Genomic DNA, 53,051 nt, shown 5'->3' with positions numbered 1-53,051 from the left:
TCAGTTCAGTAACTCACTTGCAAGTTAGCTACAAGTTCAATTATGTTTCAGCCATTTAACCCTATAAATTAAGGACGACACAATTGTTCTATAAAACTCTATTGCAGAAACATAAACACAGCAGATTCATCCGCATTGCAAAACAAAACCACAACACATCTATGTATTTCTATTTTCCGGTCTATAAAACGATAACACGAAAAAAAAAAAAAAGAGATCTAAAAAAAAACATTGGTTGTTGCCAGAGAATTGTCCCTAGAAATACACTGAAACTACATTATTCGTGCACATCAATTATTTCACCTCAACAAGCAAGTTTCCCAGACAAATTTATAGCTTTACATACATAACAATGCCTCCATATGATTCTGTCCGGAAACGCTACACATAGTAATTCCTTCAAATATTTCTTACCAGAGTATCTCAATACGCTATCATGACAAAATGAAATGGACAAGGGTATAAAAACTAATTCAAGTGACGGTCTGAGTTTACAAAACAAATTTCTATATTAAGTTACCCAACTTCAAGACTATCAAGAGTTCCCCTATAGTTTGCAGGCTTAATCACGGGAGAGGCTATATGCTTCCCCAAAATAAAATAACCGAATGGCCACCTTTCTTTTGTCAATTAGTCAGTCAATCTTCACTGACGAGTATACTAACCTTGTGAACCAAAAACATGCAAAAAACCCAATTGTACCAGTGAGCACGAAGAACGAGTATGAAGCAATCAACATGTAGCCAAAGTACAAGATTCCAGACACCGGCTTTGTGATATTCAGCTTTGAGAAGAAGTAAAATGCTGCATAGAGAAAAAGATAGATTGCTGAAGAGCCTGATGTAAGGTACGACCTCCACCACCAAAGGTAGTCCTCACTGCATAACTGGAAATAGCACAGCACAATACTGATCTCCGCACAAGTAACGACTAAGATGATGAACACTAGGAAAAGAAATCCAAAAATGTAATAAAATTGCTGCAACCAGATGGAGGTCAGAATGAAAAAGAGCTCTATGAATACAGCCCCGAAGGGGAGAATTCCCCCAATCAGAACAGAAAACACTGGGTGCATGTACCAAGCCTGTTCAGGTATCTGTCTCGGAATAGTGTTGGTTTTCACAGGATGCTCCATTGCAGGCTTTCTAAACCCAACATAGCTGCCCACAAAAACAAGCGGGACTGAGATGCCAAACCACAAGAACACCAAAGCAAACATTGTACCAAAAGGCACAGCCCCTGAGGATTTCTCGCCCCATATAAGAGCATTCAGCACAAAGAAAATGGCAAAAACAATTCCTGGGAACATGAAAGCTGTTTGGATGGTGATCTTTTTCCATTCGGTTCCCTTGAACATCTTATAAATCCTGGCCGAAGCATACCCAGCAAAAATACCCATGAAGACCCAGAGTAGAAGTAGAGCTGTCATCAGCCCTCCTCTGTTTGAAGGGGATAAGAAACCAAGAACTGCAAAGATCATAGCAACAAGTATCATTCCAAAAAATTGAACACCTGTACCAACATAAACACACAGCAAATTTGAGTTCACTGGAGGCCTGAAAACATCTCCATGAACCAGCTTCCATCCTGTTTCTTCTAGGGCCTCTTCTTGAGTCTCTAGCTGGTTGTACTTCGAAATATCACGGTAGAGTGTCCTGAGCATGATCATAGCCACCATGCCAGAGAGGAAAAGAACAATCATCAAAGAATTGACGATTGAAAACCAGTGAATTTGATCATCTGTCATTAGAAGATAACTATCCCATCTGGAAGCCCATTTAACATCACTCGGCTGCAGGTTGGTAGAAGGAGATTTAGAATAAGATATACTGTATTCCTCACTTCAAATTATAAAGAAAAGTGTGTTAAAACAATTATTAGCCCTTACCTCAAACTCAACATCATATGTAAAGATAATTTCCTTCTTATCTTCAACCTCTTGAGGAGATTCAGAGTTGGTCACTGTGCGTTTAGCATGAGGATCACATGTAGTTAAGCGAGTTTTATCATTCCAGGTACCTTCATATTCATGTTTAACACTGGACCGACCAGAAGAATCTATCAATAATCAATAAATATGAACTTCAACATAAGTATTATATACTGAAGCAAATTCAAACCATGAGCACAGAACCTGAAAGGTTTGACTTCAAATCCTACGATCCTTGCAGAGTCTGTTTGTAAATCCTTGTGATACTTGACTGTGAATGCCAAGTGGTTGTTAATAAAATACTTTTCATCCTTGCTCTGCACAAATTAACGCACTTGATATAGTCTAATATATTGCAAACACAGAATTTGCAAAGCAAATGCTGGTAATACTTACACCAGCATATATTCCTTTAAGACCAACAAGATAGCCATGTTGATATAAAAAGGATGATTCCTGGTCCATCCTCCGCACTGGAACAACCAATGGAAGATTATCCAAGATCCTGTAGATGCATAGCAGAAAGTTATAACATATTAGGTGCGTAAACGTCTTCTTGTAGGCTGACATTGCAAAATAATTCATAGCTTGACATTGTTGAACTAAGGTGTCTTTAGCTAGAGGAGTCTTACATGTTCACTCTGTAATCATCATCGATCTTTCTCTTGATCTCCTTTGCTATTTTTTTATCTAGTATTACACGACACATAATGTTGCACATCTGTGGTTCTCGCATTTTAAACTGTGATAATAAATCATTAAGAAAATTAGTATATAAACATATCAAGCAGCAAGATTATCATGAGATGTACATAAATAGAATTTTGCCAACCTCGTATGGAGAGTTTTCAATACGGTCACCGCGAAGAACTTCTCCGAGATTCTCTGCACTATCTACAATTGTGTCCGGCCGACAAAATGGGAGAGTATAATATGAGTAAGGAAGTTGTGTTTTTATTGAAGTCAGTTTGTTCACTTTCACCTTTAGAGGGTCCCCCTGTATAGACCAACAACATATTATCTTCTTGGAGGATCATTATTACAGCATAAATATAGACCAGTTAAATATGAAGATGCATTCTTGAATGTACAAAATATAAAAATACATATATGTGTAAGACAACTCCATTGTGAAGCATTAAAACTAATATAACACGCTCACAAACTCCTTAGCTCTTCCAAAAACTTTTAGATAAAAAAAAAAACTCCTAGTTTGTTAGTTTGTTAAACCACAACTATACAATTCACATTTAAGGAGTCCAACAATAACTTCACAGTAATGCAATTTCCATATCATCATGTAAGGTAACTACTTTGAAGTTAAACAGCCACAGAGCACAAAACCACAATTGAGAACTCTGCTAACAGTAACCAACTTATGCAACTGACTTCATCGATCTTAACGAACTGACCAATATGAAATACTTCATACCTAGTTCGTGATAAGAAAAATATTAATAGCAAACCATATTTAGGCGGAAAAAATGTGTATAAGCCAAATTGGAAGACGACAAGTAAATGAATACGTATATGTGACAGGATATCACCAATCAAAAGAAACATGCACAAATTACGCGTGTGTTTTTGTGTAAATGGGCTCGCGCATATACATATCAATAAATTGTGACCCATGCACTTAAAATCACCTATGAATCATGATCCACATCCAAAAAATCAACTCAAGCAAATTGCATATATACTTAAAAAACAAGCCGACATTTCATTGTACATAAGTTACATAACTAAACAGATCTATAAACGACAAACAAGCCACAACTCTAGTAAGAAATTACAAAAGCAGCAATGCAAGAGTACACTGGACATACTATTACAGCCACTGTCCACATAAAACACTAATTGAGTAATCAAAAAGCATGTATATAAACAATCACAGGATCGACAACAGATTTGCCTGAAAATTATAAACATTAATAAATCGACACACTTCAATATATTACACTAGTTCACATTTACAATTAACACACAAATTACTTTAATCACACAATCTAACATGCTAACACACATATAAAATGTAATACGGGAGAGAGGGAGGGAGGGAGGGGGAGGGCGGGAGAGAGAGAGAGAGAGAGGGAGAGGGAGAGGGAGAGGGGGGAGAGAGAGAGAGAGAGCTTGCCTTTTCGAAATCGACGGGAGCAACACCGGGGAGATAGAAAGAGTGGGAATGGACGAAGAGAAGAGAGGCGATGAAGATCCATGTACAAACCGACGTCGTTCGATGCTTCGCCATTTCTGTTAACACAAAAGAGCTCAGAAAAATAAAAAGATCTCGATTAGATCTTACACACACTCTCTGCGTCTACACATACATGTATGTGTGTGCAGTATGAATCGATGGAACGCAGAAGGAAACAGAGAGCACTCGTCTGTAGATCACACAAATTGAGGGAGTGTGTGTAAATATATAATCTGCTTCAATCTCAGCCGTTGAAATAATTCATGTTCTATATACATAGTATAATTATAAATATTAGTGTAATTATGAATCAGCGATTGAATAAAATAATTTGTTGTCATTCGTATTTTATATACTTCATATTGACGTGTATTATGATTTTATAAACATGCTTTAATTATCTTCATGGCTATTTTATTTTATTTTAAATCTCCTCCCATCAACGCATAAATGAAATAATTCATATCTAAATTCCATAAATATATTAAGGATCACAATTAGGTTGTAAATCATATATTGTTGAGTTATCATATAATTTACTAAATCTTTTTATATAATCTGTTTTGTGAAATCGCTTAATGTTTTAAAAATCTGATAAATAAATATAGTAATAAGATTCAAAATTATAATGTCCCGGATTCAAAATTATAATTACTTAAATTATTTTATTATGATAATCGACAAATCATAAAGATTGTATGAGATCTAGCCTAATAATTAAAATATAGACATAAACTGACCTAATTATTTTTCCTGATACTGCAAGATGAGAAATGGTATCGAGCTGATTTTGGGAACAATGTCAAGTTTGCTGAGCGGCTTGAGCCTGATTGGTTTACATATTGTGTTTTCATATATTGAATTATTATTGTAGTTTACTTGAAAAAATAGAGAAAAACATGAAACCATATTAACAGAAGAAATAAGATTAGAAAGAAAAGAAACCAAAAGTAATGCACGTTCTGCCTCAATGATACAACTGCTAAGCATAATTACCATATATAGTTATGCAGTAAAAAACAAATGAATATATTTGATTAGAGTGAAAGATATGACTCCAAAATCCTAACTTGATGGTGTGTTATTGTTGTTAGGCTTGCTTTGCATACACTATTTGTATTAGCGCCTATCAAGACGTTGACCTGCTACTCACCCGTGATTCAACTCTTCTCTCTTTTGTTTTCTATTTCCCTCTGTCTGTCTGTCTCAGAGTTCATTATGCTACCGACACCGACATAGAAGCTTCATTTGTTTCTCTGTGAGAGTATATATTGGTGACAGCTTGAATATTTGGACATACTCTTCCTTGACAAAACTACTACTAATAATAATTTGATGGCTTCTGCATAGTTCCTTGTTTCTGCTTCGAATCGGCACTGCCTGATTAATTTCACCGTGGGACAATACTCGAGCCCTCAACCTTTGATGATCAGTGACGGATACAATACTTGAGTCCTCAACTTTTGATAACCGGTGACGAGAGATTATTTACGCTTTAAAGAATTTGCAGGGGCTTATTTATCAAAAGCTGGGATATGTCTGCTTTAGCTCTAAGTTTTGAATTAGTAACATCTATACAACTAGATTCATAAATTAATTCTAGTCTCAAATGTATTTTTTAACAAGGTCCGGAGAAAGAAAGATTAGGAAACAGAAACTTGACTAGAGCCTTATATTAGTAGAGCAATCCCAATTCTTTCGATGGAGTCGCACTCAAAGTGCTGCACCATTTGAATTGTGGAATATCATATCACTCCTAACACTTTAAGTTTAAACCAAGCCTGCTGAGGAATGTATGGTATTTACAAACTGTCTTATTGGCTCTTGTAATTAAAGTGGATGGTAATGCCGTAAAGAAACTACAGTATCCCCCGTTGTAAACACTTTCTTGAACATGAAATTTGTTATTCTCTCTGTGGAAATGTAAATGTCGTAATATGTATTATATCCTCAAAACAATGATAGATATGTGCAAAAAACAGATTGAAGATGGAAATATATGGGTTTCCAGGGGCGCTTCAGCTCCCATCTTGAGCAGGGGTCTCACGCAACCTCACACTACGCGGTAGCAAAAATTCTGCAAATAAAGGATAGTGGGAAGATGGATAATACCCATCAATGTTATCACTTACCACTTCTGATGAGACTGGAATCAGAACTCTGCCTCTAAAAAGAATCCAATCCACATGCAAGTCCTGAGTTTGGCGATCCCAGCAGAGGCAAAATGCTCTGAAAATCAGTTTCACCAACTCAAGAGCTCCTTGTTTGGTACCTGCCATTACCATATATGAACTGGAGTTGTCATTCCATCAGACTGACAATTTTTGAGACGGGCAAGTATTTGAGTACCTTTAAACCCATGATATGTGTGTATGAGACGAACATTCTTCCTTACCCGAGCACTGGGCCATGCATCTCTCATATCACCCACAACACCATGCTCACTGCAGGAGAAACAGCTTAGACATGAATGTATATCCCATATCTACAGTAAAGTTAAGTAAAATACTTAAAAGAAAAATTCTTATATTTCTAAATGGATACAACTGAGTTCCACGAATTAACTAAGTATCAACAGAACTGAACTGACTGTATTACGTGAAGAACTGGCTTGGAGCATACTCATGCATAACGAAATAATACAAATCCGTTGGGAGAATATATGCATGTGGCCAAGACACAAACAGGGGTATTGCAATCAGCACACACGATTAGCTTGTCTGGATTGTATTCAGTTGCTACATAGCAGCTGAAATAGTGAGAGTAGGGTACAGGATTAGCATAGAATCCTCACTTGCACAGGAAATTGGTGGCAACGATAGCAGCTTATGCTACTACTGAAAAGCACATATATCCCTAACAGAGAAGATGATTGCCCCAGATAGACGGACAGATCTGTCTTGAAGTATCACATTCCAAATAAGTAAAATACCTTGATCTTCCAAGAAGAAAACGTCCTGTCGTCGATTCCTTGTGCGTGTTAAATCCTCCACAATAAACAACAGGCAAGGTAGGTGGTAGTGATGCAATGTGTTGCCAAGTAAGCAAAGCACTTCGCCTGCGAGCACGGGGACTCAACTTATCCATGTTTGTATTTACAATTTGAAAAGCAAAACCTGGCACCTCAACTCCTTTTAGCTGGAATGTGTACGCAATTAATCAAGGAAACAATTTCGTAGTACTTGATGTGACGTCAAAATTAATGCTTTCCTCGTATCATGGATTAATAATCACCTGTACAATCAGCCATTTGCCCTAATTTTATACTATATAAGTCTCTAATAAATTATGGACTAAATTTAAGTCTCATTTTAGTCCTTTTCAATTTTCATGCATTAACTTCAACAATACATTTAAGTCTCTTTTTAGTCCTCTTCAATTTTCATGCATTAACTTCAACAATACCTAGGGAGAGGGTTGGCATTAAATAGTCCTGTGAACCAAAATAGTAACAAACAAAACAGTCTATGGGAGTACCTTATGGCTCTGTTTGCAAGGTCTAGTATCTACGGACTATCTAGAATCAGCACACACTTAATCATATCTAATAGTCTAACATAATGTATGGACTGTTTCCTCCTATAAAATAAACTACAAAGTTGAAATGACTCGAGGACTAAATAATAGTATAACTTAGCACAGATTGGCCAATAGTCAGAGGATTATTAAATCCCATGAAACAAACATAACCAAAATGATTCATGTATGACATGCTAAGTAATTTTTTTTTTTGATGATTAGGGTTGATAATCCACCATAAAGTAAAAGAAGAACAGAAGCATCTAAAATTATAAAGGATATCGCCCAGGTTGCAACACTAGGAACTTCACATCCCCATGACATGCTTCCAGGTACTGACGGGGACTCTGACAGCCAAAAAGTTCCACCTTCTATAAGCTCCACCTACACCAGTAAGGGCACAATGTAAGAATAGCCACTGACAATAACATGGCATCATACAAAACTCTAAGCTAAACTATTGCAAGGTAAAAGGATAACTTTTACCTTTTCCTTGTCATATAAAATAGTGCAATGTTCATCAGAAGTGTCTTCAGATCCTTTCCTTGAAACTCCAAAATGATCGTAACCTGAAATCATAAAAGATGAAGTCCTATTCGTTACTTGAGATTTGGATTCAGTATAATAACGTGACTACATATATAATCTGGTCCTCCACATGTAGTCAATAATATGCCAAGGAATAATAGCATACTTTCATGATGACAGAATTCTAATGTTTACTAGATTGGATCCACCATGCTAGCAACTTTTAAAATACGAAAATTCAATATTGAAAACCGAATTCAAGACCTCTTATAAGAGGCAAAAGTACCTTTGGAGGTACTTCCTAGATTTACCTCTTATAAAAGGTAGCCAAACACCCTGAAAATGTTAAGAGGGAATTAAGACTAGTGTCACAGTTTCAGTTGCATACAACCACCAACAAGCAAAAATAGTACGGATATCATCCTTTCCAATCTTGAAATAGTGCTCACGTGCTTGCCATGTCATGTATACCTTTCATCAGCTATCAATTCTCCTCAAATACCATAAGAGCATAGAAAGTACATACTTATCAACTATCAAGAGTTAACACATGTAAGTATGTAACCATTACATATTCAATAGTTATCGAACATCATAATCAATTGGACTGCAACTTTAAGGATTTGTAAATAATCGAATAAGAAATTTTGAGTACTCAGTTATCAGGACATTGGTCAGGAAGAATACAAGTCATCCACAGCCACTACCACTAATCAGATATCCTGTTTAAAAAGAAATGCATATGGGTATCTGTGGTTCACTGTAGCATAATATGCCTTTGTTTAGCCATGATCCATGTAGTCAAACATGAGCTACACATTACTTTACTCATATTCACAGTTTGTGATGTAAATATTGATTACATGTAATTCAATTTATACTCATTATAAACATATTACTAATATACAGTGAACAAGAATAATGTGCTTAATAAATTCTATTAATAGCCTAGCACTGACAATTGGATTACTACATGTAGACATCTTAGAAGTTCGAACATTTGAATGAAAAAGTTTGACATACGCATACTGAATTATATTACACTCATACTTCTTCTCTGGTCGCTCCTGAATGATAAATTGAATATGAAAAGCCAAAGCAAAGTGTTCTGTGATACAAATAGATGAGTTCGAGCAAGATCTCTACAAAATGCCCCTTAACTTGGATAATTCAAAGGTAGTTTTCATGTTTCATTAAACCATTCTCTGTGGGCTTACTGATTAAAAGACATCTTAATGCCGCGAATCAATGCATTATAATTCAAACACGATACGATCCAAATTGTTTTCTAGGCACATTACTGCTTGAAGACGGAAGTGAACTGAAACCAACTAATCATTCTTTTCTGCTAACTGGAAAGTAATACCTCACCAGGAAAAAATATAGCACCGACAATTTCAGTGAAACTATAACTTGAATTCATATAGCATATCGCAACAACGAATTACCTGGCAAAGACTGTCGAAGATCCTCCAACTGTGAGATTAATCCTTAACAAAACCAAAATCAGCTTCAGTGAACTCAAGACGAAAAGGGGGGCTGAATACTTAACACACATATCAAGCTACTTAACAAAAGGAATTAATATACTTAACAAACATAGAGAAGAAACATAACCCAGTTTAAAAAGCAACATAATACACTAGCCACATTGATAGCCCTCTTCAAAACAAATCACTAATCAAATAAAGATCATATTTTTAATATACCTTGTTGGGTACAGAGAATGATAGGGGAATAACTGGTGATGACACTGACACACAAATCCCTTCTTTTAGTCCATGAATTTGGGCTGTCTTCTGCTTCATCATCCAGAAGATTCAAGGTCATCACTGTAAGAGAAACACTCATTTTTTTTTTACTATTTCGAGATCTTCATCTCTATTCACTTTCTTTGTTTCTTCACTTGTTGGTGTGACAAGCTATCTCAAACTAGTGAAAGATGCTGTTTTAATCTTTAGAAAATTTTCAAGCCGCCTGATTTTCGGTGGTTGTTTTTTTTCTTTTTTTTTTTAAAAGAACAGGCAAGAGTCGATCTATCTGTGTCTGAAATGAAGAATGATCAGTGGGGCATGGTGGGCTCTACTCTCACGTGTTTGGTAAACGGGAACACGTGATCCGATACAACAATAATGCACCTTCTTATTTGACAAAAATAATTACTCAATGCAGTAAATTTTAAATATATTTGATAATTTAATATAATGATTCAATTTAAATTCATTTAGAGTTATAATTTTAGAATTAAAATAAATAATTTTTTATAAGATTAATTTATAAATTATTTTAGGATAATAAAAAATTGAATAGATAATTTATTAGGATAATGATATTAATTATTATCAAAAAAATTATAAATAACTTTTTAGAAAATCTCTCGCTAATTTATATTTTCAATTAATTTTTAGTTATTTTTAACGATAAGTCAAAATCCGACCGTCCTTACATAATTACATTTATGAATTTTAAGAAGGTACATGGTCACAAGAGAGGGATATGAGAGTATTCTTGTCCGTATTTCTTGGTTTATTATTATATAAAAAATTATATTGACAACGAAATTTGATATTTTTCGATCATAAATTAGATTGTGAAAATGATTACAAAACATTCATGTTGCTGAGAATAACACTGTAAGTTTACCACTTTCCTGGTAACCGATTATAAAAGTTTCATAATTCAACTTTCATACTATTCGAGACTTAGCAAAAAAAAAAATGAAAATGAGTAGCTCCACTCTAATACGATTTTTTTTATAATAGAGAAATTTAACAAAGAAAATAGAAGATAAAGAAAAAAAAATTACATTAGACAACTGATAAGATTAGTAGAATGCCATCTAAATAAAATCACTATCATGTCTTACATGGGAGAATGACGGTTTAAACTTAAACAAGAAATTTCATATTCTCTGCATATACGTCGAAAACAACTCAATCCTCTTCTAATCTCCTAAAAAAACCATATTCTTCTAACAAATTTAATTCATATTTCAATAGCCAGATAACACATGATCAGGAAAACGAATGTCGGATTGATGTCCAAAAAAATGAAAAACAGAAAAGAAAAGGTTTAAATTGCTCAAATATAATTTTCCACACTAAAATTGAGTCAAAGACAATACTATGTTCAAAAGTTTCAGTCTCAACTCTCAAGAGGTAAAGGCTCCTGCTCACACCAGGAGTAGCATGATCTAGGTTCTTTTATGTCTTCAGTCTTCACAACTTCTGTTTTTAGCATTTCGATTTTAGCAGAAAGCTCATTTTCTCTATTCCACAAATGACCTGAATGACATCATATTGCATTATTCATATTAAATTAATATACAAAAATATATTATAATAATTATTTTATTAATATTTCTAACTAATTCAAATCAATAACTTATTTTTTAATCGGATATACTTAACTAAACCTATAATATCGATATAATATCTCAAATTATACCACCACCGATCGACCCTTAAAATTTTAGTTTCGGAAATATTTTCTCACATATTTTATGATTGCTCTTAGGGTTCAAAGGAAGAGACTGTTCTAACTTGACCTGTTGCCCATTACCAAATATTAAAACACTAAAAAGTCAGTGGATACGTTATCAGCAAACAATTTATTTAAAATTATAAAAATTATTAGATATATCATATATGTAAGATCCCTTTTTGCAACAATAATGCTTCAGTTCAGCACTTAAATTTTGTTTATTATTGCATCAACTTATCACGAGAATTCAGAATTGTCCACCACAAACCCCAGGATCCCCCAACTTGTGTTTCCACTAAAGACGTGTTAAGACTTGGAAGTACATTAACCACCGACGCATCCCAGAATGAGGACACTATGAATCTATGATGAAGAATTCTTCACAACCCATTCGACCAGAGTTGAAACGCCAAAGCCTGTTGCAGCTTTCTTCTTGTCGCTCCATACAGGTCCAGCCATGTCAATGTGAAGCCACTCAACCTTCTCATCAACAAACTGCATAAGAAAACCAGCAAAATATCAGACTTCATCCTACCTACAATTATATACTATAGTCGTTAATTTGCAAAGCACCACATGTTGACTACTCGAAAACAACCAAGTACTAAGGTCTATCCTTCTGCCAGTTCAGTTTAAATTTATCATTACAGATCCATATGTATATAGTTGAGATGTATCTGACAGTAGACTATCATGTAATCAATAATAAAGCTTCCCTGAAAAATCTTTTGCCTAACCGTTATGAAGGCAGTTCCTCTGTTAAAAACGTGAAAATGCAACAAAGTACCATCAATGCTTTACCTGCTTGAGGAAAAGAGCTGCAGTGATGGAACCACCTTGACGACCTCCGGTGTTGACCATATCAGCTACGCCAGACTTCATGGACTCCCAATAACTTTCCTCCATTGGAAGCCTCCAAAGTTTTTCCCCAGCTATTTCTGAAGCTTCAACTACCTCCTTTGCTAGGTCATCACTTGGTGTAAAAATTCCTACAATATGTGGATTAATATTTTATTACAGATATTGAAACTTACTTGTATTTCTTGTAAAAAATTAATGTTTGAACTACTACAACCCAAGGAATCTCAAATCCACAGGTAAGGGCAAAAAATTTGACGTTTTTTCATCATGATAAATGAACAGAAGGCACGCCATACCTGCAATTGAGGGCCCAAGGGCAACAACACATGCCCCAGTCAGTGTAGCTAAATCAATTATCTGCAGAATGATTAAGAGTGGGTTTAGCAAAATATAAGAATAGAGGTCCTTCAGAAGACCCAGTGACTGAATAAGACGAAGAGGGCCATTTATGAGATAATAAAGCTCGTACTGGTTATGAAAACATCAAATCAGCGGGTTTGTGCAAGTCATAATACCTTGTCTACTCCTTGGTTACAAGCATACACCAAAGCATCAGCAAGAGTAAGCCGGCCTTCAGCATCAGTGTTGTTAACCTGCAGTTTAAGGTTCAATTAGCTTAAAAGATATCAATTACACGCTGAGATATGAGGAAAAAAACAAAAAAGAAACAAATAATATGTAAACATGTTGAACAAGCTTAAATAAAACATATATAATCCTAGTTTAGTTTCATTTGCTCTTCCGCTTTAAGCATAATGCAACGAACTAAAAGTTTCCCCTTAACTGACTCCCAAATTAAAAAGTAAAAAACTTGAACAATCCATTTCCTTTTCCACCTTTTCGTTAACACACCGGAGTAGTGAATAATAAGGGAGCGTGAAACACCAATACAATGTACACATGCACAGAGAAAGATACATATATGCTCCAGAAAATCTCAGTATGAAGATTAACCAGAGTAATCTTTAACAGTAAAAATTCCTTGTGTGTGTGTGTGTGTGAAGACATCTTTGTATATTTTTAATGTAAAAAAGGTACGTATTATCCCATGGCACAGTTACTGAAAAGCCATGCGTACGGAACTTAAATTCATTACCTCAATTGTCTTTCCATTGGAAGCTGTTAAAATGTCTCCAGGTCTCATGCCTGTTCCACTGATCATATTCTCACAAGCAGCAACAATAAAATGAACCTTCAAGTAAAACATTTGCAACGTCAATTTGATCGAAAAATGTCAACTCGGACTTCCAATTTCAAAAATAATTAAAAATGACTTGTTAATGAACTCAGACTTCCAATTTCAAGGTTAAGTTTAAAAATTATAACATTCTTTTCTAGTAGGACAGCCGGAGAGGATCAACAACAAAAGTAGAATCTGTCTCACCTCTACTCCAGCTGGTTTAATTTGCCCAATAGCTTTAGCTGCACCTAATACTGCAGCTGAGCCTCCCATGTCAAATTTCATGAGCTCAATTGAACAGCCAGGTCCTGTCTTGATGTTGTAGCCACCACTAAAAAATTTAAAAAAATTCTTAGATATAAAATTTCTTGCTCAGTGAAAATCTCTGGTGGAAAAGGTTTGTAAATAAAAGAAAAGAGAGCTTCTTGCAGCAGATGGAAAAAATACATGTGCCATCATAATTCCAAAAAAGGAAAATGAATCATGTTGTTCAACTGTATCTTTAAATATGATATAAAAAACAGAGAAATCTTGCAGGTATTCTTGCAACATCTTTCTAAAGAAAATATCTAGACTTAAGTCCAATCATAGTAGGATTGTAGGACTCTAGTAGACTAGTACTATAATCAAAATATACCCTATAGTCTTTCAAAAGTGTATATATACTGTATTAGGTTATTCCAACAAGCATCTCTTACAACATATAAATAGTATGTGCAAAATTCCACATACCTGTCAAAGGTCAATCCTTTTCCTACTAAAGCCAGTTTGCTTTTGACAGTGCCGTTTGGAGGCTTGTAACATAAATGAATAAAATGAGCAGGATTTTCAGAAGCTGCAGCAGCAACACCAAGATAGGAGCCCATCTTTAGTTCTTTGCATTGTTCTACATCTAAAATTTTGGCAGAAATAACATCACTGTACAATGATGCAATTTTTTTAGCCTCTTCTGCCAAAACTCCTGCAGTATAAAAGACATCATAAGATGAAACTCCTTCAGTATAATCTAGTGTTGGGTAAATATATACAACATAATTGGCGACCGAAAAATATTTTTCACTTCCTGAAGTAGGAAAAGATATATATATAGGACACTGATATATTAAACACAAGCCACGTAAGGCAACATATGAAAGACTAAGAGTATTGATAAGAGGATAGAATAAGAATGGTAATGAGGATGGAAAACAACAAAAAACTGACCAGGAGTGAGAACGTTAGCAGGTGCATTTACAAGCTCTTTTCCAAAAATTACACCAGTGCAAACTTCTTCAGTATATTTCAGCTTCTTTTCTAGCTCAGGCCCACTTCCAAGGCCAAGAATATCCACAGATTTAATAGATGGCTTCTTTGATTCCGATCTAAATCTAGTATCTTCAAAAGTCCCAGTCATCATCCCTAATAGAATTCAAAACAGAACAGAAATTAAACATATGTTAGATATATATTCCCAGAATTCGATATCTTAATTCGAAAAGTAAAATCAGGTACCTGCTGCTATCGCTGATGCTGTGCTATGCTTTGATTCAGCCGATAGTCCCTCAACAGATGCAAGTGCGATTGCGACATTATTTGCCTGAGAAGCCTTTGCTGCTGATGCAACAGCTTCACCAAGACTACGATACGAAGCTGGAAGACCTTTGCCTAACCCAACTAAACCAACTCTTTTTGAACCGAGTCCCGGAAGCCTAAGGATTGTGGATTGTCCAACCTTTCCCGTGAAATCTTCTTCGGATGAAGCTTCAGCCAACAAACCGCCCAATTGGGCATCTAACTTTTTTAATATTGAGTTCACGAATTTAGAGCTCTCATCTTTGGCCATGTCTTTCTCCAACACACCTACAGCAAGTATGTCTCCTTTCCATTCTGCCAGATCGCTCTCTTTTGCAGCAAAGGAGATCTATTATTGTTTCAAATACAAATATAAAACTGTGATTTAGCCTCCAAAAGCTCACACTTCTCCTGGTGCGGAGAACTAAAATATTAATTTTGGACAAATAAGATTCTTATCAAGTAAAACTGATGATCTAAGGAATGGTTATGTATATTGTACCCTATTCTTATCTATTTATCCTAATTTGTCTCTTAGTGGTCAATATAAGATAGATTAGATTCTATCAAAAATCTTATGCAATCACCTCCAATTATTTCTCAGGTGTACCTTCAATTATATCTTAGGCGGCTAGGTTTAGTCATGTACAATCATCACCCTATCAGACAGCCGCGTTCCACTACAATCATCTTAGCCTAAATCATCTACAAACTTCAGGAATATACTATATATAGACATGGCTTGTGGAATAAGTCATAAATTTGATATTCAAACATTACTATGTAAGTTTTACAGAAAGTCAGTAAACAAGATCAAAACCGAACAATACCACACACAGTTTTAAGAAATATAAACAAGTTCCCGCTCCACGCGAGACTGATCTAAAAATCCAGTTCTTCATCAAACAAAAAGCAAGGATCTAAACTTTTGCTTGAGATCCTAATAAGCTCCACTATCTATTCTTCTTTCTTCTACAATTCATTACATATGTGCCTTAAACATCACGATTTATGAGTTCTATCATAGATGATAACTAACACATAATACAGACTTAGATCATAACAATACAAATTTACCCTACAATTAACTACAAAAAATACACATACAAATATTACTAAACTAAACAGATTAACAAATATAATTAGCAAGTAATTCATAATTTCAAGACATATTTTCAAATAAATATTTAAAGTACCTTAAGAGGATCGATCTGTGCAGGATGAGTGAGGCCAAGAGTGGCGCGAGCAATAGAGTGAGCCATGCGCTTATTACAATAAGACGACGAAGAATACAAGGAAAGACGCAGGAAAGAAGAACTAGTACGACGTAGGTTAGTTGTGCAAGAATAAGAAGTGGAAGCTATCAAGGTTAGAGATGAAGGTAGAGACAATGCTCTAATGGCGGCCATTTATAGATAGGAGATGTGTCTATATATATACACATACATAGACACACGCAAGGCACACCTATCTATGTGAAAGAGATTAGTGTTATCGAGTTGGAATCGGGTGTGGACTGACGAATATTATAGTAACTCTTTTCATTTATTTATTTATTTATATTATATTGATTTTCCTATTTCATCTATTTTACACTGATAGCATCTTTGGAAAAAGAAAACTATTTAATTAAAAATCATTAACAAATATACGAAGACTGACAAGAAAATTTATGTATAGTAAAAAGCAATTACAAGCATGAAATACACTTAATAATTAAAAAATAGTTAGTATATCAAAGATAAGGAATATAATAGCCTCTCCAAAATATTACGCTTATCGAAACTAAAATTCTCTGCAAGCATGTAAAAGAAATCTGTAAAAGATTAAATATCATAATTATATTGAAATTATATATTTTATTTATAACAATTTAAATATTAATATAATATAGGGTCATGTTCCTCTTAAAACCATTAGCCTGAGAACTCTTAGAACCTAGCATTAACAAAGGTGCAGGAGAATTGCACATGCAAAAAATATCGTTCTTATGTATTATATTTTATAATTATTTTTTGAACACACAACGATGCAAAAATAATGTATTCAGATTTTGAAAATTTATTTAAATTTTAGGATTCTCGAGCAGAATCTTAATGATTCTTTGATTCTATTTTAAGAAATGGTTCTCTCTTAACCGTAACCCTAATAACATATTATGTTCAAATTATAACCAATCAATATACTCAATATTATCAAAACATAATATATTATAAATTCAACAAATTTTATATAATATCCTATAGATCCAATTTAGTTAACCCCGTTGAAAATAATCCAGCAGGCTAACCCAAAGTTCTCATGAGAAAATTGGTGCATTCATGAATCATGTATTTTTATTTTAACCTATTTATATTAGTTATGATTTGAATTTTTTCAGACATAATTCTCCTCGTTACGAATCATTACTAAATGCAAGGACAACAACAAAATTTATTAATATTATTAATATTTTAACTTATCTTTCTTGTTTGTTCACAACTTCACAGCATGCTTCTTAATATTCTCTTTGTCCCTCTGTTGTCATTAAATTTGTTCCTTTCAAATTTGATTGTTTTATCTTTTATGTTTAAAATAATTTATTGAGTTTTTTTATATGATTACATTATTTTGTTTCTATAACTATATAGTTTATTCTTTTGATAATTTAAAAAGAATAACATTATGTCCTTGTATTTGCAGTTTAGATGCCTTGTAGTTGCAGCCTGCAGGAGACAAAACTTGGCGTGATTCATAGCACTTGAGCATCAATGACGATGTTGGTTGTCCTCGTTGCAGTTGAGAAGGGAATAGCATGTGATTCATTCAATTATATGTACGATGTTTTTAAAAGAAAAGGCTTTATTTTTAGGGGAATTATCTTGTATATTGTTTTTTCAATCTTATTTTCAAAAATACTACCTTATCCAATCTTATTTTCAAATCTCTAAAATATTTTCAAAAATACTACTTTTTTGAAAATATTTTCCAAAAATACGGTGGTTGCATATGCAACCATATATGCAACTACAAATCATGATTTCAAATTTCAGTTTTCAAATGTCATTTTCGACCTCATCATTGGAGTCGATACATACATACATATATATATATATATATATGTATCGACTCCAATGATGAGGTCGAAAATGACATTTGAAAACTGGAACTCGAAATCAGGAATTCAGTTGCATATGGTTGTATTCAGTTGCATTCAGTTGGTTCTATTGCAATCTAATGGCCCCGCCAGGGGCACCCATACTTCAGTTGGAACTTACAGTTTTCAGTTGCATTTAGTTGCATATGAGGTTGCATTCAGTTGATTCTATTGCAATCTAATGGCCCCGCCAGGGGCACCCATACTTCAGTTGGAACTTACAGTTTTCAGTTGTATTTAGTTGCATATGAGGTTGCGTGCAACCTCATATGCAACGGAAAACTGTAAGTTGCAACTGATGTATGGGTGCCCCTGGCGGGGCCATTAGATTACAATAGAATCAACTGAATACAACCTCATATGCAACCATATATGCAACTGAATTCCTGATTTCAAGTTCCAGTTTTCAAATGTCATTTTCGACCTCATATTTGGAATCGATATATATGCAACCACAGTATTTTTGAAAATATTTTAGAGAAGGTAGTATTTTTGAAAATAAAATTGGATAAGGTAGTATTTTTGGAAATAAGATTGAAAACGTAGTTATGAATAAAAAAAGCCCTTATTTTTTCACGAGAGTGTGAAGCATATTCTCCAAAAGAAACAATCATTTTAAATAATATGTCTTCAGAATAAAATAAAATAAATTTTAGTAAAAAATTGAGCTCGTGTATCCTCTTTTGAGAAAAATCTTTTACGTCCCCCAACTCTTCCTTCCTTAATTTGGTGGAACGAAACAGTAAAGTAGTAGCCTAATAAAAAAGTGTTCCCGTCATTAATATATTTGCTTACGACAATTGTGAATTTTTGGAGAGAATTGGTGACAACATTTTTTATATACATTTAGTACTAGTCCATTTGAAAATTCTTGAATGGAGAGTTGTAAATAATTCAAGGATTATCCGGACTTATGCTGAGATAATGTATTGACCATGATTTCAAACAATTACTCTTAACAATCAAAATGAACCTTTTTTTATCATCAATTCTTTAATTCTGACAAAATTACTAGACGATGGGAGATGGTCTCATTATTAACAACAATTTATATGGAAATTTTACCGCGAAGAAAATCTAATATCAATGAGCATCTCCAACCATGAAGATCCATTAGCTAAAAAATGAGTTGTCATGCCAAAAATAAAAAATTTAGCCAACCATTTCAAAAGTTCACACTCCAACCATAGTGACCTGTTGTCTATAAATTTGGCCAACCTCCTGTGATGGCTAAATTTGTCAAAGCTCTACAGGTCTGTAAGAAATCTGTAAGAAGATTGCACATCATTTATTACCATATTGAACTGATATATTCTATTTTAACAATTTAAAATATTAATAACATACTATTTTTAAATTATAGCCAACCAATATAGGCAATACCATTGAAGCGAAATGTCTTACAGGTTCAGCAAATTTTACATAACGTCTTACAGATCCAATTTAGCCAACGATTATAGCCAACACCATTGGAGATGCTCGCGAATGGGTTCGTATGAGCCTGTTTTGTAAAATAAAGCGGAGGGACAATGACTTTTTTTTTTGCCACTAAATTATTTATTTTTATAAAAACTTGTCACTAAACTAACTGTAGAAGGGGGGGTGAAATATGAAAAATTCGAAAACAAGTATGAAAAAAATCCAAATTTAAAAAAAAAAAATCTTAGTATTGTACACTTTTCCTGCATACACACTTAATTAAATCTTGCCAAATGAAATAGAAAAAAAAATTGAAAAATCTTGGCACTATTTTTTTCTAAAAAATGATTTTTCCCTAAAAAATGATATTTTCTTGATTTTTGTTTTTTCCCTTTTTTTTTGAAAAACTTTTCCATTAAATAGTTAACTGAATGACTAAAATAAAATTGAGATATATGCCCTATTTGGGAATTAGCAAGTGGTTAGCTATTAGTTAATCGAATTAGATGTTTCGAATCTAATTAAATTAGATGTTCCGACTAGCGGATTGAATTAGTTGTTTTTCGTAAGAGTGTTTGGTAAATAGCTGTTTGATTAGTTTTTTCTAGCACAAACTTCTAACTCAAAAAACTCCTCAAAATTTTTTTTTTAAAATTAGCTTTTTGAATTCAAATCTCTGTTTCAATCCGCTAACTACCAAGCACTCATATTAGCAGATTTCAGGGGTCAAATTTCTAAAATACCTTAAACCCCTAATTTTTTATCAAACCTTTGACTTTCAAACAGAGTCATAACGGTTTGTGTCTATAATAAAAATATATTTATTTTAATGACAAAATTATAAAAGGGTAAATAATTTATTGACAAGAAAAATCATTTTCCCACCAATGAATTGTCATAAAAAGAAATATGATGAAAAGAAGAACAATAGGCACGCCGGGTACACGTGCGCACCTCCGCCAATCGGAAATACAGTACATATTTTGGGAGCGGATTTTTCATACGAATTTTCTATGGTGTGCCCAGGGCACACAATAGTCACTAACTCTCATGAGAATGTTAGTAGTTTTTGATTGGTGAATAGATAATAAATGTAAATAACCCCTGCATTCACATCAATTCCACCAATCAAAACAAACTATTTTCATAAAAGTTAGTGCTTATTGTGTGCGTTGGGCACACAAGAAAGACCGTTTTTCATAAGCTTCTGTTATCAACATCAAGCCCTAACTAAGCCAAAATATATACACACGCATAGTAAAATTACAAATCGAGGAAGAAGAGAAGATGGTAGCGACCAACTTGAAAGCAGAAGCCATGAAGCTGATGGATACAAGATCAGCTCTTGAGTCTGAGATGAATTCCATCATCGATCGCCTCACTCAACCTGGCGCTCCTGGTCTTTCCGGCAATCTCGTCGATTCTGAGGCACCCCCCCCTCTTTCTCTCTCTCTCCCCTCTCTGTGTCCTTTCCTCGCTCGCTCCCTCTTTATGATTCTAATTTCTCCCTTTCATCTCTGCATATTGTATACATCTTTGCTAAATTTATAAATTTCTACAGGAACGATCTATATTACTTTGCTTATAGCTTTATTTGTTGTTATTGTATAGTTTTGAGGATTTGTATTAATTTATCTATATAATTGCAGGGATTTCCTAGGTCAGATATCGACATCCCTGTTGTAAGAGCAGACCGGCTTAAACTTGCTCGTATGTTTTGTATTATCATCGCTATACTTGTTTTTGCACTAATTTTATAATACTTCTGCAGAGTTGCATTGCTTGGTATGAGAAGTGAAAAAGTAAAATTTGAGGGGTTTTGTTAAATACTCTGGATTAGTGGAAGTGGTGGGAAATTAAATTCGCACTAATATGTTCAACAGATTATAGTTGTATGTAATTGTTTTTATTGACTTTGAGGGTTGTAAAATTATGGATTCCAAAGGACAGATGGTATTATGCTGTCACACTAGAGAGCTTTTAGTAATTACAGATTTTTGTATGTTTATGTTACTGACTCTGTTAGCCTGTCTTTATATCACTTTTAGAGCTGCGGAATCATTACAAGGAGGTCACAGAGAAAATTGAGCAAACCATACAAGTTTTGCATTCAGCAAAGCTAAGTCCAGCATCTACCCACAGGGATACAGGTTGGCTGCTGAACCTAATGTTACTAGACATGATATGGAATTGAAAAACATTTTTATTGGTTGGTAATTTCATACAAGGAAATTTGTTATGTCTATTGTAATACTCTATAAATTGTATATCTATACCCTGTTAGCCTGTTATAGTAATATATGCATTGCATTGCCAAGAAAGTAGATTTCACAAATATAAGCAATTCCCTTAAGGCCTTAAGTAGTTCTGCTGTAAAATTGATGTTTTCATGATGCCCATTGCCCACACCAGAAGCATGAAATTAAGAGTATGTCTTTAACGGGGTTATGCAAACTACCAAGGTCTGCTGCTCCTGTAAAAATTGATTTTATCGCCATAACATGTGATAGGTATTGTTGGTTCTAGTCAAGGTATTTCTGCTTCCAGTGTTGCTGAAGTTGCAAATTCCGGAAGAAGTATCAATGCCATGGATGTGGATGTGATTGGAGGACGACCCTTTGCTATGGTTGATGAAATAAGTGAGGCATCTCCGGCAGCAGAAGATGGTTTGCAACTCGGTGATCAAATAATTAAATTTGGGACAGTGGAATTTGGCGATGCTTTGCTACCAAAGCTTGCTGCTGAAGCTCAAACAAATCGAGGTCATGCAATACCCGTAGTTGTAAAGAGACAGGGTGATTTGATTAACCTATCGGTGACACCTAGAGAGTGGCAAGGTCGTGGACTGCTGGGGTATGTTTTACTTTCTCTCTCTGCTGGGGTATGTTTTACTTAATACAGTTACCTTTACCTTTACTTTTACCTTTTCTATAATTTCTTTTCCACTGGTCAAGACAAATCTGTGAACATTTGTTGAGGAACAATGTGTGAAGTTTCGCTCAAGTTTGACCCTCTGACCCTCTAGCAGTTTAGGTGATTGAACGATGTCCACTCACATTTATATATATATATATATATATATATGAATTTCTAACTTAAGCACTAAAGTAGGCAAATTAGTCAATAGAAAGAAATTTGAGCACATTATGAACCTCATGAATTACTGATGATAATAAGTAGCTAATTTATGTCTCAATGTCGTAACACGTATGCAAGTGTAAGGTATCCAACAAAAGTTGATAATATTCAACCAGAACGAAAAGGATGATGATCTATCAATAAGAACATATCATCTTTATAGAGTTATGGAGCAAACAGCATGTGTCGGTATGGCTCTTCTCTGTCCTTGCAGATTTGCTAATACCATTAAAAACTTGATAATTTTGTATAAATTTCATGAAGTATTTTACCTTATAATTGCTTGAATATTATTATTTATATATCATAAAATGTAGTGATGGTTTATGATTTGCTGTGTTTGCTTGTTAGCTACTGTGTTTAGATTTGATAATTAGCCCTTGCTAAATTACTATTCCATTTATTACCACCAAGTACTATCACTGTAAAGTACAACTTGTTACATGTAAATACATAAGGTCCTCTTTCGAACTTGTATAAACTTGTATGCCATGTTTTTTAGTTGACTACTGGCATGACTCTCTTTAAGTTTTACCCTCTTAATGCTATTGAATTTATGGTTTAAACTTGCAGATGTCACTTCAGCATCTTGTGAAATGTCTTTACCATCAAATTAACTTGGTCCAAGCTGAAATGTTGCAAACACTGAAATGGATCAGAGAATAGTTTCTATCGAAGTATTTCCGTTCCCAAGATCAATGTTAAGATTCTGGTAAGACTGTAATTTTCATAGCTCTGGCAAATTTGGTATTAACTTTAAACTAATTCAGGTGATCTTGTTTTAAATTAATTAATTTTCTAGCTGTGGCAAATTTGGTATTTGGTATTATATAATAGATATACATACATACATATATATATAATTAATTTTATTTGGTTCGGTTTGGGTTATATTCGGTCTAAAAAATTTTAAAACCGCAATCATATTATTTGTTCGGTTTTTATTCAGTTTGGTTATTAATTGATTCTGTTTTTAATAGTGCAGCTTCATTCGATTTTTTATAATTTCAGTTTTGATTTCGATTTTTGGTTTGTTTTGCTCATTCGAACCTTCCGTGTACTACGATCCGGAATGTAATACCCGAAATATTTTAATGCACATTTATACATAAAAATATACGAATTTCGCTTAATAAATTTATTACCGAGCATTTTGGACAAACAACTCCAACAATTTTAGATACACAATAAATTCATAAAATAACATAAATAAAAATATATAAATTCAAAATTTGATTAAAAATATAAAATAAATAAATAAGATATTTTTTTTTAAATTTTATCTATTTATTTAGTCAGGTGTATTTTCGTACCGTTTCAGGTACTTGTATGAAAAGCCTAAACCAAATTTTTTCATGTTCATGTATTTTATGTTCGCATACCGAATGTTAAAAATCAATTCAAAGAGGTGATTGAGATTTTAAAAGATTTTTTTTCATTCATGAAGTCCGAGAAATCTGAGCGTATTTAATTGAGATTTTTTAAAGCTATTAAAAATTTGGGGTATTCAATTGAGATATTAAATTATGTTGTATGATGTTATTTAAATGTTGATGGTTTTTTTTTATTGATTTAATAAAATGATGGATTTCATGGAATTGTTTGGTGTACTCTAAATCTCGAAATCTCACCAAATCCATTTCATACGAGATGCCGCTCTCATCTTCCAAAAAAAATAAAAATTTAGAGTATTGTGTTTAAATCCTAAAAAATTTGGGTTAGTTATCAAGTAGGTCACTTACTCTGTAGAAATGTATCAATTAAGTCACTGATTATTATAAAACTAACGCAAATGAGTCTCTCATTTGAAATGTTTTAATTAAAAATATCACTTTATCGTTATTAGAAATTCTTAAAGTATTATATATTGAATTTCACACATATTTTATAAACAGTATTACATCCAAATAAAAGATTTTGAGTTCTAATATTTTAAATAATATTTTTAGATTTCCAAAAATTTATCTACTAATTGTTTATATTTAAATCAAAACTCAAAATATTAAAAATAAATACTTGATAAAATTTTAAAAATTTAGCAATATTATCTAAAATAGTAGAACTGCTTTCATTTGGATGTAATATCATCAGTGTTCTAAAATTCGGCGATTAATCGGGATTAATTGCCGATTAATCACTGTTCGGTCGGCCACCGTCTCGATTAAGCGTTAATCGGTGAAAAAAGCGTTTTTCTTGAAAAATCGGTCAAAGACGGGATTAATCGGGATTAATCGTGATTAATCGGTCAACTATAAAATCGGCAAAAATCGGTAAATTCAAAAATTTTAAAAATCATAGTAAAAAATTTAAAATTTAAAAATTAATTTTAAGACACATTGTACAATGGTTTTATGGGATGAATTGACCTTTATATTTAAAAAAATGGATATTTTTTGGATAAAATCATTGATTTTTTAATTTATAAAATTATATGAATCTATTGTAAATATAAATATAAATATATTTATATTTATCTAGGGTAAAAAATAATATTAAATTGATTCCGATTAATGGTCTGATTAATCACTCCGATTAATCCCCGATTATCCGATTAATAGACGGTGTTTTTCCCGACTAAGTCCGATTCCCGCTTTTTACAATACTGAATATCATTCATAAAAAATGTACGAAACTTAATATATAATACTATTAAGAATTTCGACTAATGATAGAATGATATTTTTGATACAAATTTTAAATTATTTAAGTCAGTTTGTAATCACGACTCACTTGATACATTTGGACGTAGTAATTGATTTATTTGATAATTAATTCAAAACAATTTGTACTAATTCCATGTCATTTTAGAACTCGTACAAAATTATGAAAATTCCAATTAAATACTACTCCTAAATTTTTTAAGTCGTGTATCAGATTTTTAAACTACAAGATAGAGTATACCTGCCACTTCAATAGCTTTCCACCCTGCAACTTCAGGACCCCTCCAGGCTCCACGTTTGCTTGATTCAACATAATTTTGATATGCTTTTTGCAAGTGTAATTTAGTAAAAGCACTCGTTCGGTAGCCTGTACTAGGGTGCTGGTCAAGGACGTCCATGGATCAGATTTCCCGTCCAATCCGATTCACGGATTCAGAGTTAAGGAAACTGATATGGATCATGTAAAATAAATTTGATCCGAAAAAAATCCACTCCAAAAAATTCCGATCAGATATATACTCCTACATAAAGATGTGGATTTAATATAATCCGATCCATAAATATTCCTATTTGACTTATATATATAATAGATATATATAATATTTAATTAATATGTCATATGTATCATGAAAAATTAGAGGCAGAGGCAACACATCTGGACAGTCTCTTTACCTGTCTCTTTCCTTGTTTCCACTATTTACATTAAGTTTCTTTTAAGCTATTGTGATGTTTTAAGTTTTCAGAATGTATTAAATTCTGAAAATGTTATAAGGCGTTCAGAAATATAAATTCGCAATTTATTTGAATCGTTATTAAAAATAATTTCAACATATTACCTTTAAAATAAAATTATTTTCCTTTAAATATAAATAAAGCGGAATTCCGATTCGAAAATCCATTATCTTACGGATCCGGATTTGGATCATGTTCCGAAAAATCCGAATATGATCAACTCCAAATTTGAATTCGGCAAAAATAAATGGGTCAGGATATGAATTAAGATCGATCCGATCCAAACTAGATCCATCGAAAGCTCTATGCTGGTCCCAACATGTATGTTGGGGACGGTATATGTAATTATTATATTTATAATCGTGGATAATATATTCAAAAGGTTTAGAGTTATAATAAAATTTTGTCATGCTCAATATCTCTTTTTTGTTAGGATCGCATTGTTGTAACTTGATGTTAATCAAAGACAATTACATGCACGAAAGTTAAAAACACAAACAATTAACATGGAAATTCCCTTCCATATCAAGGAATTGTAAAATCACAAATCCATTAAATATAAATATATTACAAGATTGGAGTCGTTCACTCGCTCAACACTCTTGTATACAAACATCTCAACCTTCCCTTATGTATATCTCACAAAATCTCAACTTGATCAGAGAACCTTCTCTTATGTATATCTCACACAACTCTAACTTTTAAGATACTTAAAACTCCTGCAAATAACTATAATCATAAGCACCACACGTGTTCTAATCCTAATTTACTTGAAATCCTATTTATATAATTATCATCTTTTCTTACCTTCCTTCCACAATTAACATTTCAAGGATTATCTCAATTATCACAATAAGATACCTTCTTAAATTAACATTCTTAATTTATTCAGGAAACATTCTTTACTTATTTAGAAATTAAAGGCGGATAGTTTCCTTTACTTATTTAGAAATTAAAGGCGGATCCCAACACTTCTAACTGGACGACTGAAATGGATAATTATTTGTTTAGCCGATTCTTTATGCTAAACAACTAAAATGCATATTTTTACATGTTCATGGAAAAAACGTTGGACATGCAAGAATTTAAACCTACTGGACGGCTAAAATGCATAAAACGCTCAACACGAGGCTAAAATGCATAAAACGCTCAACACGAGAGAATTTTGTTGTAATCCTAGACATTGGTTGTTTTGTTATAATCATTGTCCAACGACTATAAGTTAATAAGCTAATTACACCCTTCCAAATGGAAGCATAGACATGCTGGGGACCAACGCCCTTCCATATATATATGTATTATCTTTGCTTCGGAGGGAATAAGCTGGCATGTGAAATGAAACATAAACCAAACATTAAAACCCATAAACTTAATCCCGAAAAGAAATCGTCTTATATAAACCAAACATTAAAACATACCACCTCCAACAGCAGGGGGATCTTCAGATACAGCTACTTTAAATATTTTGTAAAAACACAAACAACCTTAAACACATTGTCTCAAACCGGGGTTCTTCACATGATATAGCTACATAGAAATAGTTTGTAAAAACACATAAACAGCCTTAATTAGATAATTTTGAAGAAACCACAGCATATGAGCACCAGAGGAGTAGCCAACTCATATCTACTTAGCACCCATGTCCTTGACTGCCACAATTTGCTCCTCTCCCATTGCTGACAGGACAGTCACCAGCAAGTCTTTACCCTGTTCATATCCCTCCTTAATCTACACAAAAACATATATGTTAAATGATATGCTACAAATCAACAAAATAATGATCAAACGATGGGCTGAAATGTAGAAATTAGATTCTCATTAAATATTACACCTGTTTCCACAGATTGTCATCAGTGGGGAGCTTCAAGTCATCTTTTGTGTTGCCATTTTCTGTCAGGAGACTCACCTGTTATATTCACGAACCATGTAATTAGTTCCAAATTCCAACCATAAGAATCAAACACCATTATCATAGTGCAGGGAAAATAAGGAATATTTTACTTACAAAATCATCGTCGGTGATGTCAAGTAGCTGATAGTCAGTGCGAGTAACATGAGGCACCTAAGTAAGATACATATGATTTGTAAGTAACAAAATTCAATGCTAATAAAAGAGCAATGGAACCAGGGCTAAGACCTAAATGTGATGACAGGACTAGAAACATAGTCGATTTTGAATGTTGCGGGAAGAAATAAGTGTACATGAAAGCATTTATAATTAACAACTTACATCACAGTTGTGGGATGAAGGAACAATATCATCAAGCTTCTTGCCACTGAATATATCAATGGCCACAAAGTGGCACTTGGCATGTCCATGCTTACCAGTTTTAGAGGTGGAGACCTCTACAACCTGTGTTACAACAATCAGCAGTGACCAATTCAGAACTTGCAAGAAAAAATATTCAAAAAGTTTGCTATATCTACATTAACAACTAAAAATGGCAAACCGTTTAATTATTTAAGTACAAGTCACAGATGCAAATTAATGTAATATGATGAGTAGATCGCTTGTTAACAAGCCATATTGGAATGGAATTGTCAACCTAGCGCAGGATCTTAATGATCATATACTTTAAATGCCAAAGTGTGGGGACCAGTAACTTGCTAACAAACTTACTTCCAGCCAAGGTACTTGAAATCATTTAAATTGAAGTTGAATTAGGTCAGAAGTGTAAATTATCGAATGTGGTATAACTATGAATCCTATAATGTATGAGATAATTACACGATAAAGAGTTGTTTACCAAATATATCCATACTTCTATCTCTTTTTTAATGGATGGTTGGAATTTAATATAAGGAAAACCTAAAAGGTGTTTTGTTTTCCCAATAATCACTTAACTAACAGATCAGGGTAAGTAAACATACACTTCTACAATTACATCACAACAATAAGAAAGTGCATTAAATCACAATGAATGGATTCTTCCAGATAAAAAGAAAAGAAAAAAAGAAGACGACCTATTTTGTATGTAGTCTATTTGTGATGATATGTTTAAAGTTCCTGCGATTCATGTATGTAAGTCGTAACGAGAAGAACCCTAAGGATTAATCTACTTCCCTACGTAAATATGACAATACCACTTGAAAGAAAAACATGTAGGCAACTTTTTAAACAAATTTACACACAAAATCAGAACTACCCAATCTACAGACTACAGCACAGTTAAGTCGAATGACACTGACAGTTAGGGGTGTACACGGTTCAGTAAAACCGACCAAACCAACCCGAACCGATCACTTTTCGACCGAACCAACCCGAATTTTTTTAACCCAATATGTATTTGGTTTAAAAAAATATAAACCCGACTTAAATGGGTTGGTTACGGGTTTGAATATTTTTAGGCCGAACCAAACCAACCCGAATAAAAAATAAAATATTTTAAATATTATATATATATATATATATATATATATATATATATGCATAGCCCAGCACTTCGAATATATTTTAAATATATCATGTTGTCTAAATTAGTGATTAGTGTTACAAGTATATGATTATTGTTCACAAAATGGTATATCTTCTACAATGTTTCCGAAGGTGAAGTTTCTTAACCTATCTCAGAAAATTTATTATAAAATATTTAAGTTACATGTTTCAGTTTTACCGAGTAGTCTGATGTGATTATATTGGTATGCATAGGGGAGTAAAGAGTTGAGCAACAGTTTATAATATTTATTAACTCAACCGAACCAATCCAAACCGAACCAAACCGAAGTACTACAAATTGGTTTGGGTTACAAATTTATACGGTTCGGGTTGGGTTGAAATTTTGAAAACCCGACTTAATTGGGTTGGATCAATAAATTCCATCAACCCGCCCAACCCGAACCGTGTACACTCCTACTGACAGTTGTTGAGTCCAGAACTATTGATTATATTCGCAGATCAGTATCGGATGCTCTCTATATTAGTATAACATATGTTTACAAGGTAACAAATACTATATTGAGTACGTAACCTATTAATGACCAGATATGCTGTTTACGGATCTAGGGTATATGCATTTACAATTTGCAAAATCCAAAAGTACAACACATTCTTACGTAAACATGACAAATCGACTCGTAAAACCAAAGACAAGATGCCAAGAGAATTTGTAAGCCAGCCCATAAAATAGGAACATCTAATTAACAAGAACACATCATGGCTCAAATATTCCCCAATCTACAACTACAAGTGCAACCAACAACAAAAATTACAGAGCAGCCAAGTGTTATAGCGTAAAATCTTATAACAAGCGATCAACCTAGTTAAATTATATCAACAGTTAATGAGTCCCAAAATGTAATAGATCAACACATACATCCTGAAAAACCCTAATTAAAAATTATTCTAACAATCCACAGGTGCAATTAGCTTCATAATCTACACAGCAGCCAACTCTTACAGAGTTACAGGGGTAACTTTTTTTTACCCAAGTAAAATTAAATTAACAGTTGCAGAAGCACAAAAACATGAATAATTAAAAGTGCAGATGAATAAACAAGTATGATACATACTACGCAAAACCCCAATTAACGAAATCGGGACCTGGACCACAATTGAATTAAAAATTGAGGAACAGTGCCATGCATAAACTACAAAGAGAGAGGGGGGGAGAGAGAGAGAGAGAGAGAGAGAGAGAGAGAGATGAGAGAAGGAGAGAGAGGGAGAGACCTTGCAAGGCCTGTTGTTGATGTTGAGAAAAGCATTCTTGCGAACGGTGCCAGCTTGCTGTGGGTAAGTGAGTGATGCACCTGACTCCGCCTTTGACTCAAACTCCTCTGCCATTGCCAAATCTCTCTCCTCTCTCTCGCTGTGACTTGTGAGAATAAAAGCGTGTTGGTGCAATTTGTGTGTGTATACAATCACAAATATTTAGCAAATTAAAAATTAAGGAGTACTAGGTCTTTAAATAAAATTATGATTTCGATCAGAGTTAGAATTTATTTTTTATTAGCCTGAAGGAATAAGGATTGGTTTCGGATCCTATAAACGACGTCTGCATTGCTTTTACACCGCCTTCGAGTCGCTTTCTCACAAAATCACTTGAATTTATTTTTTTTTCGCATCGCCGACCCGTGCATGTGACAAAGTATTCTAGTTATGATTTAACCATAAGTCAAATTTTATTTAATAAATATTAACTTCAAATATTTTCGATGAAAATCATGCTTCAATTTAATAAAAAAATATTATACAACTCTTCACATTTTGATTTTGTCCATGTATATTAGATTTGTAGAAAAATGGCCGTTAAAGTATTTTTTTGTTGGTAATTCTATTCAAATTTTATGATTAGAGGCAGGGTTCTAAATGTTTTTGATTAATACTTAGAAATATTTTGATATTATCGATTATATCTGATTTTATTAAAAGATATGATAAATCTCGAATCGATAAATCAATCGAATAGTTTCGATTTCAATCAAAAGTGTTATATTATATAAAGGTTTGGTGTATAATTTGTACAAATTATTTTTTAATCGGAAAAGAATATTGTGCATTTCTAATATGTACTGTGGTACGTGAAAAGCCCATATCGAATGGATTAACGGCCCGATAAGAGTGGCCCAGTAAGGAAGGACAATCCACTCATCCATCCACCTGTCAGTCCCCGACCTTTTTTTAGAGTCCATCAGGCATTTCTCAGAAGCCAGCGACAAGACAGCAATACTCTACTGCCCTGTAAAAGCTTGAAATTCATCAGTTCCGATTACAAAACTTAACATTTTCGTTATATTTTTATCTTTACATGTAAATTTTAAAAAATTATACCTGTAAACGAAAAAAATCCTTATAATTGAACTGGAAAAATAATTAATATTATCTTACAGTATCTTTTATGATTAAATATAATTTTGGAAAGTTTCGAGTTCGATTCTCATGATTTATCATACTAAAATCCAGTCTCCTCCTGACAAAAAAATAAAAATAAAATCCAGTCTCCCATAGTCTCCTTATATGGGAGCATAGTACACCGAAAGTGGAGGCTGTAGGACACCGTCAAGACATTAACATTTCTCATGAGTTTCAATCTTACAATGAGATTTTAACATGTAAGACATTAGAATTTCTCACGAGTCTCAACCTTATAACGAGAGTTTAACATCTAGGTAGTATCTTTAAAATCCCTGATTTAGTAAAAAAATGTCTGATTAATTTTTTTTTTAAAAATTCATCAATATTTGACTAAAAATCCTGATTTATCCAAATATTCTCCAATAAATTCTGAATCGTTAGATCAATTCCGATTCCGGATTTCTACCACCATACCTACACTCTTGGTATTGGTAATAAATAAAAGTCTGAAAAATTGTTAGAAAATCACAAGCGAATTCGAAGAAATGGCCAAACTCATGAGCCAAAACCAACCAAAATGTGATGGAGACTTGTCTTCACCAATGAAATTTCTAATGCAGATACAAACAAGTAGCACTAACTTCATTGATGGACTACATGTTCCATTCTATAAAGCCCGTGATATCACTGCCAGTCTCTGCACCATTTGTGTTGTGTTTGGTTGGGATGAATGATTCCGGAAGGAATGGAATGAAAAATGAACTATCTCATGGACAATTTTTAACAAATTTCATTCCTTCCTCCATTCCATTCCATACATCATGTGCTAAATATCACACCTTCAATTTGAGATAGAATGCTCCATTCTCTCACATCCTCAATTTCTTCTCAAATCTTATCATAGCAATTTTGCACTTCCTCAAATTTTTTCCAAAACTTTCTTCCTATCTCTATTAGTTTCAAGTATTTTTACTCATTCCATTCCATTCCATTTCATTCTCCCCAACCAAACACAACATTGGTGGATTGGAATGTCATGGTGCAGTCACTGTCCTCACAACTCAACAGAAAAATTTGCACAAAAAGATTGATTTATAAACTCAAGACTCAAGTACATAATGTAGTGGATAGGTATCCTAAGAATAAAAAGGCATGACAGCCCCACTGCAGTGCACTTGTAATTCTGTGAAAAGAAAGTGCTAAATAATCTTCGAGTACAACAAACAAGCAGAATTACAATTCTGTCTTACTCGTGCTGTCAAAGTTTTTTCTCTCTAGAATTTTCAAGATAATGCAGCATTCTAGCTTCTGCTGCTATTTTCTGTTAGAAAATATGATTTTTTTTTTTTTTCGGGACAGGGTTGACGGGAACCCTGCCTTATATGTTCAGTAGGAAGAAAGCGCAGAGATTGTGCATATAAAAGGCGGAGTCAATGTTTAATGATACGGCCTGTAGAGTAAAAGATCCAGAAACAGTATGTCCACTCTACTACAAGTGAAAGCACCTAAGTTGATTACATTAGTAACAGTAATAAGCGAATTAATGACAACTTAGGAAGGAACAAAAAAGAAACAAGATATGAAATGCATATTTTTTAACTCACAGGACAACTAAGATTCTTCTGGCCTTGATGTAAACAAGAAGTTAGTCCAAAGTTGGCGGATTCCAATATATAAAATCAAATAACTACTGTAAAAATCACCTGAATGCAGAGCATGCATGAAGGACTCGTGAAACCAAACAACAAAACAATTTACATTGCTAGGAAATGAAACTGGAATTCTGTCACTAGTTCATAGATGGTTCGATATCCTTTAGAAGTCCTACGACTTGCTGCATGCTTGGCCGCTTAGAGGGATGATCAGCAGTGCATAAATATCCGATCTTTAAGGCCTCAACAAACTGAGACTTGGGTCCAGTTCCACGAATTTTGGGGTCAATGGCTCTTGAACCCTCGTTTTTCCTAACTAATCCCCTCACCCAACTAACCAAAGTTGTTTCTTTATCTTCATAAGCATCTTCAGCTGGTTTTTTCCCTGTAACTAACTCAAAGAGAACAATCCCAAATCCATAAACATCAGAGTATGGTGTTGCTCCTTTAGGTGAGCCACTTTCTGGCAAAAGAAACTCAGGTGGCACATAACCTGGTGTCCCACGAGCAATCTCATCCTCAATACTGTGCCCGAATATCTTTGCCAATCCAAAATCAGACAATCTTGGTTCTAAGTTCATATCAAGATAAACACTGCTAGATTTAACATCTATGTGAATTATAGGAGGAGAGCACCCGTGGTGAAGAAATGCCAATGCTCTGGCAGTGCCAAGTGCAATCTTGTATCTGAATCTCCATGTTGTTAACAAACCTTCAGACCCGACATTTTGAATCCCATTATTATCTTCTTCCCATGTGTCTGTACTCCAATCTTCTATAGTTTGAAGCCCAAGTGGCAGGTCATGAAGCAAATTTTGCAAGTTTCCATTCTCCATATAATCATAAATAGCAATCCTTTGTTCACCGGCTAAGCAGTATCCAGTCAGTGGAACAAGATTAGGGTGCTTGATTCTACCAAGATATTCAAGCTCTCTTGCAGCTTCATGATCTGTCATTGTAGATCCGTGGACCAACACTTTTACTGCTACGTGAATTCCACCTTGTAAAAAACCTCTATAAACAGGCCCGAATCTCCCTTCAGCCAACAAGGTGCCTCTATCGAAGTTTGAAGTTGCAGACAAGAGGTCTGCAAATGTAAAGTTCAACAATGGCTTCTCAAAGATCACTACTGGGACTGATGTTGCCTGTTTAACATCAGCTACCCAAGTGGTGGAATCAGTCTGGAACGAGAATGGGCCTGATATAATTTGTTCTTTTTTGTAAGAATATTGCTTCACAGCCCACATCCTGGTTTTTCTTCTGCAACCAAAGGCGAAAAATAGCAACCCCACGAGTAAACAGATTAATGAGAAGGCTAAAACCAGTGCAAGCTTTAGCCCCCTATGTGTTGAACTTTTCCTTTTGAAGAGGCTCGGGTTTGCAGCAATTGGGCAGCTGTTCAGCGACCCAATGAAAGCTGATTTCAAGGTTTTAGTGGATAATCGAGTAGCACAAAGAGTTAAATTATTGTAAGAGAAGTTAAACTTCCCCATCCGAGGCAGTTTCTTTAGTATAGATAAAGGGATGTTTCCAGTAAGGTTGTTATACGAGACATCAAAGGTCTGGAGTCTTTTTGTACTCAAAGGAGGAATTCGACTACTGAGATGATTTTTGGAAAGATCAAGAGTTCTCAAATTACTCAATAGTGAAATTTCAACAGGAATGTGGCCTACTAGATTAGTCTTGGACAAGTTCAAATACTCTAATTTAGGGAAGTTGTCAATTTGCAAGAATTTTTGTCTGGAGAACCTATTGTATGCAATATTTAGGTACTGAAGATTTTGGGCTTTATTCAAATTTTCAGAAAAAGCTCCACTCAGCTGATTTTCAGACAGGTCGAGATAAACTAATTGAGACCAACTGAAGCTGGAACTGAAATTTACCTGAGATATGTGACCTTGGAACTGATTGTGGCTTAAATCAATCACTTCTAGTGGCCCCCTGAAAACATCAACAATGGAGCCCTGGAAAAGATTACTTGAAATGTTAAGAAATGTGACAGATACCATTCCTGACAAATCTGAACTGCGTCCATGGATCTCATTGCCAGCAAGGTTTGAGGAAATGAGCTTAGGAAATGCAGCAGCAAAACCTTTAGGGAGAGTGCCATTCAGCTGATTTCTTGAAAAATCCATGGAAACTAGGGACTTGCAATTTATAATTCCCCGCGGAATGACAAACTCAAACCCGTTATGTTGAAGTTTCAGAACTTGCAAATTAGCAAGGGAGCTGATAGATTCAGGTACATTCCCCGAAAAATTATTGAAAGAAAGGTCCATGCTTTCAAGCACACCGAAATTGCCAATGTTGCTAGATAGGCTCCCTGAGATTTGGTTATACGAAAGATTAAGTATCTTGAGTGACCCTAGACTCCAGAAATCAGAAGGCAAGCCAGTGATTTTGTTTCTGCTGAGATCCAAAGATTGAAGATTTCTGAGCTTGCCAATAGTATTATCAGAAACTAAACCTGATAGACCCAAACCAGAAGCCACAAACTTAACAACATTTTCTTGGTTACTGCAAAATACACCTTGCCATGAACATACTGGATTAGAAAAGTTGTGAACTTGAGATGTTTTTACTCCCATATCTTTCAAGAATTGGGAGACAAAATACCCATCTGTATTTGGCTGTTGACAAACAGACTGCCTAAAAAATAATGTCACCACCAGAATCAAACACAAACAACTGACACCCATTGGAACCTGCTTCAAAACCCTTCCACAGTTCCACCTACCCAAACCACCTTTTTTTTTCTGTCTTAATCCTTCACTACAACTTTCTGCTAAACAAATTATAAACACACACAAAGTAACACAGAGAGATATCATATACTGCCTTTATTATGGCAACATCTAACATGGCAGTATATAACTACATCCACAACTACCAGCCTCATGGACCATTACAATGTCAAGAAATGAATACTCAAACTTCTAAACATGTATTATATTTCAGTACAAGACAACTACTGTTCACAGGATACCACAACTCTCAGTAAAAAAACAAATTGGTTGATGAGGCTATCAAAAACCAGAGGTTAACATGGGAGAAGAAAGTATGTCACAGGAGAATGAATAATAATTCTTGAAGTTACCTTGTTTGGCTCTGCATGATCAAGAAAAGGCCAAGAAAGGGAAACAACCCAAGTGTGAGAGCTTTTGTCACTTTGTCAAACAACTTGGATCAAGTTCATTTTTATTACAAAAAAGTTGCTTTTCTGAATGAAAGATGAAGAATTGTTAGAGAAAAGTAAATGAAAAAGGTAACTGGGTAATATTGGGAATACAAATAAATTGATGGGAGTTAAGTGGAGTGGTCAGAAGTGGGATATGTAAATGAACATGGTTTGTATCAAATGTCTTCTTGGTTGTTGAAATATATCCACAAACAGGTGTGGAATTTAATGATTACGCTTCTGTATTATCAATAAGCTAAAAAATATCTTGTGGAAGTAGGATGCAACTTTTGAATCTTTGGGACATTAATTTTGGTGAGAAATCATCACAGCTCAAAAGTCTGTAGCATGCCAGTAGTACATTTACATGCTAATAACTAGGAAATAAAAAGAGAGAGTAAATTTTTTTTTTACCTTAATCTTTTCTCCTATCAGTCACTTTAATTTTACCTTTTTCTTTAACAAGATAGTTTACGTAATACACCCACAAAAAATTCCCTAGTAGCTAAGTAATATCAAAAAATGTACTGTAGCAGCTACAAAATACAAAAGAGAAATGCTAATTTAAGGTGTCATTTTGATCACGAGATTTCAACCTGGTTAACGAGAATGACAATGTGATTCTCTTACATTGATAAATAGACTACTTTCTCATTCCTGTGAATAAGGTTTACATCTCACAATCTTGAAAGTCTTCGAGTAGTGTTGCATGTTCACCTTTACTAACCATGACTATGGAAAAACAATTCTACTCCGGCAATATATTACGCCAGTGTGTGAATGAAGGTATAACATGTGTGAATATTCACTCAATTTCCTTGATTATTTTTAATAGAGACTGAAATTTAAGGTGTAATGAGACCAAATATCAATCAATCAATTTGTTTGGTAGATCATCATCTATAGAAGGACAAGAATATCTATGACTATCTCACAAACAGTGTGAAAATCTAGTGCTATAATACTGCCATCTGTTTAATTATGACCTTAGATTATGATTTGGATATTAAGCAATTTCTCAAATCTGCCGCAAATAATGTGCCATTGAGTTGATATTGGCCCAACCCACATAAAAATTTTCTACGTTTTGTTGATGATACTTAAAGGTCAATAGTTTTTCTTTTCATACGCTTTATATCAGAGTACAGCCAACTGGCATGTTTTCTCCGTTACTCCCCTAACATTTAGAACTGCGTTTGGCCTTATGACCAAACTGTTCCGAAGATTCGTTGCATCAAGTCTTATATAATGGACCAGAGAACACGGAAAAGCAGAAAAATTTGCCTCAGAGAATGAAGACACGATGAATGCACTGGTAATGCTTTCTATAATTGTGAAGTGTTGTCTAATTCATCATAAAAGAGAATCAATGAGTCTGCAATAAAAAAAGAAGAATAAAAGAATCAATGAGTTTGATGTAGTTGATGACTTGATGCTGGTGTCACAAAGAAAAAAAAAGCATACCCCCACCAGCAAAATTTTTAGAAGATTTGGTTTTAAAATCCGAAAATGCAGCATTAAATCTTTAGTGGTGGTTTTCTGATGAGAAATTAATACTAACCTGCGGTTAAGGCACACCCTTTTTGTCAAGCGGATTATTTTCAGAAAAAAAGTATACATTGATGTGCTTTTCTGAAATAAGTGACTTATTTGTGAAAAATAAAATAAGTCAAACTGAACCGATATTTACTTCTAAGTTCCGCCATAGCAATAGGCAATAGTAGTACAATGGGCGTGGTCTTTCTGTATTTCTGTGTGGTCTGATACTAGAAATTCTGAATCATGAAACCGGTCTCTATGAGTAAATCATCAATAGCCCACTGATGCTAGCAAATAGCCTACATTTTAATATCAGTCGGCAACTCGGCATGCTCTATATATGCATATGTGATATATAGATGTTAATTATGTTGTTAAAGGGAACAGATTCTCTTCTTTTATATTCAATTTACCAACTTCACCCAGTAAAAAAAAATCAAGGTGAAGAGGCCGGGTCTGCGTCCAGCTTCTGCTGTCTAAGGGACTCCTCTTGTACAGAAGACCCACAAATGGCAAACTCAATACCTCCATAGAGAACATTTTTGCACCGTGGACAAAATATTAACCTTTCATTAGTAAAAAAAAAAGTGATATGTTCTAACTATATTAATTCATGAATTTTAATTTAAAAAGTACAAAGTGAAGGAAATAACAAAGTGACAAAAGTCTGGAACTTCATGTGATTAACAAAAATGCAACCAGAAAACTTTATTGGGCATCCCCATAGAACCTTCAAAAAAATGTATCACAGTGACCAAGTAAGAAAACAATATAAAAGTTGCTTGATACTCATGGAGGAAGCATATTATGGCCTGCTCGTCTCCTCTGTTTTCAAAGAGTATAATCAGCAGAAATGTTCTAAATAGAGATCCAGGTGATTGAGGAGGTGTTACAGACTTACAGGTGGAATGAACTCCGCATCTAAGTGGCAAAGCTTAGCTCCCTATGCTTATACTCACTCTTCACTGAGGAATGAGTGATTATTAAATGAACTGACATGCTTCTGAAAAAACTTTTACAAGTCATTAAGATTGAACACTAGAAGTTAGAACCATTACAATAACTTACTAAACAAAAATTCTATAACAACACATGCTTATATGTACCAGTAGCGACTCGCAGCTAAAAGCATCTACTCAATAATATCCATCCCTTGCTTAAAAGAAAATAATCCCCATCTCCGGTTTACTGTATTCAGATCTCTGTATATGTGCATAGTTCTACTCTCATGACGTAAATGTTAATTTCAGCGTTGTTCTTAATTCTTACTTCTGGATGTGATCAATTTCAATTTTCAAAGAGTTCAATGTTTATTTTTATAGCTTAGCATTTCAAATAACTTGTCAGATAGAGAATGACCTCCTAACCTAAGCCTACAAGGATATCAGGTTATTGATGAAGTCAAAAGTGCGGTGGAATCTAGATGTTCCGGTATGGTTTCTTGTGCTGATATACTTAGCATATTCTTTGCTTTTTAATTAGTAACACATAACTTCAAGGGTGAAAACATGGGATGAAACGCACCAAGTACACTCAAGCATAGCCAGCAGTAAAATAAGCAGGTTAAAGAACAATAATAGCATCAGTTCTGCAGATCTCTGTTATGAGGTTTCTCAAAGGGGTCTAAAATCATTTGATACATGCAATGCAAACTAGGATATAAGTCAAAACATCACAGTACAAGACGGCTCAAGTATAAAAATAAATTTGCAACACATTCCATTTCATAGAAAATAGACTAAATTACAATTTGTTAACCTGAAGTATTTTGATTTAGCCCGTTAGTGGCTAATTTTTTTCGTGTCAGTGTAATGGCTAATTTTATTTTTTCTTGCAACACTAGGAGCTCCCGATGACTTCTGTGAGAAAACTCAATGAAACGCTAACTTTTTAAGGATACATTGGTGAAATATAAATGTGAAATTTGTTTTTTCATCTTTTATTGCCGACGGCTTCTACTAGTTCATGTGCATCCTCGGCTCCGGCTCCGCCAAACGCAAAAACCAATCTCTCTAGCGGCTCCATCAATAACAACAAAGTCTAGGATAATTACAGTGATTACTAGTCTTTCGTCAAGACCCCGGTGCAGATTGAGAAGTCCCTGTTAATACAGGGACGGATCCAAAAGAAGTATGGGAATACGTGTCCTTCCTTTTTTATTTTTTTTATAATTTTTCATCATTCTAAATTTTACAAAAATATAGGAGTTTGAATTCTAAATCCGCCCCTATGTGTTGGTCAGCATTTTTTATAATCTCATGATCGATATTCATGAGTTTAGGAACTTGGGATGTGGCCCGCGCTTCCAAATATAAATTGACTTATAAAAATTCCAGCCTATGATCTGGAGCGATCTAAATATAAAAAATTTAAATGAATTTGAATATGGATACATGTCAGATCCAATGTTCCAACCAAATTCGATCCGTAAATAATTAGAATAATTGTAAGTGTGTACCTAATCGGTTCAATTGATATTATCAAATTAATATATTACACCGGCTAATAAATAGTAAATCATGTTAATGGATAGAACTAAGATCATTAATGGATCAAGCTCATATCAAATAATAGAATTTTTTTTGTCAAACATAGAATTAACTCGGATTGCAACCCACCACAGCACATCCCGTAATCTACCCATCTTCGTATTCAACCACCAATGATCACGGATGGTAATATTGAACCCGACACGAATTCGATTCGACCCGTAAGATATGAATTCGGGTTAGAGTTTTCCAGATTCGGGTCGAATTCCATTTTTGAATTCGGGTTACCCGAAACTGACCCAAAATAATCCGAAAATAAATATATTATTTTAAAATTATACATATTTATATAAAATATACATATATCTATATTACTTTTTAATATCTATTAGTTAAATTTAATAAAATACTATTTAAATTAAATAAAAATAATAATTTATTTGAATTAGAATGACATTAATTTATTATTTTAAAAATATCTTTATTAATAAATATTATGAGTCGGGTCGGGTTCAGGTTACCTACGGATAGAGAGGGTTGGATTCTGGTTAAATATTCACATCCATTAAAATTTCGAATCGAGTTCGGGTTTGATAATAAAATTGACCCGCGAGTGTCAACCAACCCCAGTCCGAAATCCTGAATTGCCGACCCCTAATGATCACCACCAGCATTTCATCATTCATTACTCGCAAAAAAAATTGTTAGAATCAAATTTGGATGAATTGGATTATTATTCCTAAACTGAGGTACAACGGCATCAATTTAGGGTCTGTTTGGGAGTGCTGTTAAAAATTGTTGTGCTGTCAGAAAAAGTGCTGGTAAAATAAGTGCTGTTGTGGAAATCAGATAACTGTTTGGTAATTTTTTGATATTTACTTATTTTGAGTTATAATATTAAAAAAAATAATGTTTTTGGTGAGGTTTTATAATGAAATCTATAACAGCATTCTGCAAAAGCTGAAAAACAGCTTTTTCCAAAAGCATGGGAGGACCTGCTTTTTCTAACAGCAGCTTTTCAGCTAAAAGCCGCTGTTCGGAAAAGCTGCTTTTCGATTTACCAAACAGTTTTTCACCTGCTTTTCAGCAAAAAGCTGCTGTTGCTGTCTGCAACAGCAACCCCAAACAGTACCTTAATATTGATACACGAAATTTATAATAACTATGCCATTTTCTATACATATTACTAGTAACATTTGAGGCCCCACTGGATTTTTAACAGAGTGGGTCCAACTCGACAAACAATCATCAATATACTTATATAAAGGAGAAGCGAGGGGCGTGTAGGTGGCGCCTCTCACATCTCTCCATTCTATTTTTCTAATTTTCCGAAATTTTTGAATGAAGCGAGGGGCGTGTAGGTGGCACCTCTCACATCGCTCTGTTCTATTTTTCTAATTTTCTGGAATTTTTGGATGAAAAATATCAAAAATTAGAACTACCTTTTTTAGTTTCGGGTATATTAGAAGCAAGTATTGGAATCTGAATTTGTTTCAGATTATTTATGGAATATAATAGCTTGAAAGTTTTAATCTGATTTTATTTTAGATTATTTAATTATGGGAAAGAGTAGCACACAAGTATCTCTGCACTTATAAATACTCCCTCCGTTTCAAATTACATGTTCACTTTCAAAGAATCATATAGTTTAAGAAAAGTGGATTTTGTGAAAAAAGAGGTGTGTTAAGTCATTAATTGAACCTAATATGTGGTGTATGGTTGATCTTGGAAATATAAATTTGAAATATGTGAAGGAGAGTTGATTTTGGAAATATAAATTTACATTGAAAGTTGAAGTGGACAAGTATTTTGAAACAAATTTTTTTTTTCCAAAGTGGACATGTATTTTGAAACGGAGGGAGTACCCTTTATAGATTGTAGGGTTTTGGATCATCTAAACACAACCTCCTCTATTTGAAGTGATAGTTCTCTTGCTCGATTTCTAACTCGGTGGTAATGTTCTTCTACAACGATAAGTGAAGGCTGTTTATACAATACTAAAAAAATAAAGGTTGTTGCAAGCAACGATATTTAACTCGGTGGTGCTTTTTTTTCTGCAACGATAAATGAAGGCTATTTATGCAGTATTAAAAAAAATAAAGGCTGTTGTAAGCAAAGGTAGTTATACCGCTACATGGGAGTCGACAAATCCAAATACTAGAAAAGAATATAGTCTTGACATGATATTGATGGATGATATCAATAAATTAACTATTAGTGATGTATGTTGGTTGGTTATTATTTTATAATATTTGTTTTGTTCATCGGAATGTTTGTTGTTGTTAATTTCTATATGATTTAATTTGTATATAGGAAAAAATTATTCATGCATAATCTGTTTGCTCCGTTTAAACAACTTTTAAGTGAAAACTGATTATCCAGTATTAAAAAATAAAGGTTGTTACAAGTAAGGGTAACAGACCGCTGTCTCACGGATTTAAGTTAGATGTTTTTGTGCGCAATCAATCCAAAAAAATTGGAGGAAGGTGACAATGTAAGAACATGATTACTTTTTAAAAAAACACACAAATAAAATTAAGATTCGTCGTGCTTTAAATTGTTAATTACGTGTATAAATTTATTTTCATTTTTTCACCATGAATTATAGTCCAATTTTGCAATTTTATATATTAGTTTTGGTATTACATCAAGATTTTTATAATATAAAATTTATTTTATCCTACAAATATTAATTTGAAATATTAATATACATTTTATAGACAACCACAAAATTATTTTATTATACAAATATTTATATTGAATTATTAATATAATTTTTATAGACTGCCGCAACGCGCGGCTTCTCAGCTAGTACAATTAAATATGAAATAAGAATAGTACTCCCTCCGTCCCTATTTATCTGTCCACTTTGGAAGTAAAAATTTGTCCTTATTTATCTGTCCATTTATACTTTCAAAACTAATTTAATGATAGTTTTTCAAATATATCTCCATAATTTCAATTTTCAAGGCTTGACTTATTTAAAACTTGGTTGAATTCATGTTTTCAAGACATAAAGTAGCGGTATTCCACCATTTTCAAGATATTAATTAGAGATATTTAATGAAAAAGTTCATACAATCAATTATTCTTTGGTATGTGTTTTTTTTCCCCCAAAATGGACAGTTAAAAAGGGACGGAAGGAGTATATTTTATACCATAAAATCTTCACCAAGTCAATCAATATACTTATATAAAGGAGAAGCGAGGGGCGTGTAGTTGGCGCCTCTCACATCGCTCCATTGTATTTTTCTAATTTTGTGGGATTTTGAATGAAAAATATCAAAAATTAGAACTACCTTTTTTAGTTTCGGTTATATTAGAAGCAAGTTTTAGAATCTGATTTTGTTTCAGATTATTTATGAAATATAGTAGCTTGAAAGTTTTAATTTGATTTTGTTTCTATATAAAGGAGAAGTGATAGAACTACCTTTTTTAGTTTCGGATATATTAGAAGCAAATTTCAAAATCTGATTTTGTTTCAAATTATTTATGGAATATAGTAGCTTGAAAGTTTTAATCTGATTTCGTTTCTATATAAAGGAGAAGCGAGGGGCGTGTAGGTGGCGCCTCTCACATCGCTCCGTTTTATTTTTCTATTTTTTTGGAATTTTCGGATGAAATATGTCAAAAATTAGAACTACCTTTTTTAGTTTCGGATATATTAGAAGCAAGTTTCAAAATCTGATTTTGTTTCAGATTATTTATGGAATATAGTAGTTTGAAAGTTTTAATCTGATTTTGTTTCGGATTATTTAATAATGGGAAAAAGTAGCACACAAGTCTCTCTGCACCTATAAATACCCCTGTCGATTATAGGGTTTTGGATCATCTAGACACAACCTCTTCTCTCTCAATACCACAACCCTACCTCTCTTTGGTCATAATTCTATTGCTTGATTTCTAATGCGGTGGTGCCGTTCTTCTGCAACGATAAGTGAAGGCTGTTTATATAGTATTAAAAAAATAAAGGTTGTTGCAAGCAAGGTGGTTATAGATCGCTATGTGGGAGTCGACAAATTGAAACAAGGAAAAAGAATATAGTCTTGACATGATATTGATGGATGATATCAATAAATTAACTATTAGTGATGTATGTTTGTTGTTTATTCTTTTATATTATTTATTTTGTTCATCGTACATGTTTGTTGTTGTTAATTTTTATATGATTTATTTTATATACAGGAAAATATGGTGGAGAAGCGAGGGGCGTGTAGGTGGCGCTTCTCACATCGCTCCGTTCTATTTTTCTAATTTTCTCAGATTTTTGGATGAAAAATATCAAAAATTAGAACTAACTTTTTTAGTTTCGGGTATATTCGAAGCAAGTTTCAGAATTTGATTTTGTTTCAGATTATAGTAGCTTGAAAGTTTTAATCTGATTTTGTTTCAGATTATTTAATTATGAAAAAGAATAACACACAAGTCTCTCTGCACCTATAAATACCCCTAAAATCGTAAGGTTCAGGATCATCTAAACACAACCTCCTCTCTCTCAATACTACAACCTCAAGGATTTAAGTTAGATGTTTTTGTGCACAATTAATTCAAAAAAATTGGCAGAAAGTGACAATGTAAAAACATGATTACTTTTCAAAAAAAAAATACAAATAAATTTAAGATTCATCGCGCTTTAAATTGTTATTACTTGTATAAATTTATTTTCATTTTTTCACCATGAATTATATTCCAATTTTGCAATTTTATATATTAGTATTGACAGTGGCGGATCTGACTATGAAGTTAAGGGGAGCCAATTTTTTTTGTAAAAAAATTAAAAGGGGTCACAAAAAAATTAAGGGGGGTCAATTTCAATTTTACAACCTAAAAATATGTATAATATTAACAAACAAAAAAATTAAGGGGGGTCAGTTGCCCCCTCTTGCCCCTTCTAAGATCCGCCTCTGAGTATTGATATTACATCAAGATTTTTATAATACAAAATTTATTTTATCATACAAATATTAATTTTGAAACTTTAATATAGTTTTTATAGACAGCCACAAAATTATTTTATTCTACAAATATTAATATTAAATCATTAATATAATTTTTATAAGCCGCAGCAACGCGCGGATTCTCAACTAGTTAGAATGTAAAAAGTAAAAAGTAGGAAGCAACAGTGCAAACGTGTGCAAGGATAGCTTGGGCCAAACGGATAGATAAATATACTCGTCCAGTACAGCGTACAGAGAGATTGGTAATAAAGCAATCTAATATCCTCAATGTTTATGTGACACAATTGTCACATAAAGTACACGCGTCCTATGTACAACACAAAAATATAAACAAGCTGACCTGAGCTCCCTTTGAAAAAACACAACACACCAAGTGTTTATAAATCAAACACAATCTCTTCATCTGCAATCCCAGTTCATACTTACACATACATATATTTAAGAAACTTCTAGTAAAAGTATTTCAGCTTCTACAAAATTCTACAATTGGCCTTGTATGTATACAGTATAGACACAGATATATTGGTTTATATGTGTGTGAATTAGGGTTTACGAGTTGGAAATTAGGAGTAATTAGGGTTTTACGGTTTGGATGTTATTGGTGAATGGCATTGTTTCGTAGATTATTTTACAAGAAGCCACCTGATGGACTTCTCGAGATTTCTGAGCGAGTTTATGGTAATTTCTCTCGGTTTTTAATTTTATTTTATTGAAGTTTGATTGATTAATAGTTTGTTTTAGTGTTTTTATGTACAGTTTATCTGAATTTATGTGTTTGAAAATTGTTTAAACTGAATTCTGTGGTTAAGTGTAAACAATTTACTGGTAGGAGGTGTTGGTGGTAACTGACTGCGGAATTGAATTATTATAGTTTAATAGACAGTCCTTTGTACTGATATGTTGAGTTAGGCTAGGCTTCGAAGAGAACCAACAGAAAATGGGAACAGGTGATTTTAGAGGTGGAATTGGGATTTGGATGCAAGACTTTGATGAGTTGTGTTCGTTTCCTGATTATTGATTGCATCCAAATTGGCGGTTTCACCTATAGGAATCACAACAAGTCATTGCTCATTGTAAAAATAGGTTCTTCGAATCGTCACTAATTAGGCGAATCTCATTGATCGCTCGCCTATGCATATTATGCTCTCATGTTGTGCTAGTTCTTAATTACACTTTTTCTCAAGTGGAAGGTGGGTTTTATTTTACTTCATTATACTAAATAGTTAAAATCATAGTGTTCTATTCTTGAACAAGAGCATTTCAATTTTAGGGAATGTTTTGCTTCTTCACTGTAATTGAAGCAAGCATTTTGAGCCATGGATTTATTAGAACTTGATTTTTTAAGGACACATATAAAATATGCATTGATTAGGTTGTTTTCTTTTTATAAATGATGATATTCTTGTGAATTGTGATTAACAATAATGACATTGAAATCTTTTGCATGTGTAGTATTTGATTGTTGTTTCACAACCGATACTTGGGAAGCAGAAGAATATAAAGATTATGTCGGGAATGTTATAGGTCAACTAAAAGATTATTACCCTGATGCCTCGATCTTGGTATTTAATTTCCATGAGCAAGGGACACCGAGCCAAATTGCTAAGGCTTTGTCTGAGTATGACATAACTATTATGGACTACCCCAAACATTACGAAGGGTGTCCACTGCTCCCACTGGAGGTCGTCCACCATTTCTTAAGATCGGGTGAGAGTTGGCTATCACTAGGGAAACAAAATGTGCTCCTAATGCACTGTGAACGGGGTGGCTGGCCTGTACTGGTTTTCATGTTGGCTGCACTCTTAATTTACAGTAAGCAATATTACGGGGAGCAGAAGACCTTGGACATGGTGTACAAGCAGGCACCTCAGGAGCTTTTGCAGCTCCTCTCACCACTAAATCCTATACCTTCTCAGCTAAGGTATTTGCAATATGTATCAAGGAGAAATTTAGGGACAGAATGGCCTCCACTGGACAGGGGACTCACATTGGATTGCATCATTATCAGAATGATTCCTAATTTTGACAGGGGAGGAGGTTGCCGCCCAATATTTCATATATATGGACAAGATCCTTTGGTTCCATCTGACCGCAATCCTAAACTTTTATTCTCAACACCAAAGAGGAGCAAGGCTGTTCGGCACTACAAGCAGGTAAATTTGGTTGTTTATTCCCTGAATTGATATTACTACCTATGCAAATGTTCATTATATTTGCACATGTGAGGATTTCTTGGGCATGGAAATGAAATCGGTTAATATATTAATTTAAAGTGCCAAAAATTCAAACGATTGTAGTGTGTGATAATAATCAGTATCAGTAGTGTATAATTGTCCACATATGTATGATTTAGTGCAATGCCACCTTAATATACAGAATACAAGTAAATCCTTGGCATTAATATGATTAGCAGTCATCAGGATGAAGTAGATTTAAAAAACATATATATAGGTTGTTGCATGTAAAATATTTTCTGCAAATTAGGGTTCTGGTTTTCCTATGTTTCTTTACTTGGGAAAATTTATCGACTGAGGATATTGTGCAGGTTAAATAAAATTTGACTAAAGAAAGCTAGGAAAACTTTTTTTTTTTTTAGTCGGGTTGGCACAAATTAGTATTATGTTCTAAGATAATTCTCAGGGGTGAGCCATGAGCGAGAGTCGAACCAGAATCCTGGGACAATAGACGACAAACCCTTACCACTTGGACTATCTAAAACATTTTTATCTCCAAAAGTTGGGAAGAATTTGCAAACATTTTATTTTCCTTATCTAATATTTTTCAAAAAAATACAAATTTTTATGCCGAATAAATGAGGTCCAAGAGAAAGAGTCAGACTTCCTCAGTTACTCTTCCAATATGAAGATTTACCATGATCTCCTAAATTTTTTGTTGTAAATATCTTATTCTTATAACATGACTCCTATTAATCATGTTAAATATTCAAATCAGGTGTATGAACAGTATGAAATTTTGAAATGAAATTGTACAGCATATATTTTGTAGTTGTTTAACATGAACTAATCTTGGCTTTATTAGTATTAGATAGGAATCAAATAGTTTGAATATGTAGTACACTTGTTATTTAGAGCATATACTAATTGATTATTGTATATAGGTTGCGAATAGTGTGTGATTTGAGCTTTTTACTTGTGTATATTATATAATTTATGCGTTCATTATTTATAAGCACATTGCACAGTGGAAGGAGGGACACCCTATAACATCACATTAATAGTTCTTGGACAGGATAAAAATGAAAAGAGTAATTATATCTAGGTGAAAAATGGCATGGCATTCGTTCAATATGTTAAAACTTAAAAGTAGTTTACGTCTTCAGAAATCTATGTAGTTTTTTGACCCGAGTACGAGTGAAGATTTATCATAGGAGGTGTCACTGCTTAGTTACTCCTGTATCTGTAGTGGTCAGTTACTTGGGAATTTTTATCAAATAATAAGGTTGATTCATATTGTACGATGTCCAGACTACAGTTATGGTTTCAACTAAACTAGTGTAGTATGTCATATATTGAAATATTAATAAATAAGTACTTATACAAATTAGATTTGATGTTTTTGGCAAACAACATTCAAGAACAGATTTTCATTTCTCTTTATTGCCTCGTTATATATGCCTATTGGTCTCCCTTATAGAGACTTCCACTGTTCAGACTTTTCTAATGCTGTGATAATGTCCGCAACATCTATATATTTGCAGGCAGAATGTGAATTGGTCAAGATTGATATCCATTGCCATGTTCAAGGCGATGTTGTGCTGGAGTGTATTAACTTACATGATGACATGGAACGAGAAGAGATGATATTACGTGTCATGTTCAACACATCTTTTATTAGGTCAAACATTTTAATGCTTAATCGGAATGACGTAGATATGATGTGGAATGCTAAGGACCAATTCTCAAAGGACTTCAGAGCAGAGGTAAATTGTTAGTGTGCAACTTAGATTGCCCTTATATGCTGTTTCCTTGCCACATGCATAAAATATGTATTCAAAAATTAATTATTTGGATGAAGGTTCTTTTCTCAGAGATGGATGCTTCTGCGTCTGTAGTCCCTGTAGATTTGTCTTGTTTTGAAGAAAAAGATGGTCTCCCAGTGGAGGCATTTGCAAAAGTTCAAGAGATCTTCAATAGTGTTGACTGGTTGGTTCCAAAGAAAGATGCTACATTGGATGCAATCCAGCATACAACCAGTTCAGCTAATAATTCCCAGAGGAAGGCAGATGTTGACACTCATAAAGCTGAAAATCACGGCAACCGTTTGCCTCAGTTAAGTCCTAAAATGCATCACGATAAGCAACCTAGTCTTAAATCACGAGGAGATGGGAAACAGTCTGAGGCCTCACATAGACCGACTCAAGTCAAAGATATAAATGAAGATACAGATCATGGACTTGAAAATGCTCCATCAGCTGTTTCTTCTCCCAGGCAACCTCTGGGGGAGGACTTTGTTTGTAAAACTAAATCCTCTTCAACGGCACCGCCTCAATCAACACTAACTGTGAAGGATCCAGCTATAGACATTGGACAGTCTTCAGCTTCTGCTCCTTCTTCAACACTACATCCTCAGACCCCTCCTTTAAGAGACAATACACTTAAAAGTGTAAAATATGCACATCCTCCCCCATCAGACTCAGAAATTGTTCAACCTTTGAAGGAAAATATAGATATTAAAACTGGTCCAACTCCAGCGTCAACTCCCTCAATAAAATATATGCCACCTCCCACCCCGTCCCCACTTCATCCACAAACTCAATCTCCTCATCCAGTCCCTTTGAAAAATGATAAGGGTGAATTTGGGCCTCCCCCTCCCCCTCCCCCTCCGGTACCTGCTTTAAAGAAAGATCAAACCATAAATTCGTCTGTGGCTCCACCACCACCACCTCCTCCTACTCCCCCATTGAAAGAAGAATTGTCTTTGAAGGGAAGACCTCGACCTCCACCACCTCCGTCTCCACCTCTTTATCATGCACAAGTTGCACAGTCTGTGAATTCGACATTGGTTCCCCCACCCCCACCTCCTCCTAGTACCGGTTCTTCATTCCATGCTGTAAATCAACAAGTCCCTCCTCCTCCCCCTATAAATCAACAAGCTCCTTCTCTGCCTCCAGGCCCACGACCACTGGTAGCTGCAAATCCTCAAGCTCCATCACCTCCTCCTCCGCCGGGGGCTGCAAACCCAGGAACTTCTTCTCCACCGCCCCCTTCTATACCCCCATCTCTGGGAAGAGGACGTGGTTTATCTCGTCCAATGAATATAAGGAACAATCAGACAAAGAAATTGAAGCCGTTGCATTGGTTAAAGCTAACAAGAGCGGTTCAAGGAAGTTTATGGGCTGAGACACAAAGATCTGGTGATGCTACCAAGTAAGTATGGCTTTTGTTGTTGAATAATTGATGTTTCATATATGTTCTTATTTTGTGTCTCATGAGCATGCTGGTCATGTGTTGCAGGGGTCCGGAGATTGATATATCAGAATTGGAGACTCTGTTCTCTGCAGCAGCTCCCAGTTCAGGTAAAGGTGGTCCAGGGGGTAAAACAAATTCACGTGTGCCAGTAAACAAGCCTGAAAAAGTGCAGCTGGTAATCTATTTTAACATCTTTTCAACTCTCTATCTATTCGCGCGCACACACAGACACATATATGTATGTGTGTATATATGTATGTATATATATTTTAGAATTCTTATAGAATATGTGAAATTTATTGCAGCAATCCTGCATTAGTATCTACAAATTGGATCACAGGACAAGCTGTACTATAAACGACGATAAAAACTCTAAACAACGATAAGTTTATAATTTAATAAAGAAATTCAATTAGTGATTGGAGAGGGATGTCATTGACATGAGTTTGATAGCATCAAGCATGCTGCACCTTATACATAATTATTTTAGAAGTTATCTTTACGCGCAACTAAGATATTTTTATGTAAGTTAAGAAAAATAAAGTCATAAGCATGACTCAAATTAAGCAATATTGGACGGTAATCATCTCTTTTGCATGTCACCACCATTTTTTGAACTGACAAGATCATTTATAAGTTATTGCTACAACCTTTCTGTTTCTTTTTAACCTAAATTCTACCAATCATTGTTCATTATATTCTTTTTCCCCACAGATTGGCCATAGACGCGCCTATAATTGTGAAATAATGCTTTCAAAAGTGAAGATACCATTAAACGAGTTGATGGTAAGTTACCTACTCAATTTCATTTGTAAAGAAACTGTAATTATATTAGCCTCACAAGCATCAGTTTAATGTTTAATCCATATAAACATGAAATTGAGTCTGTAAAGTCTTTGAACAATGTCAGCATGCTACAGAAATTTCGTTTCATTTTATCTCAATCAGCAGGCTACATGTTTCAGTTCTAGTAATGAGACTATAGTATGACTTCTTCTCATGTCTAATAATCAATGTTACATTCCATGGTTATGGGCTTCTGGTGGACCTCATTCTTGCATTCTTGGTGTAGATTATACTTTAATCTCTGGCTCGTTTACTGGAATGATATTGCTTAATATGCATCCTTGATAAGCATATCTCTAGTTATTAGGTAATAAATAATCATTCACAGTGATTAATATGGATTAGTTTATTATTCTAGTCATAATAGCACGACCTGTCCTGAGACCTGAATCTGTATATTCCCTTAATTTGATAATTGCATTATCGAAGCCTTCAAGTTCGGAATGTTTCTTTTCATCAATATATTTTTATTCAAGACTACTTTATATATGTTAGACTAATTGGCAATATATGATCATTAGTAAATCTTTTTAATTGTACATGTCAATATTTATATACATATATGTGCATGATTAAGATATATCATTTCTAGCTATCCTTGGTGAAGTTGAGGTACTATAATAAGATCTAGGAAGAGCATGCATGTTTTCCTTTTACCCCGTGTTTTCATATAGGCTACGTGTTTAAATGATATTTACGATGTATATACCTTCTTACATTACAGCGCATTAAATTGTTTACAGTTAGTGTTACTTGTGATATTTTTTATCAACCATTTGTGCTGTGAAACCTGTCAGAAATCAGTGCTAGCATTTGATGATTCGGCACTGGATGCAGA

At 33.9% G+C, this 53,051-nt stretch overlaps 7 protein-coding genes across 11 annotated transcripts in view; 2 read left to right on the top strand and 5 right to left on the bottom strand.

The window, feature by feature from the left end:
• Positions 1-249: 249 nt before the first annotated feature.
• LOC108222947 (transmembrane 9 superfamily member 9) lies at positions 250-4,363 on the bottom strand. The gene is made up of 7 exons (XM_017396936.2): positions 4,065-4,363; positions 2,763-2,927; positions 2,563-2,672; positions 2,327-2,435; positions 2,135-2,247; positions 1,889-2,039; positions 250-1,792 (listed from the first exon to the last, which is right to left on the bottom strand). The coding sequence occupies exons 1-7, from the start codon at positions 4,176-4,178 to the stop codon at positions 635-637; spliced, it is 1,920 nt and encodes a 639-aa protein (XP_017252425.1). The 5' UTR covers positions 4,179-4,363; the 3' UTR covers positions 250-634.
• Positions 4,364-5,970: 1,607 nt separating this feature from the next.
• Positions 5,971-10,192, bottom strand: LOC108222948 (uncharacterized). The gene is made up of 7 exons (XM_017396937.2): positions 9,881-10,192; positions 9,620-9,661; positions 8,130-8,212; positions 7,926-8,027; positions 7,057-7,271; positions 6,474-6,568; positions 5,971-6,396 (listed from the first exon to the last, which is right to left on the bottom strand). Exons 1-7 carry the CDS (start codon positions 10,020-10,022, stop codon positions 6,143-6,145), a joined length of 933 nt encoding a protein of 310 aa, XP_017252426.1. The 5' UTR covers positions 10,023-10,192; the 3' UTR covers positions 5,971-6,142.
• Positions 10,193-11,762: 1,570 nt separating this feature from the next.
• Positions 11,763-16,759, bottom strand: LOC108223381 (leucine aminopeptidase 1). Its single transcript, XM_017397609.2, has 10 exons — positions 16,443-16,759; positions 15,187-15,595; positions 14,899-15,093; positions 14,428-14,656; positions 13,900-14,026; positions 13,612-13,707; positions 13,031-13,108; positions 12,812-12,872; positions 12,456-12,643; positions 11,763-12,149 (listed from the first exon to the last, which is right to left on the bottom strand). The coding sequence occupies exons 1-10, from the start codon at positions 16,653-16,655 to the stop codon at positions 12,018-12,020; spliced, it is 1,728 nt and encodes a 575-aa protein (XP_017253098.1). The 5' UTR covers positions 16,656-16,759; the 3' UTR covers positions 11,763-12,017.
• A 4,208-nt stretch (positions 16,760-20,967) lies between these two features.
• LOC108220448 (uncharacterized) lies at positions 20,968-23,819 on the top strand. 2 transcript variants are annotated; one of them, XM_017394223.2, is made up of 5 exons: positions 20,968-21,229; positions 21,451-21,511; positions 21,850-21,951; positions 22,312-22,654; positions 23,513-23,819. In XM_017394223.2, exons 1-5 carry the CDS (start codon positions 21,089-21,091, stop codon positions 23,532-23,534), a joined length of 669 nt encoding a protein of 222 aa, XP_017249712.1. In that variant the 5' UTR covers positions 20,968-21,088; the 3' UTR covers positions 23,535-23,819. The 2 variants fall into 2 exon arrangements, with proteins under 2 accessions (XP_017249712.1, XP_017249711.1); XM_017394222.2 differs by having other exon boundaries at positions 20,993-21,229; positions 22,312-22,682.
• A 3,862-nt stretch (positions 23,820-27,681) lies between these two features.
• LOC108222049 (eukaryotic translation initiation factor 5A-2) lies at positions 27,682-31,211 on the bottom strand. The gene is made up of 5 exons (XM_017395937.2): positions 30,998-31,211; positions 28,562-28,684; positions 28,337-28,393; positions 28,163-28,237; positions 27,682-28,059 (listed from the first exon to the last, which is right to left on the bottom strand). Exons 1-5 carry the CDS (start codon positions 31,109-31,111, stop codon positions 27,958-27,960), a joined length of 471 nt encoding a protein of 156 aa, XP_017251426.1. The 5' UTR covers positions 31,112-31,211; the 3' UTR covers positions 27,682-27,957.
• Positions 31,212-33,767: 2,556 nt separating this feature from the next.
• Positions 33,768-37,178, bottom strand: LOC108224137 (probable LRR receptor-like serine/threonine-protein kinase At2g24230). Its single transcript, XM_017398708.2, has one exon. The coding sequence runs from the start codon at positions 36,603-36,605 to the stop codon at positions 33,912-33,914; it is 2,694 nt and encodes an 897-aa protein (XP_017254197.1). The 5' UTR covers positions 36,606-37,178; the 3' UTR covers positions 33,768-33,911.
• Positions 37,179-46,199: 9,021 nt separating this feature from the next.
• The window catches only part of LOC108223112 (formin-like protein 17), a 16,576-nt gene continuing 9,724 nt past the window's right edge, over positions 46,200-53,051 (top strand). For 2 of the 4 annotated variants that reach the window (XR_010292233.1, XM_017397197.2), the window contains exons 1-7: positions 46,200-46,616; positions 47,391-48,091; positions 49,657-49,878; positions 49,974-51,325; positions 51,413-51,542; positions 52,082-52,153; positions 53,011-53,051. The exon at positions 53,011-53,051 is cut by the window's right edge and continues 58 nt beyond it. Coding sequence is in view for 3 of the 4 variants with exons in the window: in XM_017397197.2 (XP_017252686.1) it covers positions 46,544-46,616; positions 47,391-48,091; positions 49,657-49,878; positions 49,974-51,325; positions 51,413-51,542; positions 52,082-52,153; positions 53,011-53,051 (2,591 nt within the window). In the remaining variant the exon portion in view is untranslated. Of the gene's footprint in view, positions 46,617-47,390; positions 48,092-49,656; positions 49,879-49,973; positions 51,326-51,412; positions 51,543-52,081; positions 52,154-53,010 lie in introns of those variants that run through there. The other 2 variants (XM_017397196.2, XM_017397198.2) reach the window with 2 other exon arrangements.

Source organism: Daucus carota, chromosome 5, assembly GCF_001625215.2.
Source record: "Daucus carota subsp. sativus chromosome 5, DH1 v3.0, whole genome shotgun sequence".
NCBI classification, from domain to species: domain Eukaryota; kingdom Viridiplantae; phylum Streptophyta; class Magnoliopsida; order Apiales; family Apiaceae; genus Daucus; species Daucus carota.
The sequence above is the reverse complement of the archived record's forward strand: the minus strand, read 5'-3'. Positions and strand labels throughout refer to the sequence as shown.

Coding starts and splice junctions, on each gene's coding strand:
- LOC108222947 (XM_017396936.2), bottom strand. CDS start 4,178: ATGGCGAAGCATCGAACGACGTCGGTTTGTACATGGATCTTCATCGCC. Junction 2,040..2,134: donor TTTGAAGTCAAACCTTTCAG/GTTCTGTGCTCA, acceptor TGGTCGGTCCAG/TGTTAAACATGAATATGAAG. Junction 1,793..1,888: donor CATATGATGTTGAGTTTGAG/GTAAGGGCTAAT, acceptor ACCAACCTGCAG/CCGAGTGATGTTAAATGGGC.
- LOC108222948 (XM_017396937.2), bottom strand. CDS start 10,022: ATGAGTGTTTCTCTTACAGTGATGACCTTGAATCTTCTGGATGATGAA. Junction 8,028..8,129: donor TTTTATATGACAAGGAAAAG/GTAAAAGTTATC, acceptor TTACTGGTGTAG/GTGGAGCTTATAGAAGGTGG. Junction 7,272..7,925: donor CTAGTGTTGCAACCTGGGCG/ATATCCTTTATA, acceptor TTAATTGCGTAC/ACATTCCAGCTAAAAGGAGT.
- LOC108223381 (XM_017397609.2), bottom strand. CDS start 16,655: ATGGCCGCCATTAGAGCATTGTCTCTACCTTCATCTCTAACCTTGATA. Junction 13,708..13,899: donor TTAAACCAGCTGGAGTAGAG/GTGAGACAGATT, acceptor TTTTACTTGAAG/GTTCATTTTATTGTTGCTGC. Junction 12,644..12,811: donor CCTTGGGCCCTCAATTGCAG/GTATGGCGTGCC, acceptor CACATATTGTAG/GAATTTTTACACCAAGTGAT.
- LOC108220448 (XM_017394222.2), top strand. CDS start 21,089: ATGGTAGCGACCAACTTGAAAGCAGAAGCCATGAAGCTGATGGATACA. Junction 21,230..21,450: donor GCAATCTCGTCGATTCTGAG/GCACCCCCCCCT, acceptor ATATAATTGCAG/GGATTTCCTAGGTCAGATAT. Junction 21,952..22,311: donor ATCTACCCACAGGGATACAG/GTTGGCTGCTGA, acceptor AACATGTGATAG/GTATTGTTGGTTCTAGTCAA.
- LOC108222049 (XM_017395937.2), bottom strand. CDS start 31,111: ATGGCAGAGGAGTTTGAGTCAAAGGCGGAGTCAGGTGCATCACTCACT. Junction 28,685..30,997: donor TCAACAACAGGCCTTGCAAG/GTCTCTCCCTCT, acceptor GTTGTAACACAG/GTTGTAGAGGTCTCCACCTC. Junction 28,238..28,336: donor ACATCACCGACGATGATTTT/GTAAGTAAAATA, acceptor TGAATATAACAG/GTGAGTCTCCTGACAGAAAA.
- LOC108224137 (XM_017398708.2), bottom strand. CDS start 36,605: ATGATATCTCTCTGTGTTACTTTGTGTGTGTTTATAATTTGTTTAGCA.